The following is a 72,089-nucleotide window of genomic DNA, read 5'->3' on the forward strand; positions in this document are numbered from 1 at the left end:
TTTCAGCTATTGTCGGGACCATTAAATCAATCAAATTTATTATTAGGAAAGAAAATATGAAGTGATCATACAAAACTTTATACTTTTATAATAATACAATAACTTTATGTATGACGTACATATGAGTTATGACGTATTATAATTTTGAATGAAGAGGTCGTGGACGCAATTATTATTTATGTTTACTCTTATCTATTCACTTATTTTTTTTTTTTCGATTGTCTAGATATTGTAAAATAAGTCCTTTATCTATCCGTGATTGAATTAAATAATTCAAATTAGTGTCCAAAATGGTTCATAGTTTCTGCTTTTGTCTTTTTTCCAAAATTAGGGTGATATTTTTAAGGTTAAAATAACTAGTTAGTATAAAATTCACTATTTTTTTTTAAACATTTTTTTTTTTTAACATAAATTACTAAACCAAAATATTTCATCCATCATTTGACGAAATTTTATAAAGCTAGTAGCATTAACAAAAAATGCAATATTTAATCTTTATTTCTATGGACATAATAATTTTGTCATTCAAACAAATCATAAATTTTTGTCTAGGACTGGATAATTTTTTTTGTTTATTTTAAATTGTAGTTTTATGAATGTGCTACAACGTATTATTTAATTTTTTTTTTTTTTTTTTTTCTTTCTACGTTTTTTTTAAATGCAAAAATAAATAACATTAAGTATACGTATATATTAATCAATTCTTGAATAACCGTGTTCATTATCAAAAAGGTAGTTTCAGGGCATTTTTGAAACATAAAGTATTCAACTAAAATGTTTCATCTATCATCTGACAAAATTATATAAGCACGGCATCCATGCGATATTTAAATATTTCAGTTGTTACTGATAAGTAATAAGCGATAAGTATTAATAGCTAACAAGATTTAATTCATAACATAACTTTGCCCCTGATAACAGCTACTGCAGCGCCATCAACTTAAACTTTGTCACTCTATATATTCTTGATGAACTATAGGTATTTGAAAATGTCTACATATATTTGTTTTTAGGAGGTAGAGGAGGTTGTGAGAGTCTCGTATTGTGGAAGAGATATCTTTTGTTGATTATCAAGGCTGGGGTAGAAAGGTTTATCTTTTTGTTTATAACTCGTTGGAGCGTAATTATATCCTTAATGGCACGTCTATCATACAAAGTGATAAGGCCAGTTCTTATATTTCGCATTGATATTTGTCGTTATCTCCCAATGAAGAAAAAAACGACACAAGCCTCAATTGTCTCTTTTCCAGAGACTTAATCCCTTACTCAGATAGTTTATGGAAGGATTAAAGATATCAGATCCATATATTAAGATGAGGAGATTGAGTTTTTAATATAATGTAGGGTATCTATTTCTTAAATCTCAGATCCCGAGAGATGTAAATTTCTCAGCCTAAGTAATCGTCTACCTTTTTAAGATTATTCAACGTGGTTTTTTTTTCTCTTTCATCTTATAAACTACTTATATATTTAATCAAATTGAAATGCTTTTACATAAAAAACATATATAAATCTACAAAAGAACACACTATAGGCAATATTAAAATAACGTGTATAAAAAAACTAATTTTTTAAAGAAATAAAAAACACACATACACAATAATAGCCAGATAACAACAACAATCATATACATCCTACTACTTTTACAATGCATATAGTATACAATTATTAAGAATAATATCTCAAATACAGTCTCGAAATTCAAATTTATTAAGAGCTGTGCATACTAGGATATTTTAAAGGCTTGTTTACAAAACAGGCACCCTCAGAAATAGTTTTGAAGTTTCAATGTAGCAATTGACGTTAGAACTAGACCATTAAAACTAGTGATGTACCACGAGCAAAAGTACTACCAATTATAACTTAAAGCTAAAAAACACACTGGATTTACATCATGGGGTATGTTAAAAATGTAGAGGGTGCCACAACAAAAAATTGCACAACCAGATTAAGTAGTTCTATCATATGATTATTTTTCGAACTAGTTCATCCGCATTTTATTTTATTTTTATACATCGCTTATGCTTGATTTGAATGAATACTATTAGTTTATTCAATTTTTATTAAGTTAGGATAGATGTAAAGTAAAATTAAAGTAAATTTAACGTATTTTTAAAGATCCCAGCTACATCTCTGTCCAGCAAATTAATAAACTTCGTCAGATACAACTAAAGTTGTTTTTTTTCAAATTCTTGTCCCCAATATGTTTGATATTTATCAACTTTCGAGTCTCTTTGATGATCTGAGGAAAATTGAAATATATTTAAATGAGCTGGGCATCGGATGAGTGCGTGTAAAAATCGGGAGCGAGACATATGGTACTTGTGATTAAAGTTACGGTTTTGGAGGATATAATATCACGTGATTCTACTATAGAAACGAGCTGAGCCCTTTAATAATAAATCGACCTAAAATCCAAAAATTAGGATAAAAATGCCTTTGTATAGCTCTGTTAAATGCTCAAACAAATCTGGAGACAAAGGTGCCACGCTTTTTTCTATAAGAGTATCTCAAAGAAATAGATACTACGAATGAACCAGCCTGATATCCTTACGAAATTATTCGTTTTCCAATGGATTAGTTTACAGCTCTAAAAAATTTTGGTAGGAATTTTCGAACGTGGAAATCATTTTTAGATCAAAGATTTAAAAAAGATGACAAAAATTGAAAAATCTATTACCGAAATGGCTATTGGAATGATAAAGTCGTCTACAGAAATTAATAAATTCTATGACATATATAGTTAATTTTCTTATTAGTCGCTATATTTGTATTCAGCTACACATACATTTACGAGAACGAACAAAAATTATAAAAGAGGGTAAACAAGTTACGAAAGTTTCAGTAGTCGTAGTATGTTCATGAGAGTAACATTTTAAAAAAAAAAAAAATGATCAGTATTTTAGTATCATCTTTTTCCTTATAAAATCGATTTTTTTTTTTTTTTTTTTTTTTTTTGAGATGATAAGTTTTTAAAATCTAGTTTTTTTATGATACTTAAAACTAAAGCATTATTCAGTTCATTATAGATTTAAAATATTAGTATATTTTGTCATTTTTTTTCATTTTCTATAACTTCCATTGAAAATCAATGAAAATTTAAGACTAGAATATAATTATAATTCCAGTTGCTCCTTTGACAGAAGAAATCAATAATTAAAATTAAATTTAGAATAAAAAGATTATAAAGCAACATAAATTTAAAAATATTGCATAAAATAATTGTCGAATCTAATTGAATCTAATTCCTTATTGCCATAAAAAATTTATTTCAACTATATTTTTGGTCATTTAAAATTGCAAACAAACATTTTCTGTAAATGTTAGTTTTCATACTTATTGAGTATATGTTTAATAGAAAAAGTCGTCTAATTTTATGTCGTACTTGTAACGTTATGTAATTTGAATTAGTTGTTTAAACAAAAATGAACATATTATGTTTAAAAAAAAATTGTCATTTAATAATGATTTAATTAGGTTTTATCTACTTTCACTGTAATTAATTTAAGTTGTTAAATCCTCAATTTTAGTTACTTAAGCTGATGCAAGGTGAAGCTCAAGTCTATTATCGCCACTCTTATTATAGGTCTCTGGAAATCATATTCTTCTATATTTCAAATTATACTAGAACAGTTAATATAAAAAGTAGTCAAAATTTTCATATTCAAGAATACTTGATGTACTACGTGAAAATTATAAAAACAACTTTCATATCTATACGTTATAGATGTATTAACATTGAGATCTCCTAAATATATTCCATTAAAGTTGCTATTATGATAAGCTATACAATGAGTAATTAAAAACTAATGGCTAACACTTAGAAATAAAATCCGTCTTTTTAAAATTAAATAATAGTTAATATAGAATTATGAATTTTCGTTAACATACTTAAAATTTAATCCTTCATTATATTAATTGGAGCATTGTACAACTCCGTTAATGAGCGAAGCTTCTTAGATGACTCAAATAAATTTTTTTAGTGCCCAGTGTAGGATGGATATTGACGGGTGATAAATATTATTCATAGATTAAATATTGTTTAATTATTGCCATCTTCATATGATCTATTTTCCTCTTTAACAGGCTATTTTGACTTCCAATCGATCTCCACCACCTCCTGAGAAGGAACAAGTCACTCCTTGGAGTTACTTTAAGTACGGGATAACTTTTCTAGGGCTAATGTACCAGCCCTGCTCTTTTGTACCATGAAAATAACAAAGTGGAGTTCAATATCAGTCATACCAAGCCTTTTTTTTCAAGACTGCACTTGTAGTGAATCTAATTTAGTGCATCCTAGGATATGATTATTGTTATATTGTGTTTAGAAATACTGTCATATTCAAGCTTTCATTTTTAGTTTGTTTAACCTCTACAAATACTAAGATATCTTCTCATATATCCTTCCAAGACCCTTGTCTCTACTTTAGCATCGAAGTCACGTTTCCATAGACCATCCATCTGTAACTAAAGAACCAAAAAATCCGCTGGCCTTATATTGATGATTATTTGAGTTTTATCATGATTGATTAATAATCCTGATTTTCAGCCACATTCTTCTGAGTTTTTTGAGAATGAATTGTTTTTATCAATATTATCACCTCAAAGTAGCACAGTTCAGTTATCTACAAAAACTGATTGATGATTTTCTCACCTTTTGCATAAGCTCCTTGTGAAAGTCGATACATTCTTTTCTGAAGAAATTTCCCTCCTAACGAAAAAAGGAGTGAATTCCCAATTCCCCTCCAAATCATCCTATACTTAGCAGTGGTTGTATTCCCATAAACAGTCTATCGATAAATTTGTGTTTAGTGAGTCTTGTGAAATTCTCCTTTAACTGTGATACCAAAAGTTATTTTATATATTTGTATATTTCTAAAATATTAAGGGTTTTTCATTTTCTATAAAAATTTAATCTAGATAAAGAATGAGAAAAAAAATAAATGTCGATGGTGCAGTTTTAATTTGCATATCAATAGATAATATAGATGAGAATTAAACAACGGACCAATAGTCTATGTAAATCCGCTACCTAGGAGTATATCATTATCAAAGGATATATGAAAGCAGCTGAAAGTCAAATAAGGGTAATTTTCATGTACAATATATCCTGTTATAAAAAACAACGAATAGGACTGGTTGAGGCGCATAATACCTGCTGAGAAGCCAAGGTCATTGCATTTTGAAGCCTCTGATGAGAAAATGCTTAATTGACAGACATACCGCATCTACTTTTAATACATGTCTGAATCAACCAATACCCAATATTGAGGGTCTACTGATTAGAGCCTAATCTCTAGTGGTTTCATACTCATGTGCTACTAAAATCATGGTTGAGACTATTGGAAGAGTTTGTTGTGTTGATCATACTTTTAATGTTTGATATACAACTGGAGGATAATCGATTTTCTGGAGCACATGGGAAAATCAGGTGTTCTACTAAACAAAAATAAATTCCAATTTTGTATAAGATTGTCGAAATTGTACGGTTCAGAATACATGATAACTGGGAAGAACCCTAACCCAAAGTTATTGAGTAGATTCGTTCATTCCCAACTCTTAATTAGATTACAAATATTGGGTCATGGTTCGGACTTGTTAACCAAGTAGTTAATTACTGCCAAAATAAGTAAAAAAAGAGCACTAAAATTTTAATTAATGAACACCAAAAATATCAAAATTTATCATTGTGTATTGAAACAAAAATACAGTTTTATAAAGATAATTTAATGTAGGTAATAAGGGTTTTTTTGTATTTACCATAATTTATTGGTAAATTTTACTATATTATATGGGCAAATCACGATTTCATAAAGATTTTCTTCCCTTATGTGTTGGACTATATCAGTATTGGTAGTTTTAAACATACTTAAACACCGTTTAACGTCCACATTAGTAGTTGAAGCAAATTTGAAGTTGTGGAGATATTCAGAAGTATTGTTAGAGGGAGGCATCTCATCCTCACCACCACTGATTAATTGTCCAACCTTTTGCATAAATGGAAGATCAATATTTCTGTGATTTAAATAAGTTATTTTTCTCTTCAAAGTATTTCCTCTTTTTTTCGAAAAATTGTTTTAATTTTTTTTTTCGGCATCAGAAAATGTATTCAGAGAATCATGAATGAGTATTCCTTTTCTTTCATGATTTGTAATCGTTTCTATTAAAAGTTTGCTTTGATGTAACTATAATAGACAAATGGCTTCAAGAATTTTCTTGCTAGTTTCAATGGCGAGGGCATCTTTTTGATTCAATTCTCATACACTTTTCTGTATCTCTTCAAAATAGATTGTATAGTTCATAGCAATCTTGACCCATGGTCATACCAGTATGAATTTAAATTGCACAACATTCAATCAGAATGAGAGAAAATTTGATGTAAAGTATTTCCCCTATGTTGCAAGATTCAATGGAAATATTAAAATAATTTGATTTCTATATCATTTCGATCCTTTTTTATCCTTCCCTATGAAGGAGTACACTCTACTCCGTTATGAACCCTGGTAGTTTTCCTTGGATTAATTTTCATCCCATCATCCCACTTGGAATTCGAATTCAAACATTTCTTGAGATGGATGATCAAGTTAGAAGTATCTTTCTTAGATGCATCTACCGGAGCGTCAGCAGGATTATATATATATATTTTTTTTTTTTGGGGGAGATTGGCTTTTGGATTTTTTTTAGATAGAAAGCAAAAATTAACAAAATTCCATAATTATTTAGAAAAAAAAATTAATTTGTTTCTAAAAAAGTTGAAAAAACATTTCAAATGTCAATTTTTTGGAAAAAAAATTCAAAAATCCATAGTTATTCACAATAACTTAAATTTTTTGCAAAAAAAAATCATATATTACATTATATGCTAAAAAATCAAAATATTTAATTTATTGGTCTGCTGCTTAATTTACTCGAATGACAAAAAAATCTAGTAAAAGGCAATAATTTTTTTTTTGGGGGGGCTACAGCTTCTCCAGACGATCCCTGCAAATTCTACTGATCTATCGTCATTTGTTCCTAACTCTTGGAGAACATAGAAGTCCACTTTCCTATCATAATGATTCAAGAATTAGGCCTTGGCAATTGTCAAATTAAAAGAACATCTATATATCAAATTTGTCGATGTTAGAATGAGTCAATTGTTTAAATGTGTTGTCTTCATATTATATATATATTTTTATGGTAATAACTCGAAATTATTGTAGTACATCGTGTTGTGTAGGTCCTTATTTAGGATCGAGGCCCGCGGTCCAGTCCACTCCAGTCCCATCCAATCCAGTCCAATCCCACTTGTTCGTCCTTGAAGAATGTAAAATCAATCCCTGGTTATGTCAATGAGTGTGTGTTTCCTCTTTTTAATTATTTTGTTATATAATAAAATAAATTATGTCACTAATTAACAATATAGCATGTTGGTATTATATTGTATTATGGTGAAAAATATAATATGTTTTCCAAAAAATGTGCAATAATCTTAATACATATTTCATATATCTTATTTGTATAAATAAACCATCGATATTTTTATGAAAAATTCCAAGGATGAACAGTTAAGGACCTGTCCATAAGACCGACAGTCCTAAGGATCTGTTCCAAGATCTGACGGTCCTAAGTACTGATATGATTGGTCCTAAGACTGGACTGGACCGAATAAATAAGGTCCGATACAGCACTAATAGTACCTAATTGTAATTAAGATATCTTATTTTATTTTTCACATCTGGAGCCTATTATCTGAATCTGAATGTAAATGGATGTTGTCATAGTTTTAACACTTGAATATATTCATTGTTATAAGCGGATGACTGGATTCCTACTAAAGAAAGGAGTAAACTCTACTCTTGTATGAAGCTTAGCTCGGTTCTGTTCTCTTTGGAGTTCTTTTTTATCCCATAATCAACTCAGTATATGTCCAAAATCGAGCACCTCTTGTTGAGGATAAAGTATGTCGGGCCTCTTATTTTGTCCTAATTCTTAAGAAAACATGGAAGTATTTCCCTTTAAGGAATGAGGATCGATCTAAGTAAATGGAAAGCATAATTAAATTCGAAATTTGTAGTTTTCCAGGAAGACTACTTAATTAGGGAAAGTAACAGGCCTGGGGGAGAGCTTGTAAAAGATACTTTTGCATTGGGGGTGCAATCATACACTGAATAATATATTATATATTTGTCATAGATCGAAACATATAAAAGATGTAAGAGTAGATATTAATAAATTATAAATACAAGATTGTTAAATCTAATCCCTACTCCGTATAAATAAAAGTACAGAAAACAATGATGATTCATAACCCCCTCCCCCCGCCAACTTTTTAAGCTACATGAAGTTGATTAACGTGCCTCTTTACTACACCTCAAGGGATTTTAATGGACCACAGTAAAGCTTTAAACCAAGTAGCAAAACTCGACCGTTATCTTGAGGAGATACAATAGTTCCCTCAGTTATTTATCCTACAGTTTCAACATTTTGAACAGGAAATGTTTTTTTTTTTACCAAAAACATGACCAAACTCAAAAAGTATTCAAAGCACGTTACTGCTCTAACCATAACCTCTGAGTTTAAAACAGAACCTGATCATGCAATGGCATGAAAGCAGAGACCAAAGCATGCTTGAGAGGATTATGGGATATAGTTTAATCAAAGAGAAGGCTGCTGTCCTTGGTTAGTAATATGCAATAAGAGTAGAGCCCTGAAAACAAAGCTAGACAAGGAATGCATGACCACTCTCACATCCAAAAGAGATTCGTTTGATGGAAGTGGAAGTTACTTTAGTTACTTTATCCTCATAAACATATTAAGGCATTAAAAACTTCTAAAAGAATAAGCCGAGACAGATAGGAAAGATTGAAGCCGAACTTTGCTAGTGGCTAGGAAGCTACATTCATGCTCTTTTTTAAGCCATCAATCAGATTGTCGTCTCAGAGATGGAGTTTCTTAAAATGGTGGTCGAATTTGAGAGACTCTCTTGCCTGTCTTGAAACGAAGCGGCTCCGTCAAAACATGCTGCACAACAAAGGGTCAGTGGAAGATTATACCTTTTCCAGGGATCCATTATTGTCTTAAAAATCGATTCTGCATTACACTGGTCTAGGGAGTATAGTCCTGGGAAGTTTTCCTCAAGTACCAAGTTTTCCGATGCAAATCTGCTCTATTCTTGAGATACTAGCACTTTCATCTGTCAGTATAGCAAATGATATCCGATATGTTTTTGCAGGTAGTTGACACATTACAATTAAATACATCATGTTAAGAATTTCATCCTGAATTTGATATGATGTCAAATAAGTTTTCCTTTCGACTTTTGTACTATAGCGAACTTGAATTAATTGCTTAATTGGTGTCCTTGCTTTGCCAGGTCCTTTAACATAGTTATTATTGTTAGTAGATACTGCGTGTTTTGTTAACTTTTTTCTTGCTCTTTGGTGTCTAGTCTTTTCACAACATTCTCGCCCTGCCAGAGTTTGCTCAACTTGTAGCTCAATAGTCGATGCTTTTCTCTCTTTTTGTGTTTAAGAATTTAGTGGTAGCATTTTTGGTAGTTTCTGTAACCGTTTATGCTTCCGATTTCTTCACATTTGGCACTGCAGGGAAAATTTTGCAGTTTAGCTTGTCGACAAGTCTGGCAAAATGCAACACCATTTCCGTTATTACTCTCTCTGTCCCATTTGAGCCATGGGAAATTATTATCTATTGAATCGTCGACCGTATTGGTCTTTTTTGAATTCACATGTTGGCTGATTAGGTCAAGGACGCAGATTGTCTGGTATAAACGGCTGAGGCTGAGTCAGTCTCTGCATGATATCATCGTTATCTGACTGAATTTCTGCAGCAAGTTCGACTTCACCTATCTTTAAATTAGAATTGCTGATAATTATTTTGTTAACTCATACTTAGGAGGTGTTTAGACTGATTCTGCGGTTGTTCCACTTTGTAGCCTTTGCTGGGAGGTTGAAAATTCTGACACTGTGTGTCCCAGGGAGTATAGCTCATCCTAGTACGATTGTGACGTGGTGATTCCTTCATATTTACCTTCCTTTTCTGTTAAACATTGCCAACATGGAGTGGCAGCCTTTGAAACTTTCTTTCATATGTTTTTGCCTAATGGCCCTTAGTATATCCGAACCTGAACGTTTTCTCTTCATCTTGATATGTTTGGATCCGTTGATATAATTATTATCATTATAGGGACTGGTAAATAAGGAGAGTCAATTAAAAAATATCTTAAATTTATAAACAATTAAGTGTCTCATCATGTTATTAATGATAGAAAAAGCAAACAGTCAATACAAGAAAAATATAGCTTAACCATACAAATGTCTGTGATTTTTTTATTTGTATAAATGTCGTATTTCTTACAACGCAGTAGTTATTCTGCATAAATTTCTCATTTGTGAAGTATTTGACGACGTTGCACATTAAAATTTAGAAAGGTAATTTATTAAAGAAAAAAATATCTTACACCCACACCTTCCCAAATGAACCCGCCTTTCTGCTCTATCACACTATTCAAAATTGCAAGTTTACACAAGCTCAAAATCCAGTAATAATATTTAGTTAAAGAAAATTTTTTTAAAAGCACTTCTTGCCACAACTTAATAGTATCCCATTGAATTAATCTGTAGATGAGAAGAAATTAAATTATAAACAGTGAAATAAGTTAAGTTTAAAAATTAATATCCTGCTAACAAACTTTCCACACACACACAAAGTTGTGCGGTAAAAAATAAATGTTTAAGAAAATTATGCTATCTTTACTCTAACAAAAAAATGCAAACTTGATTAATAGTTTCTTATCTATTGTCATTGCATTCCAGAATTTAAAAAACAAACAGTAAGCGCCAAATTAAAAAAAAAAAAAAACTCACCAGACTCCTATACAATTCTCAGTTAAAACCTCGTTGTGTAAAATAAGTTTTAGGACTCTGCAATCTCACATGTGCTCAAGGAGGGATGCAGGTTCCTCTTTTAATTATGCATCTAAATAGAATAATTTTTGTACACGTATGTGTGTTTGTATGTGAGAGTACGTAGATGTCTGTGTATGTTAGAACGTGTTTATGAGCGTGTGTGTGTTCAAATTTATTAACATAGCTTTGATATTAATTATTCCTATGTAGAATAATCCACGGCTCAACAAAATAAACATTTTTGGTTAATCTCTCATTTTCCTAATATGCTCATTTATACAATATAAAAATATACAAATATATATATTTTTTTAATTTGTTTTGCAAGATTGGGGATTTATATCATTCTTTTTTAATTTTTTTTTTATTTAACTCATTATTTTAATTTCTTTCGTTCCATGCATTTATGGTTAAATCAACATCTTTAATTATGTATGTTGTGTAATTTAATATTCAATATTTTGTTTGAATTAAGGAAAATAAATTAAATTCAATATGTCCAACCCCTTTTTTTTTATTGGGCAGCCGCCCGCATTGCCCCATTGCCTATAATGGTCTCCAGAGGAAATAAAAACACATCAATATGCCTAAAGGTATTGCTTTTGTTCAAATTATTCGCAAATTTGCCTGTACCAACTTTGAAGAATACAATGGTAAATGTACCTATGGAGATGATATCAGGAGAGCTGAAGTCTCGACTTCAGCATCGCTATTGCAGGGTGAGTAGTTTCATTACAGTTCAAAATATTATTGATAATATTAAGGCCCCAATTCCTACGTATCTCCTTAGATAAGTTACTTTTGACCTCTGTGTTTCCTTCAAAGTGATCCACTCGCTTCCATTGTTTGGCAATGCATCTTCTGGATCTTTGTTTTCGGTAACAATTTTCCCCATGGAATTCGATTAGTGGTGTACACGAAGTATCCCTTACAGGCTAAATATAAATAATTTCTTTGAGGAAAATAGACCTTAAATACGCTCTTATACCAGGAGCTTTCTATACATGCTGTTACCATATAATGTTTTACGTGCGCGGAAAACTGCCCTGGAGAAAATTGCTCGTATTTTGTTCAAACTTCATGATGAATTATAACACTTTATGAATTTAATTAATAGTATTTTTGACAAATAATTAAACATATTTCTTAGTTCCATCGTTCAGGGGAGTAACTTCATGTGTGAGTAATATTATTACAAAATAGGAAGAGGAAGGGAGGACCAAATAGTTTAGGGACTCTTATTAGTATTAGGGGATCTTAGGATGTATGTGATGCTTTGGTGGTTGTCTTTAAGGATCCAGGGATCCCCCAAGTACCCCACGCAACCTGAGGCATTGCAACTATTTTTTGGTATTAAAGGGGTTTCTTGGATGTATTGGTTGAATGGGCGTTTATTTTTAGCTATCCCACACTAGCCCCAGGCCAATCCAAGGGTGGAGGGTATTCAAGCATATTTAAGAGGCCTCAAGATATTTATTCCTCCTCCCTCCTTCCAATCCTCTTGTTGTGTCTTGACGAAGGTGAGGAGACACAAACTATTTATAAGGAGGAGAGATCCAGAACGACCGAGAGAAATGAGGAGAAGGAAAGGCGTGGAGGAATAATACTAGTCTTATTCATAGGAACATCTATATTATTATTATTACAAAAATCTACTCTGATACATACATAAAATACACGACTATTTATTCTTAAAACGAGGTAAAAGACTGTACTTTACATATATATATATAAGAAAATAAGAGAAGAGAACAAGGGGGAAGAAAACACTAATACATTACACTTCTCGATTTATTTCTAAGAGGATTGGATTGAATTTAAAAAAAAAGCAAGGAAATTGTATTGCAATAGTATTACTCACACTTGAAGGTACTCCCTTGGAGGTTGGAACAAACAAATATGTTTAGATATGTGTCATAAATAATGTTAAGTGAATTTATAATGTGTTATCATTCATCATGAAGTTTGAACAAAATACGGGCAATTTTCCTCCATGGCAATTTTCTCCAGGCAATCTTCCACTGGCCATTTTCCCTTGAGCAGTTTTCCTAGTACCAATGTTTTGATATAAATTCCAAATAAATTCAGTAAATAGTAATGCACGAGATATTCAATTTAATAAAAACTCAACGAACACACCATTAATTGCAAACCACTTTAAAATAAATTAAAATTACTAATTGTGGATATATTGTTTCCACTATTTATATATTATCATTGGAGACTGAGGAGTAGTTATATCCAAATTATGCAAATAAGATTTATTTGTATTATGGGGGACTTATTTGCATTTTCCCCACCATTTTTAGGTAAAAAAATATTCGATTGTTAGAGTAAAGGGAGAATTGAGTGTGAGTATTGGAGGAGGACGAGAAGAAGAAGAAGAGGAAAGGGTAAATCCATTATAATATTCCAATAATATTATATCCAATATACATTATAAAGGGAAAAGTACTCGGATGTTTAAAAATATATTACTATATTCATCGTGCTACCAAATTTAATTAGATTTTTTTAAATTATTTTTTTCTCTATTAATCTAAATGGGCATGCAGTATAATTTTTATTAATGTATTTACATTCATTCAAAGTGAAAGACCATCATTTTAAATTGGCCATGCCTGAGATAGTGGACCCCTCAGTACTCATTAAGGAACTCGGTGCCACCAAGTATTTCCTATGCAAGCTTTGGAACTTTAGTTTAAAGCCAACAGTACAAAAATAATGTAGATTTAAACAACAAGGGAGACAAAGCTACACAGAAGGAGTTCAATATCATCCCCTCAAAATATAACAGTGACGGCGTCTTGAATACCGACATAGTGAAGGCCTTATTCTCTGCTAATATTCCCCTTGCCAAGATCAACAACATGGAGTTCAAAGACTTCTTGGAGAAGTACTCTAAGAATGCGATGATTTGCCACACCACCAGGACAATGGATAAAACAAGCAAGGAGGTAGGTGGCAAGATCAATGAGAAACTTAAGGATAACTTGTTGTTTATCTCCATTTATGAAATCACGGACAGCTTTGGTAAGGCCATGTGTGTAGTGCTGGCTGGACCTTTGCACGGTGCATACTTGCAGAGGCTATATTTGATAAAGTGGTCAATCTAGGTACCACTAATCACCACAACGTGTAGCAATGCATCAACTTTTCTCTGTTTGAGCTTCTTGGAACCGACTTCAACTACAATAAGGTGCTGCTACTTCTCACAGATGGTTCTCCCTACTGTGTCAAGGCTAGCAAAGGTCTGAAAAATTTTAGATTTGTTTTTATCAGAATATAACCAGATTTATTTGCATTTTTGGCCTTTTTCTGGATTCTAATTTGCATTTTTGAGTTTTTTATATGCATTACTTGAATATCACTACTGATGAGTTTTACATGTTGTAAATAGTAGGCGAATTCTACACAAAACAATCCTATCTGATGATGATACATGTGTGACGTTAGTATCTTCCCATAAATGAATCCCTAACTAAAGTGCCACGCGTTGGATTAACGGAGATTTTTTTATCTTATCTTGTAGCTCAGGTGTAACTGTTCGAGTTATGGGGTACGTGTTATATCAGGATCTGATGTTTGCTGGTATTCCAAGTTTTGTCATTTCTATATCTACTGAGTGGAATTGTATATAGTCAAAAGCACCAGTGCAGTCAAAACTGACAGCAAGTGTACATTCTTATAGGTAAATAGACTATTCGATTATGTCTGTCCCTTGTACCATAGCTGTCTCAGTTAATAGACCCTTTGTGTATGCGTGTTGTGAGTGAAGTGTGTGAATAACTTCATCCATTTTCTATTGTACGATTCTCTCAAGTCTTTGAAGTATAAAATTTTAGAGAAGGATTGGCCTGTAGAATTTTGCCGGGCTATAACCATTTTTTCCTGGTTTTGCCAGAAAACGCCCTTTCATTTCTCACCAACTCCTTGGTGTTTATCCAGTGCTTAGAATAACTTTATATAGTTCTGGAATGTATGTGATTATGATATCCCCAAGTTATTGTAGAACAGCTGGTTAAATTCCATCTGGTCCTGAAATTTTAAGTGGGTCAAAAGATTTCCACAAAGTCAATGTCGAAATTGGTGGATTGCAAACGTATTATAGGAGTGGAACCACGTCTACAGTCTGGGAAGTGAGTTTCCATGTGTATTTGTAAGAATTCAGCAGGGGATTATGCATTATCTATTTTTAGGAGACCAATTGAGTCAGCAATTGGTGGCTGGACTCTGATTAATTTTGCAATATCTTTATGAATTTCAGCCCTACTGCAGAAATGTCTTCATGATTCTTTCTTCTCATTCCTGTGTCTTGTACCATATCGGTTTTTGTAGTTCAGTACTTTTCCCAATGGTAACTGTGAGTTCTAGCAAGCTGAGCTTGTATTTCAATCAGGTTAGATTTTTTGTCCACCAGTACGAATGCAGGGCTTTGCTTTTGATCTAGATTTACTCTGGACTATATAGACTTAGATTTTTTGCTGCACCGTGACTAAGATACGGTTCTGTTATTAAGGCTATTTGAGACGTTCTTAGTTTCAGTTTAGAGTTAGCTGCTTTTGAGTATTTATATATGAGCAGTTAATCATTTTTCTTATTTTGTTTTGGTTTACCGAGGAGGTCATCGACAACAATGTCAAAAACCTTTTCAGTTTTGACTGTTTTAAGCCAGTACGAGTTTCTTACCTTTGAATACCCTTTTTTGAAGGGTATGTCACATTTGTTGCACGAATTAACAAATCTTCCTTTGGTTTTTCTAATATTCTTTGACTCTGCTGAAATGTAATTGTTTTTTCTGTGTTTTCATTTTCTTCAATGTTTCCACTGATGCCCTCATTGCCGGCATCAGCTTAAGTATTTTTTAGTCAATTTTATCCGACTTATTGTATGTACTTGTTTCCCACTCTATAACCATGGGATATTTGGTTACTGTTTGAATCTTACTCCAAATTTGTCATATAAGGGATTCTCTACCATATTGTAAGGTTTTTTTTATCAGATTATTATTCTACAGAGGTTTCGAGATATTGAAATCCAAAAAGTTCCGCTACTTTCCTCCTACTCTCCAGAAAGAAAAAGAACAGTAAAAATACACTAACACCTAGCTGAAGTGAGATCCTCCAATGATTTTCAATCCACGAAAAGACAGATATCCTGCGCGGGCTAGAGTCAAGTCCATGCTCGTAAAAGAGACTGCAGGCTCTTAAAACACTTTTTAATTGAATAAAAAGGTAAACAGGCTAGACAATCACAACTTTTCAAACCTTAAAACGTAGGGTTCAAAACATTGGGAAGGAATCACGGAATGCTACTACTACGGTACGTTGCGAAGAATTATTGGCATTCTTATGCAGTCAATTTCTTAATCAATATGCCATTAAGAGATATTGACATCCCTTCTTACATCAATGATTGTACTAGCGTTACTATTTCCACTTTTTTCTTTTTAGCAATTACTTCTTTTTTTAAATAATTAATTAATTTTCACAAATTTGGGTGCATGCTTTAGCACAAATAATATATAATAGCAGACTATGTGTATGTATTTCTACATAGCTTATTTTTCAAAAAGTATATTATTATAATGTATTTTATATTAAAAAAATAATATTAAAATAACTAATTTCAGATAGAAAATACATACAAAGATCATAATGAAATTTACATTTTAAATACTTTTTTGTCGAAACTTTCAGAGCATTTATAATGAATGGAATTCTACCAATTTAATTTTATAAATTTTCCTTAAATTTTGAGTTAAGTCGTTGACTTTTTGTTGCTCAAAATCATTATGTTACAAGTGTTTCCAATGTTTTACATAAGTACATATATATGTGGTGCCTCTAATCTTTATTAATTGTTATTATCTATTTTCTGGAGTTTACTTGTTCTATGTACTACCTCTAAGTCTGTTTCTTGTCCTTTTTTATTATTAATTTATCCGTGTACTAATAAAAATATAGGAGTTGAGTTTTTGTCTTAAAAGAGTGAAGGAGCTATTTATTTTATATTACGTTCAAAAGTGGAATATTGGGAGTGTCTGAAAGAAACTACAAATAAAGGACTGAATTATCAAGGACCAAGATAATTTAACCTGGATAATGAAATCAAAAATGTTAAAACGGTCACTATTTTAGCAAATTCTTAGATATAACTGTTGCGTCTTGACGAGGGAGAGACGCAAGCTTATTTATATTAGGAGAGATCCAGGATGACCAAGAGACATGAGGAGATGAATTCACGTGGAGGAATAATTTAACACAGTTTATACGTTCATGTGTATTCTAACTATACTCTGATATATTTACAAAAGACGACACTATTTATAATACGTAAAATTCAGTACTTACAATACATAGACGAATATACAAGAAGATAAAAACCAGAAAGGACATATTAAATACATAACATCACCCCCCAAGCACCAAATCCATGGCGGTGCTTACACAGGTTCCTCTCCATGAACAGCAGCCTATAGATCCGCTCCATCCATGTCCAGGCGCGGACAAAACATTCTTCCTTGTACCGCAAAAGTTTATCTCCATAGACGTGCCGTTCTCTCAGCACGCGCACCGGAGAAAGGAGGACAATACTCTTCATAAAGGTTTTAAGGACCCGAGCACCTTGCTCGTCCCTGGGAGAAATAACATTCACCCTTGTTGAGGTTTTTAGGACCCGAGCACCCTGCTCGTCCCTGGGAGAAACAACACTCACCCTTGTTGAGGTTTTAAGGACCCCAGCACCCTGCTCGTCCCTGGGAGACATCTTGCTCGATGTACCCTCATCCAACTCTGGATGATCCACAAGAGAGACCGTTCCACATCCATCAACCAATTATGTGAACGGGAGAGTAGGAACAGTAGAGAACCAAAATTGTGTAGGACTAAACCCATTTTTAATTATGTGGTCCCTGACCCGTACACACACTTCACTTCTTGAAAGTGACCAAGGTTCTCTTCCTTCCTCCACGAGGCCCAAACTGAGGCACAGTCCATATTGCTCCGCCTTCCGCAGACGAACGAGCGTTCTCCCCATCGACGAAAAAGGGCTACCCAACTCCAACAGGGCTAGCTTCGCCGACGATCCCACAGCAGGGAGGTCACGTGATCCTGATCCCATCCTCGTCGCCAATGTTGAGTCTTAACGAACGAGAAAGTCAAACTTCTTTATCAAGGGAGAAATCCAGGATGACCGGGAGAGATGAGAGGAAGAAATGGCGTGGAGGAATAAAGTAACACTGTGTTGGTGTCTTCTAAATATACACTGATATATTTACAAAAGACGACACTATTTATAATACGTAAAACTCAGTACTTATAATACATAGACGAATATACAAGAAGATAAAAACCAGAAAGGACATATTAAATACATAACAATAACATCCTACAAATTGTAACTTCTTAACTATTACCATTCGATTTTTTTTTTTTTTTACAGCGTCAACTAGTTCTTGACATAATTACTCTAGTCTATGTAAGACCATACATTCAAACACGTTGAGGATCTTCCAGGCCGTAGTGACGGATATGAAGTCATGCATCTGTTACTTAAGAGGATCACTCTACCATAGTGGATTTCAGCGAGGAACAAAGAATACTATCTGATTTTACTCAAACCCATTAGGGAAATGAAATTGAAGTCTTATTCTGTGTTAACTCATTATCCTTGGCATCATCAATTATATTATTGAATCCAAGACAATAGTCAATTCAAATATATTGTAAATACTTATTAGCTATTTGTATTGACTGTCATTTGTTAGGATGGTCATCAATTAAGATATTAGATGGAGACTCCTTGGCGAATGTGTGGAATTGAATCTAACAAAATATCGTATTACTTCGTCACTCCCTGCATTAAATAACAAGTCATTGCAATAAAGTGGAACATAATTACATATAATTATCATGAATAATTAATTGTAAGCATTCCTTCAGTTTCATTCCACATTTAACATATAGGGAGCGTTTTATGTGATAAGGAGGCATAAATGAATTTAAATTCCGACTATGTACAAGGATTACTCAAGCTAACAACTTTTAAGATTATATGTACTTCAAAAATTTCATAATATGCATTCGTTTGTAATGATTTAATTAAACTCTAGTATCTAAACTAATACTTTATTGAAATAGAACCGACAACATATTTAAGATTCTGAATTTAATTTAGCAATTACACCATGCGATGAAGATCTTTCATTGACATATGTATGATGCTGATAGCTTCATGTATAAAATGTTTTCCACCAAAATTGAAAAATTAAAACTTGGACAACGTGGTCTTTATAATTATGATCGTCCTTGTCCACCAATAAACTCGATGTGTCTAGAAGAACATACTTTAACGAAAATTATTGTTACTTTTCGATGTTCTGAGGGAAGCGACTCTAACTATGACTTGAGATATGTGCATATCGAAGAGGATATCCCTGTATTTAAATTTAAAAATCAAGATAATTTTCTCAAGCATGAAAAGCTTGACATTCAAAAACAGCTATCATGTGCAATGCTTATATATGGATAAGGAATTCAGTTTTCCCATAGAATACACGTTACTAAGTATTCATTGATTACCTTCTCTGTTTTGATTTTGATATATTGTTCAACCGTTCAGGTATAAAATGTATTTTTCTTTGAAAATTATATTCTTCATCTTCAATGGTATTTAAAATTGTTATAAAACTGTTCAAGCTTTGATTCAAGTAAGTTTCGTAAATGACAAAGAGTTTCAATGGTCTCAGATTGAAATATATGTTCAAATTTGTCTTCGGTTATATTTGTGTCATGATTACATAACGTAAATTATGTTATTTGAGAATAATTTGAAGAGGTTGATAAATTTGGGGTACTTTTCTATTTATAAAACAAAAAGTAGTAAATAACTACAATCGATTTTTTTTTTAAATATATTATTAAACATGCTATTTTAATTATTTCAAAATAAGTTACTTCTGCTTTTAGTTGAACATTCTTTTCATTTTGACATTTGTAAAAATTATAGGAAAATATATTAGCAGCGCAAAAAGACCTATGAACGTTTGCATAAGCTTCAATTTTTTTTTTACTTAGTAGCCAAACATTAAGCATTAGTTTTTGGAACTTGACTTTTTTAAATAGTATTGCTATAACAATACTAGATGGAGCTGCAACTTTCTTTAAGATGTGGTGAGAGATAATTTTGTTCAAGTTTATAGTCTTCGTGTCTGAAATGTTTGCTGCATAATCGAAAAAATTTGCTCCGTTCCTAATCTTTCCTATAGGTATAATAATAGAAACTTTTTATATTGATACATTTTTTCAAAATTACCATAAATATAATTGAAAGAGAAAAAGTAAATAGTAATCGCTAAGAAACCAGATAATTAAGTGATCTCTTGGTATAGCTTTGAATCAGCTCTGAAGGAGAATTCCATAATTAATAGGTAGCTTTTCACAAGAAAAATTGATTTCCTTAAAATTACTTGGCTATCCTAATATAAACTTCGGAAATCAACGTGCTGGAAGATATTAATGTCAATTATTTATGAACACTTAATTCCGATCCAATAATAAACCTAAAGACAGTTTTAGGTCACTTCGGAGACAAAATCGTATTTTACTATAAACTAGGATATACTAATAATATCACACACAAAAGTAGATAGTAAATATCAGTAATAACTAAAGGACTTTAATTGTAAGTAGAAAGTATATAATATTATTATAGTTCCCACAACTACCTAGTTGAATTTGAGAAAATAACAAACCGCTCATGAATTGTGAGAGTTTCTTATTACTTATTTACGGAAATGACATTAAAAAAATATCAAACCTTTTATAAATATTAATTACTAATAAGTAAGGTTGATAATTTTGGTAAGGATACACAAGCGTGGGAGAAGGAGGGAAGAAATACTTATGAGTTATGGTATATATGTCCATTGACTACAATAATAAACATCTTACTCTATCAAAAACGTTATTAATTCCCGCCTTTATTATTCAATATTAATATAATATTAGATACTGATAGTCGATAGAGAACTGAATACAATGCCAAAAATAACGTCGCCTTCTGTCTGGATTTATGAAAATGGAGGCCCAGGAATTTGGAAAATACTTACCGGATGAGAAACAGATGGTTTGTCGGATTTGTCGATATAAATGTGCCTTTAGTCCCCTGTCTAGAATTACACGCCACTCATTATCCTCATCTCATAACAAGAGTATGGATATTCATCTAAAAAATCAAGTTAATAATGATGAATACATCAAGTCAGACTTTAACTCTGATCTCACAAAGGTGCTTATTGGATGTAATATATCCTTATCCATTGCTAATCATCCTACGTTTAAAAAATTTATGGAGAAATACACGGGTAACCCCATCCCTTCTCGATGAACCATCATTAATTTAATGGAGGATGTTGGTAATGATGCCATTTATAGAAATACCCCAATTGTGAAGTTGAGATAATTTTTAGCATGTTTTGAGTCATCCACACCAAATTACGATCAAAGTTATCAGTAAAAAGTATAAAATATTTATTAATTTCGAAATGGAACTCTGAATTTTGTAACAGTAAGTATTCATTTTTTTTTAAATCTAACCATAAAATATTATTCAATTTTAGTTAAAAATATCGAGAATTATGATACATAACTCATTAAATGGCAAAAACAACTGCTTAAATGGTCACAACAACGGGGATAGCAGCTTTGGATGGTTCGCAACTAGTTTGTCTGACACTGGTTTCTTCACTTAAAGACTCGGGTATGATAATTAGGTTTTCAAATATTACTTTTTTATCACTTAAAGATATGATTGATAAGCTCCAAGAAATGATGTTCAGAAAACTCATAAAAGGCAAAAACAACTGCTTAAATGGTCACAACAACGGGGGTATTTGTTTTTTGTATTGTGTGTATCCTTCATGATAATAGTATGTTGTTATACAAGCATAAATAACGGGGGAATATTTTTTGATGCTCTTAATAAGGAGCAATACCGCCGGACATTACTACATAATTAGCTTTTGCTGTAAATCTGTACGATTGATTTAATTCTAACATTTTTTTATTGGTATATTTATTGTCTTATTTTATAATTTTGACATTTACTTTATTATTAATAATTATTTAGATCTCATCGGTAGATCTATCCTGTACACAATTGTAAATAGCAACTTCTACATGAAGAAAAAGGGGTAGTGATCTTTTTGCTTAAACTCCACATCTGGCTTGTGTTTTGCAACCTAAAGTTATGACATATTTAACTGAATTCTCATGTCAGAACAAGAAAATATTATTTGGATCAGTCTATTATTTCAATATTCTGTATTTATAATTTATTGTTATTATTAGTTATATGATCTAATTCTTTAATTTTGTATATTTAACATAAATGTATGATGGTTTCTACCCTTGTATATTGTATTTAATTTAAGCCTTCTTTTTTAAACTTGGAACTTCAAATATATATTTCGAATACTCTATTTTGTCTTTTCATTAGTTATTATTCTGAGAATATGGTTCATAATGAATTACAATTTCATGGAGTGTGACGTTTTCAAATCTACTGTAACGGATAAAAAACGTCAATTATACGTAGTATATCTTCATTAAACATTTTTCCTAATACATGCTTTCGTTATACCCTCAAAAATCATAATAAAGCAGGCAGCTGATAATCACATCAGTATTTTAAAACAATGATACCATAAGTCTTTCTCCCCCCATCTCCTTGCACCCGTTTTCTCTGCAGGATTATCAACTTTGCAAAAGTAAGCTGAGAACCCACGCACGCTCTTTCTCAGGGAAGGCGTTGAGCAGCTGAATGATGTTAACTTCTCGGTAATTCATGCACGCCTTGACTCGACTTCTCCAATTTCCAAGGTTCCCTCTCTTTTCTCCACCTCATAACAAATTATCTTCACCGGTTTGGGGATCAAAAGCAAAGAAACACAGAAAGGTTCGAATCCCACTTCTTTATCCCTCTGATCGACTAATAATGGACCCTGAGGCCGAAGTGATCCTTGCTCCATTGCGAGCTTCTGTCAAAGAACAAGGTTGTACTTACCCTAGTGTTGGTCATGTATTCATTAGTATTCTTCATTTTTAATAAATAGGAGATTTGGTTCGAAGTCTCAAGCAATCCAATGGAGACAAACTTGAGATTCAACGGGCTGTTGCTGAATTGAAAACGAGGAAAAAAACCTTGGAGGAGAAAGAAATTGCTCTGGCCCCTGTAGAGCTAAATTTTGATCGAAACAAGATGGAGGATCTTCTCAAAAGACGATTCTTTTATGATCAATCCTTTGCTATTTATGGTGGCGTCTCGGGGCAATTTGATTTGGGCCCAATGGGATGCGCCACTAAATCCAATCTTTTGTCTGCATGGAAAAAATACTTTGTTCTTGAGGAACAAATGCTTGAGGTAGACTGCACTTCTCTCACTCCTGAAGTGGTACTCAAAGCCTCTGGTCATGTTGATAAATTTGCTGATCTCATGGTCAAAGATTTGAAGAATGGAGAGTGTTTCAGATTAGATCATTTGATCAAGTCTCACCTTGATTCCATCAAAGCCAGTGGTAAAACGTCCGAAGATACTAAAAAAGAGTGTGAATTAATCATATCCCGTTTGGATGGATTGACCAAGCAAGAAATGTCCGATGTTCTTCAAAAGTTTTCAATTAAATCTCCCATTACTGGGAATGATCTCTCAGAGCCTCTTGAATTCAATCTTATGTTTGAAACGCGCATTGGACCTACTGGTCTAATGAAGGGTTTTTTGAGACCTGAAACAGCTCAGGGCATTTTCGTTAACTTTAAAAGGCTCTTGGAATTCAACCAAGGGAAATTGCCTTTTGCCGCTGCTCAAATTGGTAATGCTTACAGAAATGAAATATCTCCTCGCTCTGGATTGCTTCGTGTACGTGAATTTACTATGGCAGAAATTGAGCACTTTTGTGACCCTTCAGACAAATCTCATCCTAAGTTTGAAAACGTCAAAGGCATAGACCTCAATTTACTCTCCGCCTCTAATCAAATGGACGGAAAGTCTGCCGTTAAAACTACCATAGGGGAGGCTGTTCATTCGGTAAGTTCACCTTCACTATTCTAATCATGAAATTATACCTTTTTATTGAATAAATTGAAACGGTGCTTTTAAACTGTTCACAGAAGTATATGAATTTTGATACTCATAGTTTAGAATCTAATTTGGCACCCTTAAATTACTACTTGATTGGCTATCATATATAATAGGATATTTTCCTTCACAAGCAGATGCTTTAGTTCTAAATAATCTTTAAAAAAAATAACTTAACAAATTATCTTAATATTAGTCGATAGAAACGCAACAAAGATAGTTTTCATAATAGTGAAAGACATATTTTGCCAAATGATTTCAATTTTGGATCTTTGTAAATCAGATTTTTGGCTCTGATAAAAAAATATAAGTAAAGGAGACATTTATTTTATAATATAGTTAGTTTTTACTTAATTAAAGTGCTTCAAAAAGACAAAGAATCCATTTGTTTTCATTTTTTATTTAGTTACCCATACTCCAATACATGTATTACTATTTTAAATTGTATAGTTTTTATAAGTCACTTTTAATTAATGTATGTTTAATTTATATAATTAAAGAAACTCGTAGACAATGAGACTCTTGGGTATTTCATGGCAAGAATACAGATGTTCCTTGTCAGAATTGGAACTGATCCTAAACGCCTTCGTTTTAGACAACATATGAGCAATGAAATGGCCCATTACGCATGCGATTGCTGGGATGCAGAATTGCTTACGTCCTACGGTTGGGTCGAATGTGTTGGTTGTGCCGACAGATCAGCTTTTGATTTGAAACAACACACCAAGGCTACAGGAGTGAAATTAGTTGCTGAAAAGAAACTTCCAGCTCCAATCAAAGTACCCATCGTTGAAATCATTTCAAAAAAAGAAGTTCTCGGCAAAGTCTTCAGAAAGGAATCGAAGATTATAATTGAGGCTCTGAGTGAGTATCAGGATATTGATGGTTTTGAAAAAGGACTGAATGAAAGCGGTACATTTAAATTGGAGATCGATGGTAAATTCTATGAGGTAACAAAGGAAATGGTTTCAATTAAAAGAAAGGAAGTTCTTAAACATGTCGAGGAACTTATTCCCTCTGTCATTGAGCCATCTTTTGGTGTGGGTCGAATCATGTATGCCTTGTTTGAGCATAATTTCAAAATGCGGAAGGATGATGAACAAAAAACATATATATCCCTTCCTCCCATTATTGCTCCATTGAAATGCTCGGTTCTTCCTCTGTCTAACAACGTTGAATTTACTCCACTCATAAAAAAACTTTCCAATTTACTGACTGAGGCAGAGATCAGTCACAAAGTAGATGATTCATCTGGATCTATTGGGCGACGCTATGCTCGAACGGATGAAATTGCTATTCCTTTTGGTATTTGTATTGATTTTGACTCCTTGAAAGATGATCCTCCAACTGCCACGCTCAGAGAAAGAGATTCGACACTTCAAGTACGAATGAAGATTGAAGAAATACCTCAAATTATCAAGTCAATGTCAGATGGGAAGCTAACTTGGGATAAAGTATTGGAGAAATATCCCAAGTTTGAGCAAAAAGAATCGAAGAAATGAATTTCTTGTTAAGTTTATTACAATTTTAATTAATTAAATTAATAATAATCTTTACCTAAGGTATTCTTGTTTTTCTTCATTCTAGAATTCAACTCATTATACTTCTTGTCTGTTCATACCTAAGAAATAATATAAAAGGTCTTATTATTGGATAATATCTAATTAATTACAACCCTTCTAATTTTGTCGCAATTAATTATAGATGTCGAAATGAATAATTTAGAAAATGTCGGCTACTGACAATAATCAGACCGAACATAACTGCGAGGGTTCAGAGGGTTTATCCAAAAAAATTGATTTTTTGCTACAGTTATGTTATCTTAACTCATTGTTTACAATTATATAACTCTCATAGATATTTGATAAGTGCTATATGGAAATTGTTAAAATCTACCTTGTAATAAATTTGAATAGCTTAATTTCTAAAACTTTCGCTGATCCCTCATACATTGTATTTGCTTTAGTCTAGATAAACAATTTCATTTAGGTTTACGTCAAAGGCACTTTTTGTGTGCAAATGGCTCACACTCACCGCTAACACAATAGCAATTAAGAATTATTTCTCTCAAAATTGAGTGTATTAAGTCTCAGCAATCTTAGGGTATAATAATAGGGTCCCATAATTTTAATTGAAGCAATCTAAAAATGTCTTGAAAAATAATAACTTCATCTGCACTTCATAGTTATTTGGGACATATAACCTTTCCCAATATCGTTTTTTCTTTCGTCTCTTAATATGAAATCGTAGTAAAATTCATGCTCACTCATAGTGATTAATAATTCGTAAACCCTACTTTAACTTTTCAATGGATTCAACCGATCATATTGCTTAAAATTTCGAGTAGTTCATACAGACGTTTCAACCCCATGATTATCATATAATCCAGAATGTATATCGCTTTGACAGCAAATCTGCTAACGAGAATACAATTAATGTAAAATAAACAAAATAAGACAATTGAAATTTTTGAGGGTCAGTTCTATTAACGATCAATGTAAAAACTTGGGTATATATATTTTATATAATAGACAAATAAGATGTTTATTTTTTAGCGGCGGCTGCTTCCTCGTCTTGATAAGCTTGAAGCATCTCCTTCTTCTTGTTAAGGATTCTTTCCTCACGTCGCTTACGTGCCTCCTTAACCTTGCTACGACGAGCCTCAGCTTGATCGAGCAACATCTTGGATCTAGCCTTCTCAGCCTTTTTCTTGTGGATAAATTCCATCAAGACGCGCTTGTTCTTGAAAACATTACCCTTAGCCTTCAAATACAGCTCGTGGTAGAGATGAGAGTCGATCTTCTTAGCCTCTCTGTAGCGACGGAGCAATCGACGCAGAACTCTCATACGTTTCATCCAAAGCATCTTTTGAGGAGTACGGGCATCCTTCGTACCACGTCGCTTACCATAACCGGTGTGACGACCTTTCCTGCGGGCCTTGGTATTCTCACGCACACGGGATCTATTCAATTAGGACAATAATTAGTTGAGTCTCATTATCAAAGCACAATTAGGAGGCGCTTAATCAAAATAGTTTTAGAATTGTTGGGGAGATTGAATCGGGCCGCATATAAGTCATGCGGTCCGGGATTAACACGACCCATTTTATTATAACCCAAAGAAGATTAGACTACATCGCTGATGGAAAGACAGCGGTGTCTTGCCCAGATCAATGGGTAATTGACTCATTGCGCTATATACAAAATCTAATTATCACCTGGAGTGGACAGCAACGGGCTTCTTGATAACCAAACCGTCCTTGATCAACTTCCGGATGTTATATCTGGAATTGGCGTTGGCAATCTCATTGATTTCATTAGGATCCAACCAAACCTTGTTTTTGCCGCATTTCATTACCGAGGCTGCGAGCCTCTTTTGTAACTTGAGAGAACTCATTTTGGATGGGCACGAAACAGAACAACGTTACAAATAACTGTAATAAACGAATAAAATTACTAACATCGTTTCCTAGAATAATTATGTAATTTCGTCTTCATCCTGGGGTCAGCCCTCGCATCCACATATATCGAGGGAATCCTCTACTTTCTCCACTAAGTAGACTCATCACGAAACACATATGAACACAATTAACTCGAGGGTTGACCATCCAGAATGTAAGTAGAGACGGATTTAAGAATCAAGAGGAAAAAATTACCCTTGCGATTCTGACTCTGGTGCCGTGAAAAAAGAAAGAGAGTTTTCCTTTTCCGGTTTAAGCTGACTTCTTCTTCTTCTCTATTAATGTACAGTTTAGGGAAGACGGGATCACGTTTTACTTAAGGTATATTTATAAAGGAATTGTCAGTTTTATTCTATAAACCTTTTCTCTTTTAAAATTTATTCGTACATTATTTAGAGGTAATTAAGGAAATCAGTATTCCCTGACCAATAGTAACATTTATATCCCTTAAAAATAATTATTGCATAATTCCAAAGAGTGTCTCACAAACATCATTAAACATGGAGGTTGATTACCACAATGGTAAATGGATCGAAATCAAATATTACTATGGCTTACATAAATAGATCTTATTTGGTGATTGGCTAGATTGAAGACATTGCTCTTAAATTTTAGGTTCAAAAACTGTTAAATATTTAAAAACTACAATATCCAACCTACTTGCATCTACCCTAAAAATTCTCCATTCAAATGACGTCATTTACTTTCAATCCAATATTAATAAGAATAATAAATAGTATAGTCTATTAATTTATTTATAATTTTGATATTCTTAGTTATTAATTACATGGCTAATTACTCATGAATAATTATAATTATATGTTGTGGTTAAAGACTTTTATTCTAATTAATGATAGCCGATAAATCTAATGTACATTTCAATATAATAACGTCATCAATGGCACATCGTGTATATTAAAGAAAGAGTCTCATTCTTTATGTGTAGACTATCTCTTAAGTTCATAATACAGAGTTGTGTAATTAATAATTATTCATTTATATAAGAGATTGGTGGTGCTTCTAGATTGTCTACGTACTTTTGAGATATGAATTATTCAAACAATTTGGGATAATTTATTAATTATGCCATGAACAATGGCATAAAAGTTTAAAAAAATCAATTGTATACAATTTTTGTACGATACATCGTTACTTTTCTGAAAAATATTTTATATTCTAATAGATGTACAACTATTAGCGAATACAACTAGATTAAATAATAAACATTATTAGTATATAAAGTATTCAATTTATGGCATTTCATGCCTTTTTAACCACATTAAACGTACAAATAATATTATATTTAATAAAATTAACTTTATTCCGCCAAAGTTTTGATAAAATCTCTAGTGTTTAAAATATTAGAAATAAAAAAATTCATACAAAATTGTTGCATTCAACCAAAAAATAAATACTTTCGTAATTTTCTTCTTGATTATTAAAAAGTAGTATAGTCCCTAGCCGAGAAAAGCAGTGATAAAAATAATATAATTAGTTAGTATGTTAAAAAAAAAATAGAAAATTAGCGTGGTCACCCTAACAATTTTAAAAATGTTTGGGAGAGAGCAGCTTAGCTATCATGACGTTCAATTAAATTCAAGCTGTCCATATATAAGGTATGTCGATAAGAAACTTGCAACCCAGTCTGGTTGACGTTAGCTGATAACTTTGTTGATGACGTCACGACGGATCCAAGTTCAGTGTAACTGACTTGTGTTAACTCATATTATTCCAAGAATTATGTCTTCTTCTAGAAATACTAGGCGTATGAGTGAAGGGTTGTGTTTAAATATTATTCAATTAGTATATTTATTTGAAAATTTATGTTCTGACCTATTTTTAATTAAAAACAATTTTAATTTTTTTTAAAATAATTTTAATTCCTTAATCGTGTGAAGGTAAAAAATTATCCTAAATATTATTGTCTGATGAGAATATAAAATACTATATTATGTTAATGTATTAATGCAATTTTGTTCGATCAAATTTCCTCCTAAATTACCTCTTCTGTGACGTCATCAAAATAGTCCGTACAATTTTCGCGGCGTTACCTCGCTAACACAGAAATACCTATGTATTTGATACGTCATGGCTATTTTATAATTTATTCTTTTTGATAAATACACAAGGTAATAAGTTATTCTATACTTATGCTCCGTTTCCAAAAGAACATGAATACAATTTGAGTTGATCAGTATAAATTATATTGGCCATTTTATTATTTCTACGAAGAAACTTTGGTTCTTTATTCATAGAAGTAATATAGTAACTACTCTGATATTATAGTATTGCTTTGTTAATTACAGAAATATTCTAAAGTTGCTGATTGAATCATACCCATATTTAATTAATCTCTTGGGTTCTAAAATTTAAACAATTCGTATAAGATTAGTAGGTATATCCCTTATTTTTGAACCCAAGTTTGTTCAGTCATAAAAGTGTGGTGTATAGTAATCGAATGGAGATATTTATATTGACGTTTTCCTGTATTTCTATTAACCTTGTATTAAACCAGACCTGAATATTAATAAAGAGGTACCACAGAGCATATACATATAAAGGTCTAGCTATAAACAAGTCTTATTGGAAATCCGCGACAATAGCGCCCCAGAAGATACTCTATGCAGTTTTTACTAACTTGTATACTATGGAAAAACTGAAGTCCTTATCTAATCACTATCAAGTACAATTCTTCTATATTGTATATAGAAGAATTGTACATGATAGGTTTTTTGTATGCCAAGTATTTCATACTTGAGAAAATTGTCGGGAGTTTTTAAATATAAATATACATATCTCAAGTTACGGACTCTACGAGTCAGTGGAAAAAATTTAATCTTTTTTAATGATAAACAATCAATTTTTTCCTTTAAATCTGTCTATAACTTTCATGTAAATCATACAATTTCATTAATGAGGTAACTATTAGAAATATTCACATAATATCGATGAATAGCTTTGTTCTCATATTGATATCAACAAATGGTGAACTGCTTTGTTAATTACAGAAATATTCTGAAGTTACTGATTGAATCATACCCATATTTAATTAATCTCTTGGGTTCTAAAATTTAAACAGTTCGTATAAGATTAGTAGGTATATCCCTTATTTTTGAACCCAAGTTTGTTCAGTCATAAAAGTTTGGTGTATAGTAATATTCTAAAACTTGTTTCCGTCAAACTTTGGACACTCCCGAGAGCATAAAAAATAGTTTTTTAGTGGTATCTCCTTTTGAATTAGAAAAGGTTGATGGTCCTAAAGGACTAGAGTCCTTTAGATTCTCCCATGACGGAGCCATTCTTACAAACATAATCGAGCGAAACTATCAATATCGGAGATACTGCTTATTTTAATCTTTAACATTTCAAATTCCGTCATTGATCGTAATAAAATCTTTTTGGAGAGTTCTTATAGATTAAAGAGTCAAGTATTATTTTAATAACTACAAGCCATTCGTAGTTTCAATGTATTTCCTTGATGCATATAATGCAGAAATGTATAGTCAATATATATCTCGGACACTTTAAGCCTCACCCTCATTTGTGATTTCTCTATTACTTGTGAGTCCCTTTTGTGGTTGGGAAACAAGTAAAAGATTATTCCAGACTTTAAAGATACATTAAAGTTCCTCTTTTTTCTTGATAGTTTTGTCTGCAAAACATATTCTATTCTGATATTGCTTATATATAGTTATTGGGAACTATTAAGTGATTATGTGTTAAAAAAATATAAGTGACTTCTTAGTTTATGTAGATTTTATGTGAATATTTAAATGCATTGCCATTTTCAAACTTATTGACTCAGGAATCCTGTTCTAAGCAGCTAAATTGATTGTTACCATATTGCAATATTATTCTCTCGAAAATGTAGGATTTTTATTAAAATAAATAAATTACTAAGTGTGTGTCATACTAGCTAATGATATCTTGTTTTATTGAAAATAATAGTTAGAATGCAACAAAATTAGATTAAGATTATTTGATTTTATGTTGGACTTGCAAATGCTATTTTGTTATTGAAATTCTTGTCAGGCGAGTAGATACTTCAAAATCATTCCTATTTTCAGTTAAATATATATTATTTGTTAGTATTACTAACTATTCCATGCTAGATAAAAGTGGGGATGCTTTAGAAAAATTGATTTCCCTTGTATACAATTATTAATATATGTATGAGAGAAGAGTCAAAAATCACAAGGTAAAAGAGGCTCATTTAAGAAATCATATTCAGTTATGTTACCACTATTTTTATTATATTCAAGATAAAAGACAAATTAAGATCATATTATTTGTTTATGTTTTTTCAAATGATAATTTACTTAGTGCATAATATCCACTTATACTTAATATATTATAGATTTCTTCGCTATGCTATATTTATTTGAAAATGTATGTTTTGAACTATTTTTTTATTAAAGAAAACTTTTAATATATATATATTTTTTAAATAATCATAGTACTGTCATCGTCAGAGATTAAAATTTTAAACTTATAGAATTGTCTAATGAGAAAATAAAATATTATTATATGCTGTATTAATACAATTAGTTATATAAATTTGAATTTCCTCCTCAATTGACTCCTCTGTGATGTCATCAAAACAGCCAGTACAATTGTAAACAAAAGCAAATAAATCTCTTATCGACACACCTTATGTATGGAATGGATTTCTCAACCTGAGAAATTCATGTATATAGTGACCTTGGAACATTCTTTTAATGCAGGGTTTCCCAAACTTTCTCATGCTGGCGCCCTCTTGGCTTCCAAATAAACTTGTTGCACCCCCTGCACATATAACCTTTTCTTCAAAAATTAAAACAACAAATTTATGAATAAAACACCAAATTTATTATAAAAAAAATTTAACTTTAGTTTTTCACAATTCCTTCTAATGGGATGGGTGTACTTGGTGTAAGGGTATTAGTTTATCCACATCAGGTTGAAACTCACTATGAAGAAGACGTAGATCCCCACGTTTGGTAATTCTAAGTTTGTTCCTTTGTTTGGAAAGAAGCATAGTAACTACACTGAAGGCTCGTTCTACCAGATATGACGTTGGAAAAGCAATCAAATATATCTTGACCTTGTTCCATAATACTGGATGGAGGTCAGATTTTTTTTTTGTAGCCAAAAATTTTGATAGGATATCTTGAACTTTGGACTTAGCTCAATGTCGTTTTTGATTGAAACTAATTCTTCTTCTACCTCTCTTGTTTCCTCACTACTGACTTCTAGTATTGGATTGATAACCCAGTATGGTATTTTTAGCCCTAATATATCCTGATATCTTTCAGTCATGTCTCTTTGCAACTCTTCTATATGAGCACAATACACTTGAAGGTCATCATCAGATATTTCCTTTTCTTCATCCAATTCACAAATTGGTAAAGTTCATGACGTGCTAAATTTCGTTTGAATAATTTACACTTAGACAGGAAAGTGGAGATAACAGATTTGACTTTTATAAGATTGGCATCATTTCCTTGAAATTGCAAATTAATTTCATTGAATTTTAGGAATATATCTGACAAATAGGCAATATCATTCTTGATTTTTTTTAAATCATGACATAGCCCAATATTAGATTCTTGGAAAAATTCAACAACTGTATCAAAAAAAGAATAGAATCGTTTGAGGCAGTTTCCCTTTGATAGCCATCTAACTTCTGTGTGTAGCAATAAACGATCAAACTCTTCAACATTATCAATGCAAAGCTGTCGAAACCGATGGAATTGAGGGAATGTGCCTTGATCTTATTTACTGATGTGATAACAGTATTAATTGATTTGTGAAGTCGACCACTAATGTGTTTTGCTACCAGATGCTGCCTGTGAATTACACAGTGCACTGTAAGTACACCAGGTACGGCTTTCTTCAAGAAACTGATGAAGCCACGATAACGACCTATCATGGATGGTGCACCATCTGTTGCACACACCAGAATATTAGTAAGTGGGATTTTTTTCTCTTTGAAAAAATTATCAACGATATCAAATACAGACTCTCCTTTAGTGTTTGTTATAAGTTCTCTAGCAAATAACCGTTCTTGTACCAATTTTTCATCTTAGACGAAACGATGTACAATGTACAACAGTGTGCAGAACCTCTCTTACTGGAGGCAGAATAAGCTCCTCCCCAATTGTGTGAGGCTTACCAGATCTAGCAATCATCAAAGATATGTTGTATGAAGCACGCAAACCGTCAGTGGATTGTTCTGAAGTGCTCGAAAACATATTTTTAATAGTTTTTTTGTGCCTTGAATTTTTCTCGAAGCGACTGGAAATATCCTATATTTTTTTCTGTTTTATCAGAGTGCATTGTTCTCAATTGTTCCGAAAATCTGGAGGGTTTCATGGCTTCGTTTGAAAACACTTTCTCACACAGCAGACATATAGGTTGATGTTGATTCAGTGGTGCTGATACAAATCCATATTTCAAATATTCTACGCTATGCTGCCTACACTTCTTTTTTTCTTGTTGATGGGTTGCCATTCTTTATTCTGGAAAAATATATAAGATACGACTATAACTATTGTTATTTAGGGTTAGAAATGGGTGAAAAAATTTAGAAAGTTTTTACGGAAACATCGCTTCGGGAATTTTCAAATGAGTAAGTTATGTGAGTTTGAAATGTTGCTGCAGTAAGAAGATGGATAAATCACAAGGTCTTATGGTCCAAATAATTGAGAAATAAATATATAGAGACAAGTAATTTTTGATGGCAGTTTAGTATTGAGCAAAACAATATCCAAAAAGGAAGAAAAAAAATAACTCCCTACTGGGTTGGTTAACTGTATTTTCTTGTCTTAACTATTCTCAACTACAACCATGTGTTTAAAAGCAGAAATGTAGATCAAGATTTGTCTATGGTCCAAATAGTTAAAGAAATAAAAGCTAATTGATGCAAAAAAAAATTCTTAATACAGTTCTATAATTACTTGACGTCCTTGCTTGAAGTTTTAGAATGTGGAATTTGGGTTGTAGTTTTTGGATCTTACTTTTCCGTAGTTTCACGATTTTAACAAAACTTTAAGTATTTATTCTAAGTAGTCTGTTTGCATTTGAGAGTAAGAGTAAACTGAGTATAGAGCAAAATATATAGGCGCCAATAATGAAGTACATTTGTACAATCTCGATATAACGTATTTTCATCGTATTAACCGGATAATATTCAAGATATTCATTCCTGCTATTTTGTAGTCATATTTCTTTATTTTTGTTTTATGTAATAATATGTAATCACCGGGTTTTTTTTGCTCTACCGCCCCCCCAATCACCCCTGTTCCCATTATCGCCCCCCTAGATCAAAGCATAGATTTTGCCCACTTAAGAAGGCTGACAATATAACAATTGAAGTCATAACTTATGACTTCAATTGTTATATTGTCAGCCTTCTTAACACCTTTCAAGTTTATTAAATAAGGGCAAACTAACAATGACCATAAAGAGGACCAATCAATACTGCAGTCATCAATCATAGTTTCGACCAAGATACGAAACTTATCTTTTCCTACCAGTTCTTTCGTAATATTTGACGATACTACTTTACTTTGTGATGGTATAGCGAGGAGGAATGTCTTTACCAGTATGAAATTTCATAAATTTTACAAAATTTGGACGGCCATCAATATGGAGTGAGACATTGAAGGAAACATGCACTTTGCTCATATCTGACATATAGTTAGAAGCATCAGGACTAGATTAAATTATATTCTTTGAATAAAGCTTCAAATTATTATCGTCAATACAGTTTTTCTTATGTTGTAGAAATGAGAATTTTTTAAGGGCTTGGATCCAAAACAACAAAGGTCACATGACAAAAATCTTGAAGCCTTGCCATAAATCTGTACTTTTTCTCCTTCTTTATCGATAAAAAAGGAATTAAAATTATATGTACCAATTGTACAATGAAAATTAATGTTGTTTAATCTTAAAAAATAAAATATAATTGTTTTATATTTTTTTCTTGTTACTTGCATAATATCATATTTAAAATATGTTAGAATTCTTCATAAGAAAAGTATGCAATATTAAAATTGTAGGTCTTCGAATAAATACACTTAAAAAAATTAAACTACTTATTATACGCGTTATATTATATACAAATGAAAATTTATATAAATTTTATCTTTTATTAAGTAAGACTTACTATAAAATTAACATAAGTTCTTATTTTTAAATTTGACATACTTTTGATTTAATTTTTAATCAAACTTCGGTAATATCCACAGCAATTATATATTTAAACAATTTGAGTTGTCTTTTTTTTTGGATTTTTAAAAATAATGTCAATGAATTGTTCTTTGACGTCCTACATAATAGTGAATCCAATTCTTGGAAAAAATAGTTTTGTGATTAAGAAGATATTTAGAGAACATGGCAGTTTAACATTGAAATATCAAGGATTCATATCGTCTACTCTTCTCATCTGTATTGTATAGTTTTACAATTTTAGGACATAAATGATCTAGGAGTGGATCTTTTTCTTCAAATTTGAACATTTGGTAAGTATTCAACCTTGATAAAAACAGTTAGATAATAGATCAATATTGTAACCATTCTTAACAATATAACATTGTTTGGGAAGTTATGATTATGATAAAAAGTCGTTGTTGGACTAAGAATAGAGTTTAGGATTGACTCCCAATTAATTTTTGGGAATGTTTTTACTAGATACAGAGTAGGGTTTGTGTTTACTTTCTTTTGTAACCTCTCAAGCTAATCTAGTATACGTCATGACTCATGAGTCATGACTCATGGTACATGACAGACCGGTGGGGCTAATTATCTAGCGGCGCAAAATTTTTTGAAATTAAAAAAAAAAAAATGAATAAAATTGTGAGCCAATCCAAAGGAGCCGGAATTCCCATCAATACTCTTCTGACAATAGGGAAAGGAAAAGTCTTAAAAAACATTTTTTTATATGTAGCTATGGGAAGGATTGTTGGAATCGTTGAAAAAGAAAGAATTTGATTGGTTGAACGAGATTATATAAAAAAAGGAATAAAACACGTTGGTACAGTTTTTTAAACAACTTTTCCTCAGTATTATACTAATCATCACCAAAGCAACTTCTCCTTACTGCTCTCTCACGTGCATTATCATCATGCCGAAGAAAACGTGCCTTTTTTCATGGGTTTCTAACAACGGAGGTACTGATGTGTGGAATTATGATTTCGAAATTAAAAGTATATCTTGTCGTTTTTAAAGTTTGTCGTGCTCATCTCGTTCTTTATAGCAAGTAATCCGCCACTCCAAAACCTCCCATCACATCAACAACTTAAGTCTTCAAGAAACGCAAGATTCAAGGAGACGAAGGATAATTAAACGGTTCATCATTCAATTTGCACGTAACAAAGTTATTTTTGTCGCTTAACATCCCTTTTAATGTTCTGAATCATCCCTATTTCTCCCAAGTTTATTGAAAAATATACTGGAAAAACTTATCCAGGTCGATGGGTCGTTAACAACTTGGTTGGGGACGTATGTCAAGGAGTTTTGAATAGAATAAAAGAAGGTTGGAAAAAAACGAAGAGATCATCAAGGGAAGTCAATGACGGCATCTTTGATTGGCCCTTTGGACGGACATTTCTGTGGGAGACCTTACCTAATTGACTTGATTGAAATTGAGATTGCAAACACAAACAATGTAAAGAACATCGTCATAACCTCAGTTATATAAGTTATTGGGAGAAGATTTTGTCCCGTGTAGACTTCAAGTTTTCATCACTGATGCCGCCTCGTATTGTTTCAAAGCAGGAGAAGATCTTCGAAAAAAAATCCCGGAATTGATTCACATTACACCTATTGCTTATGGATTACATAGAGTTGCAGATATGGCTCAACAAAAGCTTCCTCTAACGAACGAACTTATTTCCAATGTGAAAAAGATGTTTTTTGAATTCTGGAAGAAGAAAGATAGTATTTACTGCTTCGTACGAAATTCCCCTCCCTCCATCACCAATTATAACAAGATAGGGAATTTGGTTAAAATCAGTGAAGTACTACTACCATCACTTCGACGTCTTCAGAGAATAACAGCCTTGATGATGATTTTGAAGCAACCAGAAGAATACAAGAAGTAATTTATATTGATTCCATACGACTTCTTCTCTTAAGGAATTATTATATAAGGATTATACTACGTATAATTGACTTCGACGTTTTTTATCCGTTACAGTAGATTTGAAAACGTCACACTCCATGAAATTGTAATTCATTATGAACCTTATTCTCAGAATAATAGCTAATGAAACGACAAAGTAGAGTATTTGAAATATATTTGAAGCTCAAAGTTTAAAAAAGAAGGCTTTAATTAAATATAATCTACATACTAAAAAATAAACCATTAAACATTTAAGAAGTCGTATTTATGCAGGAAACTTTTCGTCAAATACCTTTGGGAATAACTGCGCTTGAGGAAAGATTGCCTCTTCTTACCAGCATAACCCTAGTAGAAAATCTGACTCAAGATTTGAAGGAAGAGCCATTCAAGACTCAAGTTAAAAGAAGTGCTTCAAAAGGGTCCTGGCTTCACAAAAGTAAAAGAACTTTCAACAAGTGTCTATTCTTTAGATTTCGTGCCAAGTTATCTATTCATCCTTAATTGGTCAGTGGTCACAGTGTACAAATTACGAGTACACTTCCTGTAATGATGGGTTTGATGTTCTCTAACTAACAAAATATTTTTTCTTGCATAAATTTACAGAATATAATATACATTTATAAAATTATTTATAGGGAAGTTATATATTAATAATATACAGCAATCCCTCTTCCTTCATGTGTAAATAAATAAATAATTTAAGTTAAAGATATATTCTAAAGGATACTATATTAATTTGGGTTGGAATCGATATTTACTTAGAACTCTTGATCCAGCGACAGATACAATTGCACCACTGTCATATGTAGCTATTATATTTTTGAAGTAATTTCCATAGACATTCAATAAATCGATGGGTAATTTATTCAGTTCAAATTTTTGAATAGTTGAAATAGAGCTTTCTTTTAGACACCTGCATACTCTTGCATAGTGGCCTTTCTTTTGACATTGGACGCTTTTTGGAAGGCAAACTTTCCCATTCTTATGAGGAAATTGGAAACCACACTGTCTACACAATCTTTCTTGGCTCTTGTTCCACAATCTCCTACAGCTATGACTTTTTCGATATCAATTGAACCCACATTACTTTGTATTTACGTAAATACCCTTCGATACTAAATCATTTAGAGCATTTTGATTATTTTTCGCCGTTTCTGCTATTCTTCATTAATATATACTTCACATATTTTATTTGCATCATCAAATACTATGTAATACTTACTTACCAAAGTTTTATATTATGACAATTAATATTTAATACTATTTGTATCATACAATAAATTATAACGTAACATTCAGACATTTTCTGTATAACATTATTTTGGTTAAATAGTACCAAGTAAAGCTATATTTTGGTGAAGGAAAGATTATATATGTAGTAAATTTTCAGATAAGTTGTAATCTTAAAAAAATCATAATTGAGATATCTTATAAGTATGTTCGAAATTACCCATCGGCCATCAAGTATGATTCATGAATATAGGGTTGTTAATGTCCGAAAGAAAACAGAGGAACCAAATAGTTGAAGCTGTATTTGCGGGCATGCTTGCGCAAAACACGATTCCAACAACCCTAGCTATGGCCCATAGGCTATGGGGGCTATGCATGACAATATAATTTTTGCTTTCTTTTTTCAGCATACCGGCAGATCATATCATTTCCATCTTTACTCATGTGCAAGGCTGTGGAGTCGGTACATAAAATGCCCGACTCCGACTTCAGTATTTTAAATGACTCCTACTCCAACACACATTATTATTATTTTTTTACCCTATATAAGTACTATTGAGTCATTTGAGTATATACTATGCTTTAAATATAGATTTAATTTATAGCTATAGGTAGTTATTTATAAGTTATATGTAGTAAATAAGTGTGCTATGTATACAGAAAATATTTAGAATATAAGATATTTAACGAGATGAACAAGAAATGAAATGGATCAAAATCTATCTATTGCTAATACATTCATAAGTTTTGGAAAATAATTTATGTACTCGTGCCCGAGGAACGACAATACACACAACATATCATTGCAATGTTACACTTATGACATTGACTATTTGTAAGTCTAATTAATGAACTAGCACGACTTCGGCCTGCTCAACCCTATTTAATAATTTAAACTTTAGAAGTATTTGGGAACTGTAATTGCATGGACTATAGAGTACGTTTGAAATTTTTGAAGTAAACTTATAAATTAGCTAAATTAATAAGTTTCATAAATTAATAGTACTTTATACTTATAATTTATAAACATTTAGAAAATAACGTTACGAATACTCAAGTACTCAAAGACTGAGTTGGTACAAATTTTCCGACTCCACCAAAAATGGCACCAACTGCTTGAAATATATACTAAAATTATATTTCCTTAGGTATAATAAGGTGTTTTCTGTTTAAGCAGTGTCGAAATCATGGTATTGTTGTTAGGGGGGTGGTACATATAGTCATTATGGCCCTGTCATGCATGTTTAGAAAACTATTTTTAGTTGAAGATTTGTAGTATCATTTATTTTTGTTCAATTAATATCTAATTTTTTTTGCCAAAATCATTCATTCTATTTTATATTACTTCTTTGAAATGTTTTTGACTTGATAAAAAAATTTCGGACACAAAAAATAAATAAAGCATTTAAGGGTTAAATTAAAGGTAAAAGTGAATCGTTAAAAAAATTTCATCATCTCGATCCGTTACTATTTTAAGCTAGAGACCAGCAATACAAAGAATTTTCCTTTGGGGAATTGTTGGGTAAGCTAAAAAGTTCGTTAGGAATGAGAAAAGAGTATCCAATGAGAAGGTAGAACTTTTGTTAGCTGCGATCCAATCAAGTTGTAGCATATTTGAAATGAACCAATGACCTGTGTTTTATGTAGCGGATGAAATTTAAAAAACCGAGGAGGGAGTTTTAAATTAAATTTGAAAAGAAACAGTCATCCATGATGAGTGGTTTTGAAAAGGACCTGAGTGGAATGTCGAGGATGGATGGGAAGCTGAAGATGCCTCGGCGAAAGGCGCTTGAAACAAGCTTGAACTCTTCTTCGAACCGAATATCCAACTTGGTGTTAGTTAAAAAGTCCAAGAAGCCAACTCCTACGAAAGGAGGAAGTAATTCTGTGAGTATTTGCGGATCTCCAGGAGGGGTGAGCGGAAAGGGGAGCGGTTGCAGCACTCCTGGGCGAGGAAACAGCAATAAAACCCCTGGAGATCGTTTCATCCCGGCTCGTAGTGGGAATGACTTCGAGAGGAGCCGCTACTTGCTGGACTTGTCCCCAGGGAAAAAGGAGCGGATGAGCAGTGTCTTGGGTGAGAATGAGCGTATCCTGAGCTATGCCCCCAAAGCCCCTTTGGCCCCCCACGGACACTCGAACTCCCTCAAAGTACTCTACGCTCCCAGCCGGACTCCCTCCAACTCGTTGAAGAAGAGCACGAGGCACATTCCTTCAGTGCCTGAGCGGATCCTTGACGCTCCAGAATTAGTGAACGATTACTACCTGAACCTCTTGGACTGGTCCGCCAACAATCACTTGGCCGTCTCCTTGGGCTCACAGGTCTTCCTCTGGAATGCGGACAATGGGGAGATCAAGCAGCTGCTTCAGCTCGCGGATGAGAACGTGATCTGCTCCGTCAAGTGGATCAAAGAGGGCAACTTCCTCTCCGTGGGCACCACCAACGCCGAGCTGCACCTCTGGGACATTGAGGCAGAGAAGCGCGTTCGACTCCTCACTTCGCACACGGATCGCGTCTCTTCCCTCTCATGGAACTCCTACATTCTCTCCAGTGGCTCCAGATCCGGTCAGATCCATCACAGTGATGTGCGAGTGGCTCAACATCACATCGCATCCTCCCGTCATCACACGCAAGAAGTCTGTGGCCTCGCATGGTCGCACAACGGCAGATATCTCGCCAGTGGGGCCAACGATAATACGCTCAACATCTGGGACGCGGCGCAAGGGGAGTGCTACAGTCGACCAGACCCGCTTCATACCTTCACACAACATCAAGCTGCCGTCAAAGCCGTGGCATGGTGTCCCTGGCAACCCCATGTCTTAGCATCCGGTGGCGGAACGGCGGATCGATGCATCAAACTCTGGAATTGTAACAATGGCACCTTGCTCAATTCCATTGATACCAAATCTCAGGTACTAATCAATCTTGCAAGGAATACATGCACTAGGGCTTCTAATTCCTGTCTTTTTCCATAGGTATGTGCCCTCCTTTGGTCATCCGAGTATAAGGAACTCGTTTCATCTCATGGATTTGCCAACAATGAAGTCACGATATGGAAGTATCCAGCTATGACTAAGACAGCTGAACTACTGGGCCATACTGAACGAGTATTACATATGGCTCTCTCCCCGGATGGCACCACTGTTGTATCTGCTGGTGCCGATGAAACTTTACGTCTCTGGAAATGTTTTACTCCTGATCCAACCAAAAAGAAAGAAGTGTCTAAAGCCCCAACTCAAACTAGCAACAAATTAAGAGCTAACATTAGATAATTTTTTATTCGATATATGTATCTTGTCATAATTGAATTTATAATTTATAAAAAAAAAATATCCTATTAGAAATTTAAATATATGTCAATTATATTTTATAAGTCATGGTATTATAATGACTAAGTAAAGCTTTCCATGTGATCTCAAAACTCGTGTGAATTTCTTAAATGAACTTGTGTTCCTTATCCATTTTTTAAGTAGATATTAAATTTTTTGTATATATACACTTGCATATTCCTATCTTAACCTTGTTATTTGTATAAATCTAAATAAAGATTCAACTTGTACTATGCTTCTAGAATACCTTTTCCTATATTTATTGTTCCATCTTTTATTTCATATTTAATGCTGGGTGGATGACATGAAAGAAAAATCTTAATAGCATCATCCGCCCTTTTTATGTGTGAACAAAAAGTATATGAGCTGAGTGAATGGAAGATAGTTGAACTTTGTCTACCCATTTTATTGGATACATTATAGCTGCGACCTAATTATAAGATTATTTTTACCACATGTCAAGATCACTTTTTTCCCTCTAGTCCAAGTGAAACTGTTAGAGCGTGAAGCATGTTTTTGTATATTGTTCCATTCTTCATTGGTATAGAGATTGTGAGGGGAGATTTTTACTCATTAGAAACACGCTTTCTTTTGGATGGAGCCTCCTCTCCATCTTCATTTAGGACTCTATTTTATGGAAAAGCTGTTCTATTAGTCAACTCAGCCTCAGAGTGTGGTTATACAGACTCCCACTACAGGGATTTATACCGCCTTCAGGATATCTTGGGAGACAGATACTTCAGGGTTATTGTCTATCCATGTAATGACTTTGGTAAACAAGAACCAGGGTCCGAAAAAGTTATTAAGGACTTTATATGGTGGAACTATGGTGATGTTCCATTTTTAGTAGGAGAGAAATTGTCTATACTTGATAAGGAGACTCGACATCCAATATATCAATTCATTCAAGGTAATTCTATTTCTGAGCTCAAATCCTATTGGAAATTTAACCACAGAGCCCTATTAAATATTTTGACCGTATTTTCCACCCATCATAGCGTTAGCATTCGACTGGGGAATAATGATAAGTTATATAATTTATCTTACAGATTCTACGTCGTCACTTCCAGATTGGAACTTTTACAAGTATCTCATAGACCATAATGGTAAAGTGATTGGAACATTTCCACATTATCAATCCGTCTCTGCCATTTTCGATAATGTTCACAAAGCTGTAAAAGAGGCTAAAAATGCAGGAAAAAAAGATAAGTCTTTATTCAAAGACGAATTTTAGGAATTTCTCAAAAGTAAATTATCATTTCGGACATAAATGATTTATGTGATCTAAAATATTTCACAGACTAAATATGTACAATCGTTCTCAAATAAAGATTACAGATCATGTACAACTTTCTGACCAAATATGTATCATATATATGTGTGTATATAAATATATATACCATTGTTATCAATAATAAGTATAGACGTAAAAATAAACATAAAATTTAGGAACTGAGTCTTTCTTTTAAATCGTGTGATTTTTCATCATAGCCTTCAAGGCCACATTTGCTGATCATTTGTTGCATTATCGTATCTAGACCCTGGATATCTAATACTGCTTCTTTGGAATTCCACTCCTCGAGTAGTTTACTGTATTCTTCATCAATGGAAGTGAGTTCTGAGACTTTTTCCTCTAAACATTTTTTATAAGCATGTAGACGCTTTATTTCAAAGAGTTTGTCCTCAAACATGGCAGAGAGTATCTTGAATTCTTTTTTTTCCTCACTCAGTCTTTTCCCAACATGAACCCTGTCCTCCGGAAGAACGACGTCTTTGGGCACAATAAGGATTTCTTGGAGAAGTACTTTGTTAAGTTGAAGAAGCGATTCCTGCGTGGCTTGGAGCCAGTCTTTTTGAAGATGTGACATGGCAGAGGGGATAGAGTCTTTAGAGTCGGGGCATTTCTCCATTAAAACAGTTTGTACTCCTTTAAGGACGTTGGAAACCCTTTCAAGGATCAATATACCAATATTATCAAGAAAGGTTTTGGGAGGGAATCCGAAGTGCTGAGTACTATACTCTTCCTGGATTTCGTTTCCAGATTTATCCATTCTTAATATTAAATATAATATAGATAGTCTATCTATAGAGATATTTTATATTTATTATTATAGCCTATTCTGATTGACGGAGAAACGAAATAAATAATACTGTTAATACACATGAAAACAGAAAATCTATTAAGATGAAGGTGCCACAATTTGAAAATATGTTTTGTTATGATTATAGGACGTCATCTATCTGTCAAATTTTCAACTAAGAATTTGGCGCCTATTTCTAGCTATCTCTAACTTTGTGTTATTTTGTGACAAATATACGGGACTAAATAAAGGGGGACTTACAACTTCTTTTTGGCTCACAAAACCTATAGACTCGAGTAGGCAGGCCTTTGAATTCCATTACACATTTGACATTAGTCAACAGAAGGAAGGAGGTGGGAGAAGTGTGATTCATGATTTTATTCATGGTTATTTGGATGGATCTCTCCTATGGAGCAATCCATTCATCATTCCCGTACCTAGGAATATCCAATTCACATGCCTTCTGATACTCTCTTCTATGTCATAGTCTTTTCTTGGGATCTCGACTCTTTAGGCGAGATCCCTTGAACAAGTGCTTCGCTCGGTGGATCTCGTCTCCTCTTCATGTCAAAGTATGTGATAGTGATTTCGGATCTCGTCAATCATTGTCTCTATACATAAATTCCTCCAGATTCTCTATGGAATCCTCGTATTCTTCTTCACTTAAGAACTAAGGAGTTCCATAAAACAACAGAAAGACGACCCAATGCGGAACGAAGAGAGTTCTCATCCTCCATCCACAGCTCCTTCTTTGAACTTCTTCAAGCTCAGCTCTGCTTCGTCTCCTACTCTAAGAAAACTATTTTATTAATAAGAGTAGTTCGGTACCCTTGATGTACCTTTGTATATAATGCAGAAATCACTCATCGCAATCAGATTTATATCAATTCCATTTATAAGTTGGACTTATACGGATAATTATATCATCTGGACACTTCACTCTCACGACTGATTTCTTTACTGAGTCTCTTTTGACTTTGGAAAATAAGTGCAAGATGATTATGGACTCGTAAAGATAATGTGTCTAGATATTTTGGTCTACAATGCATATTCTATTATGATATTTATTACATATAAATAGTTTTTTGCAACTGGAGAGTTCCACAAAAAGAAATAATTCCCGAATTACTCAGTGAGGAACAAAGAGTTATTTCTCATTCACAGCTCCTTCGTTGAAACTCTTGATACCTGTTTCTTCCAAAGTCGACTTTTTTTCGTCTCTTATTCTGAGAAAAATAGTTCATTTTTAAGAATCCTTCCGTTTCCTTGATGTATTTATGGAAGAAATCCCTTGGAAAAAAGAAGAAGTCAATCTCAGACTCTGAATGAAAATGCTGCCTTATTTCTCGATAATTTTGTCTGCAATATATGTAATATTTTGCTGTTATCTGTATAAATAGATTTTGTGAATTGTTCAGTGCTAAGTGATTATGTGATAACAAATTATAAGTGCCCTTTGTAGCCTGATATTGGAAAACCTTAATATAGTTGTAATTTCGAAACTTACTTAGTCTTAATCATCTTCTAAAAACTCAATTGCTTATCAATATATTGGAATATTACACACATGAAGATTTAGGAGCTCCACACAATTAAAGATCATTAATAAATGCCTCCCATAACAGTTCTTATATTTAATTATTAGTTATTTTAAAAATACTCATTAATGACATAGATACAGACGTTGAAAATTAAAAGCTAACTATTTATTTTTTATCCTGCTTTTCTTTTATTTACACGTTTATTATGAAAATGTATTATTATTTTAAGATCTGAATAAAATACTTTTTAGAATAAATCCTTTATTAAACAAAACAAAATGCAAATTCATGATCTAGATGATAACTTTGTAATATTTTGCTTGATATATTAAAATATTTAAATCCATCTTGAGCAATTTAATTAGCTAAAGGATGTTTGGTTTTTTTGCGCTTCAATCTAATAGGAAGATAGGAATCTCCCGTTTCTAATAAGTTAACAAATAGTTTTGTAAATCATCGTCTTGGATTTGTCGAGGTCAATCAAATTTGTCGAGTTTTGGTCGCTGCGAATATCATATCGTAAAGCTGACTAGTATGTAACGTTGTTAAATATAATAAATCTGAAGCCGGTTTAAGACCACACCTATTAATACTATGTTGAAAAGTTTCGATGAGATCTCGATCTTCGACTGGAAATTCAATACCATGAGTTATTGATTTCTCAGAAATCAAAAAGTTCTTTCATTTGAAATCTTTGATTTTGAAAAATTTAATGATAGAAGCGGCTATGTATTCGAATATATAAAATAATAAATTGGTTTGAGATTCTTCCATTGTAAAATAAGAATTAGAAAAACGGATTTTACCGAGAATTTGTTTGATCTCAGATATTTCTTTTTCAAATGAATCGTCTTCTTTTTTCATTATATAGAAAACTCCAGAAATTTTCATACTACAAGATTCAACAAATGTTTGAAGTCTTATTTTTTTTCTCCCTCCAGAAATTGCAGACAGTTCATAAAATAATCTGCACCTGATAATTGTCTATATTGCCAGAAAGGACGCTCTATCAGTTCGGAAGTAATATTTCCAAGACAAATATATTTAAGACCTTTTTCTGTTAATTATATATATTGTTTATTATATATTCAGAAATTTTAATGAGGGCAGAAATAGTTAGGATGGTAATTAAAGATGTTGATCAAGTTAAACTCTTGCCATAACAAATTGGTAAAGCCTTTCAAGACAAAAAACAACTCAAAAAGTCTAAATGATGTTCTTAATTTTTTGAAATGGGGTTCCTTTCTTTTCGCCTTTCCATAATTCCGGATAAAGAATAACCGAAGTTATACACCAAAGCCTATTAATAATTTCTAAAAACAAAGACGTTTGATTCCAATCAGGATATTCACTATTATATTGTTTGAGACCATTAATAGTACAAGAGCTAAAGAATCTTTCTGATAAATTAACCTTAACTTTTTCAATGGACTGAGGCGCTAAAAATTTATTATAAAGTTGATAAGCAAAATTTATTGGCATACAAAGTTCTTTATTATAAAGTTGAAAGATTTGATCAGTTGTTGCTTCAAAAAATTCTTCTTCTTGATAAGCATTTTCAATAAATGATGGAAATACTAACGTTTTTTGGTTTAAGAAAATATTATAAAAGTTTTTAAAAAGATGTACTGTATCGAATAGTAAAAATATATTTTATTACCAGGTGCATACGGATTCATATTGTTCCAACATGACTTGCTGTGTTCTAATTGCAAAATTTATTATTTATTACCTTATGGATTTAAATGATTTTATGGGTTTTTATTAAAAAATATGTATTTGGAACAATTGGATGTTGCGTCTTGACGATGGTTGCCGAGTTACCAATTATTCATTAAAAGGAGGGATCATTGACGAACCGGAGAAATGAGGAGAAGGAAAGGTGTGGAGGAATAAGACAAGGCTTATTTATAGGAACATCTATATTCTTAGTAAAACAAAAACCTACTCTGGTATATACATAGATTACAAAACTATTTATACTTATAAAAGGGTAAAAGCAGTAATTTACAAATATATATCCATACAAGAAAATACAATAAAAGATAATCAGAGGGAAGGAGACACGAATACATTACATTGGATCATTGCTTACCAATAATATGATGTTTTTATTTTCATATTCATGCCTAATATTTGAATTTCATTTAATATTCTAAAGTTTGTATTATAAATTCATTTCTTTAAAATATATACGTAATATTAATAAACAAAATAGTATATGTTCTCTTAATAAAATAAATATATTGAAAAATGTCAATAAATGATAATTGATAGTATATCCCTTCAATACTACGATATAACTACAAAATAGTATTCATTTTTCTTTCATCTTCTTCTTCTTTACCTACTAAGGTATAGAATATACCGTATAGTTTGAAAAAGGTCATTGGAAGCCATAGCAATCAGGAATGATATTGACAACAACATCAATCCTTCAATTACATAAGGAGCTATTTTATGAAGTATAATAGATGATCTAATTATGAGTATGATGAGTACTTAATAGAATATTTAAATGAGCTTAACAACAGGAAAAATTAGTTATATGAAGTTGACTACAAATTTTCTTCATGAATTAGCTCCTCAGCTTAACGTCGAAATAGATATATGCAAACTGCAAATAGATATTTTGTACTACATTACTGGGTACATTTTATTTAAAATCAATAAGTATCAATCTGTGTATTCTAATTCTATGAATTTTGTGGTTTCCCAAGAAAATAGTCCCAGCACATATTCAAAATTGCTAGAATTGAAAGATTATTCTGGAAAATCTCTGTTTCGATGACAGGAGGAACTTTTAAAAAAACTTTTACTACTTCTGAAAAAAATTAAGTATTTTGTTGTACTTAAGGATATCCAAAAAATAGAAAATGCAAGTAAAATCCTAATTAACCTTTTTGAACAATCAAGCGTCAATGAAAACTTAATATTCCCGATTGCCATAATGTAAAAACAAAAATAATTCGTAAATTTACAAAAGTTCGCTTGAAATTTTGTTCAAAACTTTCAAGAAAAACACTAAATGAAGAAAAAGATTAAAAAATGGAAGTTCACGAGATAGTAGACTGCTACCATGCATGAAACTGTTTTATATGTGAAATTTATAAATATATACCATTACAGTTTCTTTTTATATCCGTGCGGGCGTAATTTAAATATTTGAGAAATTTGTTTCCTATGTTATCAATAAACAAACACATTTATTATGTAATGTATGCGTAGGGATATGTAGGGATTTTTAGTGGAGCTCTGAATCGACAATGCTTTGAATTATGCAGTTAATTGAACACACACTCAAAATCCTCCTCAGACCAATAGACATACGACAAAAGTGTTTTTATGAATATAGGTGAATGATAAATGAATATTTCTAAGGGATATGAGGGAGGGGCCACTATTTAACATATATCTCAATTTTCAATCTACTAGCTACTAATTCATTTGACATATCCCTAGAGATTTAAGCTTAAACATAATCCCTATTCCTTTAGCACTTGCAGCATTTCAGCAATTATCTTAGTAATGATCATTATCAGATTTGTTTAAATAGTCGTTACAACTTGAAATGAATTTACTGTTTAAAGTTGTAATATGTATTCGTATTCGATAAATATATATTTTTTTATATCTATTTCCCCTTTTTAAGGATGAATATGTAAAAAATAAATACTAACCGTCTAAAAACTTTTATTTTTCTACATATTATCATATGCATTCATATAAATAAGCATCAGTACCACTATAAACATACTGTTTATAAGTTAAAAACAGACTATAGTAAAATATGGATGAGTATTAGACTATATAGACTGTTAAATTACGTTTATGACTATGATTCAAATAAGCTAAACTATTTTTAAGTTAATTTTAGAAAATAATTAATAAAATATGAAAACAATTTTTCAAATATAACTTTTAATAATTCTTTATAAAATATATTTTTTTGTCTAACGATTTATTTAGCAAGAAAAAGTGTATTATCGAGTATTTAGACGAGAGACGAGTAAAGCTCGCAATTCCTCAAGTATTTTTTTCAGAAACTCGAGAAAATTCTCATGCAGTAGAATTCAGCTCGCGGGACATCACTATAAATATTATTTACTTTAAATAAAGGAAGGCGATTTATTTTTTCATTTGTAGATCTTAGAAATTTATAGCAAAATTGTATTTTCTAAAATATTACAGAATTGGTATCGTCATTTTGTTTTTGGAATCGTCCCATCACTAATTAGAAAAAAATAGCAAAATAATAATATAAGAACTAATTTAATTCGTTAGGCAAAGTGCACGACGAATATGAAACCAGTACGCTAGCTACATCTTAGTGTCTATGGGAAAAGGTAGTTATAAAATACCTTTTTCACATTTATCGTAGACATAATGGATTTTTTCCACTACACTACTAATTATGCTTTTATTATAAGAAAAAAATAATTAATAATAGTACTCAGTGATGAAATGAAAATGGCATGCAATCAATCTGTCTACTATATTATTAATAAATTAATCATCCTTCGATCCTCTCTCTTCCTTATGTATATGTTTAAGATTTACAATATGTATATAGTACATCCTGAGATGATTCCTAACTTTAACGGATAAAATGTTTGATCTAAACTTCATTTTTTTAAATTTATTGTAATTGACTTAAAGAAAAATGTTAAAGGTAATATTTGTAGTAATCCTAGGTTGAAACACTTTCTCTTCGTAAGTTTTTTTGAATAAAAAAAAAATTATAATTTTAGATCAAAATGTTGTTTTCTTGGAAGATATATTAATTGCAGCACGTGACTTGTCATAGATTTTCCGACGCTGATGAATTAAAAAGAGAGTAAAATTGTACAAAGTAAATTAGGTTTTGCCATTAGATTTTTTAAGCAGAAAAAATACACTTCTCCCTACATGAAGTTAAGTTAATTCATTATCAGTTAATTTTGTTCAATATATTTGTACAAGTTGTAATTCTTATCATAACTCATCATAAGTCATAACATCATTTACTTATGACTCATAAGTAAATTGTATGTCTCGCACGCTTAAAAATACCCGCATCTTCACTTTTTAAAGTCATATTTAAAATCTAGCATACTGCTGGCTGCATGTAAATAAAATCTACCTTTAAAAAATAATGTGTGAGCAAGAGAAGGGACTGAGCCGACCATCTGCCGAATTGCGTTGAAGAAGAATACTGAATGTATAAATTATATTAGAAAAAATAAAGAAGGAAAAATATGACGTCATGATTAAAATAAATAACTATATGTTAATATTTTTTCTGCTACTACACACTTGTTTGCTTAATGACGAAGGATAGTGACTAGTAGTCTTAGAGGCTGAACACAGAACATGGATTTATATGACTGAATTGGGAATGAGGTCATTCAATTTTATGTTGAATTGATCTCGTAGCATCATTATCTAACTCATAAAATACAAATTGAAATTATATGGGAGAATTGATCAATTAATGTTTAATTCTAATTATATATAATATATATTTTTATTTTGGAATAGAAATGTCTATTAGAAGAAAATTTGGATCAACATCTGCTGAAATGACAGCAAGGTAAGTAACTCTTTATCTAATGCTGACAACGTGATGTATATTTTCTTCACATGTTTCACTATCTAAACAGTATACATTGATAAATGAGAATGATATTATAATAATACGTCTATTCATAACTATCATTACTACTAGGAACGAGGATGATGAAATTAGAGGGGAGGAAGAAATGAAGCTGGTTATCGAGAAGGAAAAAGAGCCTTCTAAAATGGGCCTCTTCTCTTTCATTGGCCTCTCCATTGTCTTATTCCAAGTGATTTGTGAAGTGTCAAAGCAAATTTCCAATTATTCGATACAATATTACAATAATGGGAAATATCCCGTTGCCTCTACGGCCATGGTTGTCTCAACAGAGTTCCTCAAGCTTATTTTCACCATTTTTAGAATCGACTCCAGCTTACCTCATTTCAATTTCATGACATTAAAGAAATCACTCAAGTATATGATACCCAGCATTCTATACGCGTTTAATAACAATATCTACCTCTATGGACTAACTCTTGTTCCACCTCCTATTTGGCTTATTCTCTGTTCTATGAGAACCCTGGTCACTGCCTTGATATACAGAGTATTTGTCAAATATTCATTTCTTATAATTATTATGATCACTGTTTTATTATGTACACAGGTATTTTTGAAGCGTACGATAAGTACGTTGCAATATTTAGGTATTGGTGGCATCGTTTCTAGTCTTGTTATAGCCAAAGTTCCGGATTTAATGTTTCACTCCATTAATAGCATCCCTTTATTTGCTATAGGTCTAGCGTTTTTGGCCTCATGCATTTCTGGTAATTGACTAATTATTATATTATGAAAAATATATATTTTCTTGTATACTTTTATCTTCCAATTATCATATTAACTACCTACATCTTATGTGTTTATATAATTTTGATTTTTTTACAGCCTTTGCAGCTATTTTCACTGAACTACTTTTCAAATCTTCTAAAAGTAATGACAATAGCGGACACGTGGACTCATTTTATATCAAACAATTCTGGCTTTATTTATACGGATTAGTGATCTCTTTTTTAATTCATTTGGCCACCAATCCATCTTACACAATCTTTTCATACTCCTCTGATATAATTAGTAAGTGACATATTAGTTATATATTCATACAAATATTCGGTCATCTTATTTGTTTTATCACAGATATGGATCGATCTGTTTTGATATTTTATATCGCAGCCTTATCATGTGGATCCATTGGTGGAATAACCGTTGCCAGTATATTGAAATATCTCGATAATATAGTAAAAGAGTACACCGGGTCTTTTGGAAATGTGATAACTGCTATCATAAGCAGTTGTCTCTTTCCTGATAAGTTCCAATTTACAATCTTCGTTATTATTAGTTTAGCATTCTTAATTATGGGAATCTTATTGTATGAAACTCAAAAACCCAAAAATATACATAAATAACTGCAAACAAGTATAATTTACCTACGTCAATTAATTTTATACTCTATCTAACTAATTTGCAACATAGAGCTGAAACACTCAATTTTATTTTTACTTGTATTTTAGTCGATGAATCAATTAGTAGCTAAGGGTGCTCAATACTGTCGACGTTTCGTAAAAATACATTAAAAGCAACCCTAAAATAAAGATAGTGTACAATGAAATACAATTATAAATCAAAATACGACACAATCAGAAATATTAAAGGAGATTCTGATTCCTGTTTAAAATTTCGTAAAACTGTAAAGCGAATAAAATTATGTTGGTTCTATAGAAATGATATTTCAATTGTGAAAATTTCTGCTAAATAATCTTCTTTATTCGAAAGTTAGAGTGTGACATAATTCCTGGTGGATAACTTTTTATTGTTTGGGTTATTAGTATGGTAGAGTTTTGGAGGATTAGTGGCCCCTTCGTTTATTAAGTCCTCCCAAGTTCTTCCTCTTCACCAACATTAATAACCCCAAGCGACTCAGTCCCTTCTCACAAGTATAACTTATGCACAACATTCCAACAAATCACCTCTTGAACATTTTCATGTAAAATAACTTATTTTTTACAAATAGGGTTCCACAAATGTGAAGCGTATGTATATTCGAAAAGGAAAAAAATTATAACTTCATGATCTACATTTCATAAATCTTTTTTACTTTTTAACAATCCCCATATTATAACAAATGATGGATCTGAGGACTCTTGAATTAATTGTAATGTGTACAAATTCATCAATCATACTACAAGCATTTAATCAAAGCATTAGTGAGGGTTACTAAAGATTCCTGACTAGCATAGACACGTTCTTGCATCATATACTTTTTTCTGATATCAAAGAAAATATTTTTTGCGGAAATACATTTTAAGAGTTGCGAGTTAGTATACTTGAGAAGTAGTAGTATTTAATCCTCTTTTCCAGATGTCTATGTGTCTACTTGATAATTTTTAAGAACTACTTCTGAATAGATCACTAACCAGCAAATTTTCAAAAACATTTTTCTATAAAAACTTGAGCCACTTTTTTTATGAAGGAGAGGCGTGCTCTTAGCCAATTCTAAAATCAGTTCTTTGTACTAGATAATATTATAAAGACATGTATTTAGTTTATGCAATCATGATATTAGAGATAAAAGGAAATCAGAGGAAGTTGAGTAAAATTGATTGTATGGGTGAACAAGTGTAAAACAAGTCATGTATATACATGTTATATATTCTGTTCAAATTCTATGTTTATGGTAAATATTACTAGGGATGATAAAATGATCTAAATCCTCGTAAGGATAAATATAAAAAGTAAGTAGAGGGACTCCCCGCTTATCGCGGTTTTTAGGAACTAAAGTCCTTTTTTTACTATTTAAAAAAATGGTTAGTACCAAGGTTAATGGAAATAAAAGGTTAGACCATCATGAAATCGGGCTTGCTAGAATGTTCAATTTGATGTATCGTACCGAATGCTGGGCAAAATAGGGAGATATTGACGTCATTGAGAATAGAGAGGACAACAAATACAAATTTACAAAGGGCAAAAATTAAAAACTGGGACTACGTTGTGGGCCAAGAGAGATAAGTTTGGTATCTTTGGAGTATGATATTATATCTTATTTACATTTTACAATATACATATAATTACTAATTGATTATTATTATTACGATAATAATACCTATTCCCCATTCCTAAAAAGTATAATGTATTCGCGCATTGAAACTGCCAGTTGTGCAGTTGCCATTTTTGATTCTCCTAACGACATAATTTATCATCATTTTCCAAAGGATCCCTCAAGGAGGAAAAAATAGGAAAGTGCTTGTCATCGAAAGGATCCCTTAGGAAAATATCCTAGAATTTAGGAGAATCATTTTGAGGAAGATGCTTATAAAAGGGATTTAAAAGGTGAATTGCTGGGACTACTTACAAAAAGAAAATTAAAAGAAGATACTATCCCTTCCAGAGGTCTCATACCTGGAGAAGGATTTGAGCAAGCTCCAACGAAATGAATTTAGATTGTGCCCCATTTTGAAGAAGATTCTAATGAAATATATTTGGAGACATTAGACAAATCATCTCAAAACAACGTAAAATCAACTTAAACACTTGTGTTAGAAAAGGTTAGCGTATCCAATCAAGGATGTGTATCCCAGATAATACAAATTAGTAGAGCTTCTAATAACAGAAAAGATCCACTCATTCCAGAACTCGAGTCACTAAGGAAACAGAATGCAGATTTACACGAAAAAGTGAAAATCCTTCATCAAAATATAGATTATTAAAATCCAAATCTAATTTTAAGGAAGCGATGAAAGGAGAACTGGAAAGAGATTTACTAAATCTCATTGTGAACTCATTATCAGTGGGAAGAGGGTTTGAAAATGGAATGAGGAGGATTTTTTTAATGCACTGATACTGAAGTCTCTTTCTTCAAAAGCCTACCGTTACATTCAATCCAGTGGTCTACCTCTGGTTCCTAGTGTAACAACCCTCAAACGGCGGACTTGAAATTTATATCAAACAGCTCCTGGAATACAATCAAATGTTACTAAAATTATCACTCAACAAATCAAATCCAACGAAACTCCAAATGGAAACTTAGCTGTCTTTTGCTTTGATGAGATGAAGCTCCAATATCAAAAAAGGACTTTGGATATGCCTATGGAGTAAATTTGGATATGCAAAAGGATATTCTCAAAAGCATGATAAATGGGATAGGAACAATGAAGCAAATTAAGAGAAATAAAAATGGTGAAGTGGCGTTGACTAAGTCATCTGCTTAGAAGCCATACCAAAAGGGCATAAGTATTCCTTCAAAATCTTTGATATAATTGTATCAATACATAAATAATGAAATTTGCTTTCCATATATATTGACATCTCGTTCAAATCAAGATTTTCTTGAAAACCATTTTTTCAAGAATAAGATATATTGGACGAAACCACTCTCATCCTAATGCGGTAGAGGCCATGGATCAATTTCGGATACTAGTAATAAGTGGCTCAGAAAAAATGGTTGTTGCAGATCTGAAGGAGACCAATATTTTTTTTCTATGTTTCAACAAACTACAGGTTATATTATCACCAATGCACTAATGTATATATACTAATCCTGCATCTCCTTTTAGGTCCTATTTTGAGCGAAGCAGATTCGGAAGATAACATAGAATTTTATCAATACTTTGATGATATAATTTATCCTCAAATCATTAAAGGTGAGATTGAAGAAGATATAAATAATGATGAAAATACAATAGAACAACCATCTAATGATTTACATCTTCCTAAAATCTTTAAAGATGAAGGATTTATTTATGTTGCTGGATATGTGACCAAATTTGTACCATATATGATGGATCGACTCATCAGCATAATTGTGGAAAAGTATCCTAAGGAAGAATATGAAGTTATAAAGAAATTATTCGCACTCGTACATTCATTAGACTAAAGTATATTAATATTGAAAACAAAAGTAGCAAAAAAGAAAAATAGCAAGTAACGTGCGAAAAACTGCTCATTTCATTGGTTAAAAAATAGAGACGGAAATTATATATATATTTTTTGAAGGCGGTTCATTATTTAATTTTAAACAATAAACTTTCGAAATGTGAGTGCCTGTGTTCTAGCTAAGTCTAAAAACCTTGTGAAGCAATTCCTCGGAAATTGGATGGCCAACATTTTTTTCGAAGGAAAAGAGTTTTGTTATTTGGAGCGAAGTTTTCTTCTTGTGTCAAATCCACATAGAGTCAATATGAGAACTTTTTGACTGTGGATTAATCAGTTTTATTTCAATAAAGTATTCGTTTTAGATACTAGAGTTTAATTAAATTATTACATAACAATGCATATTATGATTTTTTTAAAATTCATGATACCTAGTATACGTAATTATGTTGCACTTTATCACAATGACCTATTCTTTAATGCCGGGAGTGACGAAGTAACACGATTTTTTGTTAGATTGAACTTCAAACATTCTCCAAAGGAGTCTTCATTTAGTTTCTTCTATTTGATGAAGAATACTTATGATAATTTATAGCCATAACGATAACATAGTCATAACAAACGACAGTGAATATAGATAACTTATAAGTAATTACAATATAAATGGAATGAATATATTGTTCTTGGATTGAATGATATAATTGATGATGACAAGGCTGAAGAGTTAACACAGAATAGCTAAATAGCTAATAATTAATAAGCCTTCAATTTAATTTTCCTAATGGATTTGAGTGAAATCCGAAATCTTCTTCGTTCCTCGCTGTAGTCCACTATGGCTAAGTGATCCTCTATAGAAACTGAGACTTAGCTTCATATACTTCACTATGACGTGGAAGATCCTCAATGGGTTTGAATGTCTTTTAATAAAATGAATACCTTGTCAAATTGTAGAATCAAGAATGTAGATTATATCTTTTTTTATACAATGGAAAATGTAAACAAAACACGCAACTACTTATACACTATGACGTCACTATTAAAAGCGTGGTGGAAGTCAAATATCAGTCGTAAACACATAATGGTATAACCTTGTATTTCTATTAACCTTGGTTAGTACAATAAAATATTCCTTTCTATAGTAGGACAGGAGGAATTGGATGTATACAGAGATTTCGAACTATCAGACGCCGAGAGATTCAATTACCAAGTGGTCAGAGGAAAGTTCGATAAGTATCTTAATCCAAAAAAATAATGTAATATTTGAATCCTATGTGTTCTGGTCCGTAGGAAAAAGAGAGACTGAAACTTGGGATGACATCTAATCGCGGATTAGGGGAATGTCTGCCAATTGCGAATTGGCGTCTCAGCGAAAGAAAAAATTGAGGGACAAATTAGTATTCTCTATACCGGACTCTCAAGAAGATTGAAAGAAAACACTGCTGTTTAGGGCAGCTTTACCTAAGATCTATGCCTAAAGGAAATGAGACTATAAGAAAAAAACAAAACAATTAAGGTCAATGAGGTGCATGTCCTAAGAGGCAGACAGTATAAAATGGATAAGACAAAAAGTTACGGAGACAAAATTATTTGTAGATGGTGTGGAGTTAGGGAACAGCACAAACAAACTTAATGCCTGGCTCGAAAATACAAGGTTAAGTGTGGAAAGGGGGGACACTATATAAGGATGTGCTGGAAGAACCAGGATAAAAACAGAAGAGTAGATGAGGTGGTGGAGGAGACACCAGATATTAAAGAGATAAACACTTATCCACAATATTTTATAGATACCATTTAGGAGGAAAAGTCTTGTACAGCATAGTACATCACCATGTTGGTCAATGGGATATTTTTCAATGTTTAGGTGTATACAGAAAGCATATATAAAGACACTGAAAGTTAAAAAAATGGAAAAGGTGGGACTAGCAAGAGGTCCAGATGGGAATATAATAGAAATGAAAGGCGGATCGTGGATTGAGTTTGAATTTGGAGAAAGAAAACTAATTGGCACATTAATTTTTAGAAATGTAAAGAGACAACTAATGGGATGAAGCGAATTTATGAGTTTAAAATTAAATAAAAAAATTATTGATAATTTGGAATTTCTGAATATTCTGGGGAATATAAAATAGAGCTAAGGAAAAAGGCAATCTCAAGGTCTGAATCGGTTGCGAGGAAAGTTCCAATAACCATGTAGGATTTAGTAAGAGAAAATAATTTTTTTTTAGAGTTTTAGGGATGATTGAAAAAGTTATAGACCCATCGGATTGGTGTTCACCTATTGTAGTTGTAAAGAAGGCTGTGGGGATACATTTGTGTTTGGATAAATATATTCGAATTTCTAGGTATCCAATAGGTTCGTGTCACAGCATAATAGCTCGATTAAAAGGAAGTTATTTTTCAAAGTTGGATGGGAATTCCATCATTTTCGTTTAGAGAAAAATAGTAGTGTCCTCACTATAATCTTTACCCCCATAGAGAGATATAAATATATAAATTCAACTACCTTCAGTTCCAAATTTCGAGTGGACCAGAGGTTTTCCATGTAAAACTGTGCCAGTTATTAGATCCTTTTGAAGGCGTGCATATACATATTGATTAAATTTTGATCACTGAGATTGATAAAGGGTCCCACAATGCGAGGTTAAAGAAAGTACAATATATTCTAAATATAAATAGAGTCCTATGAGGTTAAGTGTATCCGAGGAGTTACTTAAACAAAATTTTTGGGCTACGTGATATCAGCAAATGAAATCAAGGTTGATCTTGGAAGAATAAGAGCAATTAAAGAGGTAAGATCACTGACAAAATTGGGAGAGTTGAGATCATATTTGGGAATGGTAAATCAAATTACAAAGTGTGTTCCTAATATAACAGAATTGACGACACCACTTCGTGCTTTATTAAAAAAACATGTTCATTTATGTATGGGAAAGGGTGGTTTGAAAATATTAATATCGTTTTATCAATATCGTGATGACATTTAACGTTGGGGTAATTTAGTTGTTTACGAAGAAAGAATAGTAATACTTTTGGTATTACGTTGTAATATGTTAAATCAGTTGCATAAATTACATTTGGGCATAAGTAAAATAAAGTTAAGGGCGAAGGAGTTCGTATTCTGGCCGGGGTTAAATCGACAAATAGAATAGATGATATATTCCTGTTGAGAGTACGCGGAGTTTGAAAGCAAGATGAAGCTACCTTTGATACGTAGTGAATGGCCATTAGGACCATGGAAACTTATTGCTTGTGATTGATTTATCTTTCAAAGAAAATATTATATAATAGTAGTACTGTTTGAGTAGATACATCGAAATGGAAGAGCTGAAGAGTCAAAAGTCCACATCAATAGCAGGAGTACTGAAGTCAGTATTTGCTAGACATGTAATTCCTGCGACGTTGGTTTCAGAAAATAGATCATGTTTTAAGAGTATGGAGTTTTCGGATTTTGTAAAGGAGTTGAGGTTTAATCAGAATTTTTGTGCCCAAAACAGCCTCACCAGAATGGTTTAGCTGAAACTGGGGGAAAAACAGTTTTTCTAAATAAGATTTTTGGGTACCTCAAATCCTTCCCTACAAAATGATATTTAACATTGTTAGTCTTTGAAAGATAAATTCATAGAGTTTTCATCATATGTTCAGTGAGTCCAAAAAGCTTGTCCATTTCCTTAACATCCATAACGCTGGGTATAATGTCAAAATCCAAAGGTTCAAAACATTTCATATTTCAGGCTTATCTTTATACCAATATATCTAACTCAAATATGTACAGGATTAAAACGTGGAAGCAAAACGTGGACTGAATGACTGATTTGAGAAAAATGTCAATAATTTTGATTTTTTTAAACAAAACTTTGAGACACGAACTTTGTGAACATGTTCACTCAATATGGCCACCCTCAGCAGCAATCACAACCTCCACACGACGGCGGAGAAAAGCCTTACAGGAGTTGATGATGAACTTCTCGGACAAGTTGTTCTACTCCTTCACAATGGTGGACTTCTGGGAGTTCATGTTCGGGTGAAATGTCCGGTTAGTCTCCCTTTCCAAAGTACCATCACAGCAAAGTCTAACGGGTTCAAATCCGGCGAAGATGATGACCACATGTCCTTGCCCCAAAAATCAGCCAGGTTGTCGGCACAGAACTTCTGACATTTGGCCGATTGTGTGAGGGCGCACTATCTTGAGTCCGCACATAGTTGTCCTCTGGGTAGGTGGCCTTGAGCCATGGCAGTATGTTGAACCTCGCCACCTTATAGTAGGCCTCCTGGCCGATTTTCTCGCCAGCCTTAAAAAAGAAAGGAGGCATCTTCTTGCCGTCGAACGCCACGACCCCTAGGAACATTGTTTTGGCCGGATGTTTTGTATGGAACACCCCTTGATCTCCTCTGGTGATCCTCCAAGCCAACGGTCGTTCCGGTGGGTGTAGATCTGGTCCACAGTGAAAAACTTCTCGTCAGATATTTTTTTTACTGTGGATCCATTTGCCTTGATCCACGCACGAACTTTTACGCACCTCTGCAGTCTCCTTTCCTTCAGAGTGTCCGTCAACAGGTGGTGTGAGATCCTTGCGTAGGAGGACAACCCCAAGTCCTCATTCACAGCCCTCTTGATTGTCCCCTTGTCCACGTCAAACTCATTAGAGAGGCGATTCATGGATTTTGTGGGGTCATCTTTGATCTTCTTCTTTAGGTCCCCCCAGAAACTCAGAATCCCTTTTCAAATTATGTCACAATGCACAGTACTCACATCTGCAATATTTCATGAATACTACCACATTGTTATTTCTTAGATCAAAAATATGTATATAAGATAATTTCCTACATCAAATATGTTTATAATATACATGAGGGAGCAATATATACAATGTATACGGTGACTGTTCATACTGTGTATGAGCTGTTCAGAAGTCTAATATTTACCTACCATGACGGAGCTTTAAAGTCATTAAGGACAATAAACCATTAATTGGAATAGTGAATGGGAAAGATATTGACACAAATGGTAACCTTAGGCTACATACAGTGCCGTATGTTAGGAAGATTTTTCGGTCCGCTTTACAAGAGTGAACGGTTGATTTTCAGTGGTGAACGTGGGATATTTAAACAGGGCAAATGCTACAGCATAGATTAAATCTTGCAAGAATATCGTCCAATGGACTGTCTGACCATTATTTTCTTCAGGCAAACATTGGGAAAAATAAAATGAAAAGGAAAAACTCTAGACGGAAAGTCAATGCCGACCTATTCATAAAGGAAGGAGTATAATGGAGTATAAAATGCACAGTGCAAGTCAATTAAGTCAAACAATTTAAACTTCCTTAAATATTTTTAAAATAATAACGGATGAAGATAATGAACGAGATTATAATATACCATGAAACGGTTACATCGACAGAAAATAAGTTATGTTCACAAGACTTGATGTGCTTAACTCGCATGTATACGTGGTGATGTGTTTGAAAAAAATGAAGAAAAAAATGCATGTGTTCTTTATCATGATTAGAAGAAGAAGTTTTTCCTCTCTTTCCTTGACGCAAAGGTGTCAATCAAACTGTCCATGTCTTCATGGAGCACCTTGTCCACCATCACCCTGTCCATGTTCAAGAGGGTGAGGGAGGAGAGCCTCTCCTGGTCCATGGTGGTCCTCATGTGGTTCTTGAGCCTTCTGAGACAGAAGAATGACCGCTCCGCCTCACAGCTGCTGATGGGCATTGAGGCCAGGATAACGATCACCTTGTATAGCTCCGGCATCAGGTGGAACACTCCCGAACTTATTAACTCCGCAGCAATTTGTGACGAAACCATGTCTTCTGTGTCAATATCTGCCTAGAGAAACATAAATTTTAAACATATAATGCAAAATGAAACATTATAATATTAACCTTGAATTGCTGGAAGATTGCATGGTCTGACTGGAGCTGCTCGAGTTCAAGTCTGTAGTGCTTGGCGACACGCTCAATGACACAGGTCTCCGCTTCACTGTCATTGACGATTGCAATGAGATCCATTGTAATGTTTGTATCGTCGGTGGCAAATCTGCACTCAAGCTCTAATACAATCTTATTGATTGCAACATCGAAATGTGTTTCACGGAAGTAGGATTCAGTTGTTCCTTTCCACTTTATTCTCCTTGGAATCTTCGCCTCCTTGAATTCCAAATCAATTGAGTCCTCCTGGTCAAATACTGATTTCATCTCAGACGACTTCAACTCAGCAAGTTTCCAGATTGATTCCAAGATTTTCTCATTCTTAAGATCTTCAAGAGTCCTAATCACTAGGTTGACGTGTTTCCGGGCCTTTGTTAGGTCAACTTTTCTGCCTTGAAGTTCATCTGACAAGCTAGATGTGTGCCTGAGGAGTGTCTTCAACAGTTCAATGCCGAAAACAAATTTGTGACTAAAGATGCTGTTGAGCAGAGAAGTTGCTGTTGAACTCGACAATGTATCTTTATCTTTTCTCATTATTATGAGGGTTTTCATGATTCTGACCATCCCTAGAGATACAGCGTGTACAGCATCGTAGCGGAGACTCCAGCGAGTAGCAGACTGGTTCTTCAGGGTCATCACCTTGGCATGCTCCTCATCTTTACTTGTTATCTTCACCGACTTGTAGATTGCTGACCTCTTTGGTGACCCTTCAATGAAGTTGTATAAAATTTGTACTGTCCCCATTGTATTTCTCAACAGGGTTATATCTGAGAGAAGATCCTTGACTACAAGATTGAGGACATGGGCGTAGCAGTGGATGTAGACACATAGTGGGGCTGCTTCTTTCCACCTGGCGGCAAGACCCTTCTTGATGCCGGATATGTTGGAGGCACCTTCCGCAGCCAGGGAGACAGTGCGGGCGGGGTTAAGGCCGAGATCCTTGACAGCCTCGTGAAGCTTCTCAAACAAATATTTGCCGTCAGTCAGGGTAACTTTTACAAACTTGAGGAAGCTCTCTTTCTTGATGCCTTCACTCGTCAGATATTCCAGTGACAGACTGAACTGCTCCGTGTTTGACATATCTGATGTCTCATCAACAATCACAGAGAACCAGTAGTCATCATCGCCGGCACAAGTCTTGACATCTTCAATTATATTTTCCGTCACTTTGGATGCTATAATCTCTATCAGCTCATTTTGGATGTCAGGTGAAGTCCATTTGGCAATACCTGCCCCAGCTGAACCAAATTTTTTGACTTCGGCCTCCAGTTTATCTTTGAGAATATGATTGTCGTGTGAACGCAGGGACAAAAGCTCCAAGAAGTTTCCTCGATTGTTTTCATTAGATTCCCCAACTTTTCTCTTGTTTCGGAATCGCCCCTAAAAGCCAATCCTTGCTTTGCGAGGAACCCAACAGTTTGGAAAAGATACCTCAAATAAGCTCGCCACTTCACGACTTCCTCAGCATGTTGAGACTGGAACATGGCCGAGAACCGAGGTATTCTTTCTCTTTGATGTGAGGAAATTGATCCACTTTTCCATCGACAGTTTGTGTTTTTTTGTTGTTAGAATGAACTTTCAACGAGGAAAATGTATTCCATGTTCAATTTTGAGAAAAATTATCTAGCTTCCTTTTGGGTGGACGTATAAATATGTAATTTTATTATAATGACTCAGTACTATTATGAGTTGGTCATAAGTTACATATATATAATAGATTTTAATAATTAATTATGACTTAATTCATCTATATTTACATACCTATATGATTGGTGGACGGTTGAGTAAGGTTTTTTTTTTTTGGTCCGCTGAAGCGGACAAAGTGCAATACTGACGTACGGCCCTGGCTACATAGGTTAATACGATTTTTTTACCATTCAAAATTCATTTGATCAAAGGCAGGTCACATTGTATTGCAGATGCAATCAGTAGAGAGCAAAGTAGTAGAAAAAATAAGCATCAAGATTCGGGGGAGGACGAGAAGTATCCATTATCTATACATTAGAGTCTTTAATAACTTATCTTTAGATGTGAATTATAAGGAATGCATCATCTAATAAAATGCCAATGATTTGGCTATACCAAAGAACCTAAGGTTTAAGATCATAGAAAGTGTTAATAGTAGTAATAAGAGAATAACAAAAGCAATGGATAGGGCTGTGGGAATCGTGTTTTGCGTAAGCACGCCTAAAATTTGTTTACTAATATCAATATGCAAGGTGGATATAACAAATCGTAAATAGCATTTTTAGTAAATTAAATACAAACCCTTATTTTTTTTTCCAAGAGGCTGTAGATGTTAATTCCTTACATGGGTACGTAAAACCATTTAGAGAAAGACAAATCTCTCACGACAATAAAGGAGAAATAATCTTAAATTTAATCTTCCTCTTAATACTCGAAATACTTATATTTCGCGAGGAAGAAGTTGAGTATCATATTTTGCAATGAAGCAATGGTAGTGTGTGACCCACTAGAATAGAGATAATCCTACGGGAAGGGTTGTATACTATTAATAAGTAATTTCCGTATAAATAACAAAATACAATGGAGATTGTTTGATGCTACAAATAAAATATGTGAAGTATATATTAATGGAGAGCAGTAGAAACGGCAAAGAATAATCAAAATAATCTATATGATTTATTATCAAAGGATGTTGACACAAGTACAAAGTCAAGTTTATTCAATATATATCGAAGAAAAAGTCGAATCCGTAGGAGATCGTGGAACAAGAGCCAAGAAAGAAGTGTAGTTCCTAATTTTCTCATAAGAATGGGAAAGTTTGCCATGAAAAAAGCATCGAATGCACAAGATGTGGTATAATTTACCCATCGATCCATTGAATGTCCATGGAAATTACTTCAAAAATATAATAGCTACATATGACAGTGTTAACAGTTAGTTAATTACAGAACATCAAACCCATCATTAGATGAAGTGTACTCATTACTTCTTAGTGACCATAAAGCATGAATAGATAACTTTGGGACGAAATCTAAAGACTAAAATGAGTGAATAAAGTAACAAATTATTTAAAAAAATATTGTTAATATTTACGTTTTGACAATTAAATGTTTAGAAAATATGCATTCCATTTGGTGATACATAATTTTGGATATATAGTTTGGACCTCCTTTTTTTATTGATCATATTCATCATACAAAAGACTTTTTCAACATCACAATTCACAATTGGAGTATTTTTGTATACAAAATTTTCACTTGCTGAGAGATCTTTTAGCTTTGTGTAGCCAGGGTTATTTTGAAGCTCTTCTTTTAACTTGGTATTCTCTTAAGGAATCATTATTAATTACTTCTTGTACTTTTCTGGTAGCTCTTAAATATTCATCAAGTCTGTTGAAATATTCTCTGAGACGTCGAAGTGATGGTACTTGTAGTCCACTACATTTAACCAAGTTCCCTATTTTGTTATAATTAGGGATGGAGGGAGGGGAATTTGTATGAAGCAGTAAATACTCTCTTTACAAGAACCGGTTCTAATACAAGTTGTGTATACAAGGTGTTACCATATTATCGAAACTTCATTTTTATCAATTACTACGGCTCATTGCGGGAATTAGTGTAAACGTCATGACCAGCTGACGTAAATAAAAGGCTTTTTGATCGATTTTGGCGTAATTTCGAATCCAGATATCGGAGGAAGAGGTTCAACGCAGAAGGGTAATCGATTTGTTAAACGCACAAATTTTAACAGGGGACATTTGTGGAATTGGTGACCTCAGTAGGACTCTTGTTTACCGATCCCGAAAGGATTATGGGAAGAGGGTAATGAAGATGCAATCATCAAGAATATGGAACGTGCCGAACGTCCTAAATGGGATAATTGAGACAATTTTTTTTGTCGAAATCATCAATTTTGATCTGATGAGATGAATTGGACGAGAACTGGGCGTTTCAAGACTTTTTTTTTTTTGTCAAAAACAAGTGCTAATTGATATTAATGTTTTTAGGTATTTTTTTTACCTAAGACTAATCGAATGAAAACAGTAGAATAACTGTAGTTTCATACATAATAGCATTACAGAAAACATCTTAACTTAAAAAAAAAAAAAAAAAAAAAAACCGTCAGCTGTGCTAAAAGGTATGTGTTTACAAGCTTATACCTAACTAGGCACATAAATACATCTATATACATAATAAACGAAAAATCGTAATTATGTCTTTATTTCTCAAAATACGTGTGTTTTTTTTATTTAAATTTATATTCAAGTTATTTCTAACTCTTTAACAATTATACTCTTGAAATAACATTGACTACTATGCTTCAAAACCATATAAAATAGGAGCACCCAAATCCAATTTAAGTTTTATTATCATTCCAAAATAAATGAACTTAAACAGTTTAATTAAATAAGATGGAAAATTGTATTTGTCTAACTATTATAGTTTTGTTAAATCCCTCACTTTGCATATAAATAATATGTTTATAAATGTTAATACTCTTAGTTGAGAGTCAGTTTTATGGGAAACACTTGCCCCAGGCTATGCTTGTGAAAAAAATTAAATAAATTCAAACAGTGGGGACACAAAACTTGCAGTAGCATGACTAAATTACAAAAAAAAAAAAAAGGATAGAGTCAAGAAAAGACGACTCATTGGCAATTTATTATTTGTGTTTATATTTTTATTCAATATGTCCTCCTTCACAAGCAATGACGGGTGAACAGATTGGCAGCTCTTGATGATAAAAGCCGTATTCATGGGGTACATGGATAACAGCTTTCTTTTCAAAATATAGAACTTATCTTTTCCCACAGGAAGAAACGTGTTGACTCTTTTGCAATGCGTAGTCATAATCTCAGTTCGTTTTAAAAATAATCTTTTTTTCATTTTTTAAGACTAGGTGGAGTGAGTACTCGACATGGCTTGGAATTACTTAGCCCTCTATTTTTTCTATATGTTATCATTAATATGCATTCGTATTAATAAGCATCAGTCCCACTAAAAACACATTTGTTACAAGTTTTAAACAGACTATAGTAAAATATTAGTTTATTGACTATATAAACTGTTGAATTACACTTATGACTTTGATTCAAATGAGTTAAACTAATTTGAAGTGCAACATAAATTACGAAAGCAATGTTGTGTGGTCATCTGTACCTTATATTAAATTTATTATAGTTCTTTTTGTATACTAGTCTTATTGTTATAATAAGATCCTTTTACATGTACAAGTATAATATATTCCATTACTGATACAGAGTCATCTAGAGAACTACACAAATTTTTAAATGACAATTTTCAATAATTCATCAAAAATATGATTTTTTGACTCACGTGTTTTGAGGGAGCGAAAAAGTGTTTGGATGATTATCGAGTGTTCAGGCAAGTAACGAGTAAAGCTCGTAATTCCTCGAGTATTTTTCTTAGAAACTTGAAATACTCATTTAGTAAAATTCAATTCGTGGGACATCACGAAGTTTCTATCTAAAAAGTTGTTATGCTCCAAAAATAACATACAAACTAAATAATATGATCAAGACTAAAAAGTGGACATTAAGTAATAAACATGAAATAACCTAGTAAGATACTATCAAACTAAGAAAATACTCAATCAATTTATCACTAGCTAGCGGTAGGACCCAGTATTGCCCAGAAATATTAGGGATCGACTAAGAGATAAATATTGTCTTAATAATATAGAAGGTAACTCCCCAAAAAGTAATATGTGTTACTCTCTGTTATAATCATGAGCACAATAATGTACTTCTATTTTCTAAATATGAGGTTTAGTTACACACGCTTATTGTTAAAAATTAGTCATCAACTCATATTTTAAAGTATAGAATTGTATTAAATATCAGTTAATCTAAACGCCTGTAAAGTTTTCTTCATTTTTACAAATCGTTTTTATACTTCTAAATACATAATTACTTTTCTTTTCTTTTTTTAATATGAAACGCACGCTCGATACTAAATGCAAAACACCTGCGATATTTAATTTATCTGACTATATTGTTATTTTTTGACTGTACGGAATCCATATATCCAGACAAACGTTTCTTTATTAATATAGATTTCAAATACAATACCGAGCTAAATCATAACTTCATTTTTTTAAAAGGACTTGTTGTGATGCTTTCAGTAAGTATTTTATGGCTAGATATATCACATTAACAATCTTTTAATAACATATAGAACTTTTGAAATAACGCAAAGCAAATCCTATATTATAATGGATAAAATATTTAACTTCTTATTGTGTTAAAAGTTTTTAATATAGGTTAATACAAAAAAAAGTCTTTGGGATTTTTGATTAAAATTTCTTTTGGGTTTGATTATTCAAATATTTTCTTTTGTAGGTTATTATTGAAAATTATTGACAAAAAAAAAATATATATATATTTTTATTTTTGATAATAATATATATTCATAACTTTAAACTAATCATAGAAATTTGTACCAATTAATTTTGGTAAAGTTATGTGTATTATCTAAACTGATAGCAAAAAATATATTTTTATCCATTCGTGCAAGGCTTTATAATGAAACATGTTTTGTGAGTCTTGCTGAAAATGAAATCGAGCTTATTTATTTGAAAAGAAGTTGTCGCCAAGGCTGTCCTTTGGCTCATTTACTATTCCTTTTGGTGTTAAAAAGCTTGTCCGAATCCATCATAAAAAAGTATGGAGGGTTTGAAATACAATTCCACAAGACCAAACATGTTATGGATTTATATGCAGATGACATAACCATGATGCTTGAAACAAATTCTGAAAAACAATTAATGAAAAGGATTGAAATACTCATGAATTTCTTGACGAAATTCGGAGAGAAATCTGGATTAAAAGTAAATTGAGAAAAAAAGGGATTCTTCCTCTAGGCGCATGGTGTCCACAGATAACAGGAAAAATTATGGGATGCCCTATTAAAAACCAAATTGAAGGACTAGGTATAGCATAGGAAAAAGATGGTGAGACGTACTCTAATTGGTTCACCCTGAATAAGAAAATCAATCAAAAGTTAGAGATTGGAGATCCTTCAATCTGCAAAAAAGAATCGATGTTTACAATAATCTGGCGATTCCATTGGTAGTTTATAAGGCTCCTTCTCTACCCAGATTAGCGAAAGTTACAATGAAGGAAGAAGAAAAGTGGCTAGGAAAGTTGTTTCATCGAAGGTACATAGAAGCAATAAAATGCCTAAATCTCAAACGGAAGGAGGACTGACACTTTTATCATTAAATTAACCTAAAATTTATTTAAAGATTTTTATAGACCTGACAACAAATTCGAATACTGAGCAGCACTTGCCTATATCTTCTGGTCCAGTTTACGGATGGTTGATGTTAGTATCTGACAAGACTAATTGATATTTTTCAACCTTGTTTCCCTCCTGGGGTGCTAGCCAAATAATTTTATGGAAGGCCAATCCTCAATTCCTCTCCGACTCTACTGTGAATATTATTCGTGGGAATTGTGAAAATAAATATTATTTAAAGAGAACTGACCCAAGACTACTAGAAGTTTTAGCATTAAGACGGAACATAATTACTATTCACGATATCAATAAGAATAGTCCATTTTGGTGTGAAAAATTCAAATTCCCCTTTATGAAGTCTACAAACAAACATGTCTCTCCAATGCCTTGTCACTTGAAAATGTATTTTTGTGTAGCTTCTCCAGAGGAGGTCAATAAAAAATCAATAATTACATAAAAAAGTCTTCATATCTTAAGCTCAATGAATCGAATCGCAGACGGTAGACAATTCACAGCTCAGCTCCAAATCTCCAATTGACTTATTTATTTCGACTCTCCTTGCAAAGACTGTAGGAAAATGTACAATTCTACCATTCACGCATTCGCTGAATGTCCATCAATTAGGATTTTAAAAACTTTTATTATTTTAACTATGAAAGGCACAAATGAAAAGTTTGCACGATCAATTTTATTATTTGGACCTGCGATCCATAGTTTGGACAAAAGTAAGGTCTTAAACTACTCTTTTTAAAATACAAAAGCGCTAATTGCTCACAAATTAACCCATGAAGAAGAAATTTATAACAAGGACGTAACATCTATTTTAATTTCCTCCGCCTCCCGGTATGGAATGCTCAATATGAAGATTCCCAATTTTGGCAACACTGATTGGTCATGGGGAGGCGATATCTTTCGCTTCCTTGATACGGACTCTGCAATCCATTTAAAAACCATACGCAAGATTGTAAGAAGACATAAGAGGTTCAAATGTGGCAAAAATAGTTCTTAGTTCTTGTTTTGTTAGTGTTTTTTTTATTATTTATTTTTGTAAAGTGTGCAGCTATTTTTTTAGTTTTATAACTTTATCGTCGTTTTCATAGGAATTTTAAAGTGTTGTATTTAGATTTTTATAGTTGTGTGTGATTATAAATATCTACATTTTTATTATGATGTCTTTTTTCGAAGGATTAAACTTAAACTATAATTTTTATTTATGTTGTATAACAATGCAACTTCTTCGGATTTTTAATAAAGACAAAAAAAAAGAAGAAAGATAGTTAGAATTTATACTTTGTAGCTACCGTTGTGTGCCTTAGTATTATGAACGTTGATTTGTTGAACATGAATTAAATCTTGCTAATCTATAAATATATCTAAATTACGTATGTTTGTTTCATCAAGTAGTTGACTGCGTAGTTTTCTTGGTTTCCTCTCCAAAGTGCCCCACACAGCAAAGTCCAACGAGTTCAAATCTTACGTGGAAGGAGGTCTCATTTCTATAGGGGTTGGGGGGAGGTTATCCTTGATATTCCTCTCCAAGCTGGGCATTCCTCCTTAAATTGTGCTCTTTGTAGTGTCTAATCAATCCTTTCATATAGTAGTTTTATCAATGTGCGCCTTTTAATATTATATCTATTCAAGTTTATACATTTTGCAGGGTCACTCCTTTTTATCCATGGTTCAGCTCACTTCCCTGTATTTGACCTCTTGTATATTTTAGTGCATGAATTAAGTGTATCCATATAATATACTCTTTTGAAACTATACCTCGTCCGGAGTAACCTCTTTTATATTCGTTTTACCCGTTGCGTTGGCGACGAGACTGAATATTAACATATTAATTATATCTTTAAGTAAGAGTACAACACCCTCCACTTTTCTGCAGAGGTATTCTCCGTCATTCTTCATCCTGACCACCTCCTGGAGCACTTCACAATGTCCACAATCTTTGCCAAATCACATATGCGCTGCGTTTTGGCTTTTTGCTTACTCATGATGACGAGATGAATAAATGTTTATGCACAAAAAATGACTCAACCAAAAGGTCAAAAATAACCACTAAACCTTCATATAATAATGTAAAAATTAACACAAATGAACAGTCCATGTTTTGCTCGCCGACCCTGTACTTAAAGCTCAAAGTGTTAAAATGATTTAATTTTGATAAAACAAGGATAATTTGATTCAACAAATATTTATCACATTTATTGATACTTTCTAATACCGACAAGACAATAATACTACACTGTCCAGAATTTAATAATCATTTCATGATAACTTCATTATTATCCTACTATTATTCCATGAATTTTACGTCTTATTTGTTACCTCATGATCTCATATATACCTATTTACCCTAAAGGGGAATACGTGAGTATAGTGTTTCTGCCCTTGGATAGTTTCTTCGGTTGCAGGGAAATTACTTTATCAACATTTTCTTAAGGTTGGATTTTGATTTGCCCTTAAGGATATTTTATCTTTTTTATAATTTCCTTGCATCAATGAAAAAAAAAAAGCTATAACACGATCAATTATCTTTAAAAAACATGGGTTCATATATTGTCAAGTACAACATAAATAAGAGTATAAGCAATGGTCAGCTTCTTATGCCTATATACATATATTATTTTAAATAACATAGTTAATAGTTATGGATAAAAGCTATCCATCCATCATTTTGATGTTC

The 72,089-nt window shown here is 32.5% G+C and overlaps 5 protein-coding genes and 2 long non-coding RNA genes across 13 annotated transcripts; 5 read left to right on the top strand and 2 right to left on the bottom strand.

The window, feature by feature from the left end:
- The first annotated feature begins 22,586 nt into the window (after positions 1-22,586).
- Positions 22,587-25,965, top strand: GlyRS (glycine--tRNA ligase). 5 transcript variants are annotated; one of them, XR_011779690.1, is made up of 5 exons: positions 22,645-22,962; positions 23,023-23,993; positions 24,545-25,553; positions 25,607-25,684; positions 25,749-25,965. XR_011779690.1 is itself a non-coding variant. In XM_040711292.2 (4 exons), the coding sequence occupies exons 1-3, from the start codon at positions 22,755-22,757 to the stop codon at positions 25,544-25,546; spliced, it is 2,181 nt and encodes a 726-aa protein (XP_040567226.1). In that variant the 5' UTR covers positions 22,645-22,754; the 3' UTR covers positions 25,547-25,553; positions 25,607-25,965. The 5 variants fall into 5 exon arrangements, 3 of the variants coding, with proteins under 3 accessions (XP_040567224.1, XP_040567226.1, XP_040567225.1); XR_005864006.2 differs by having other exon boundaries at positions 25,632-25,684; XM_040711292.2 differs by having other exon boundaries at positions 25,607-25,965.
- A 543-nt stretch (positions 25,966-26,508) lies between these two features.
- RpL19 (ribosomal protein L19) lies at positions 26,509-27,825 on the bottom strand. 2 transcript variants are annotated; one of them, XM_040711293.2, is made up of 3 exons: positions 27,700-27,825; positions 27,262-27,477; positions 26,509-27,006 (listed from the first exon to the last, which is right to left on the bottom strand). In XM_040711293.2, exons 2-3 carry the CDS (start codon positions 27,438-27,440, stop codon positions 26,589-26,591), a joined length of 597 nt encoding a protein of 198 aa, XP_040567227.1. In that variant the 5' UTR covers positions 27,441-27,477; positions 27,700-27,825; the 3' UTR covers positions 26,509-26,588. The 2 variants fall into 2 exon arrangements, with proteins under 2 accessions (XP_040567227.1, XP_071743797.1); XM_071887696.1 differs by having other exon boundaries at positions 27,262-27,499; positions 27,700-27,771.
- A 4,504-nt stretch (positions 27,826-32,329) lies between these two features.
- On the bottom strand, positions 32,330-34,651 carry LOC139905162 (uncharacterized). The gene is made up of 2 exons (XR_011779691.1): positions 34,443-34,651; positions 32,330-34,368 (listed from the first exon to the last, which is right to left on the bottom strand). It is a non-coding gene; the product is annotated as an uncharacterized lncRNA (long non-coding RNA).
- Positions 34,652-36,256: 1,605 nt separating this feature from the next.
- Positions 36,257-38,317, top strand: LOC121116291 (uncharacterized). 2 transcript variants are annotated; one of them, XR_011779692.1, is made up of 3 exons: positions 36,387-36,692; positions 36,743-36,854; positions 36,922-38,317. It is a non-coding gene; the product is annotated as an uncharacterized lncRNA (long non-coding RNA). The 2 variants fall into 2 exon arrangements; XR_005863805.2 differs by having other exon boundaries at positions 36,257-36,692; positions 36,743-38,317.
- A 1,927-nt stretch (positions 38,318-40,244) lies between these two features.
- fzy (cell division cycle 20 protein fzy) lies at positions 40,245-42,404 on the top strand. Its single transcript, XM_040711294.2, has 2 exons — positions 40,245-41,752; positions 41,816-42,404. The coding sequence occupies exons 1-2, from the start codon at positions 40,550-40,552 to the stop codon at positions 42,110-42,112; spliced, it is 1,500 nt and encodes a 499-aa protein (XP_040567228.1). The 5' UTR covers positions 40,245-40,549; the 3' UTR covers positions 42,113-42,404.
- A 275-nt stretch (positions 42,405-42,679) lies between these two features.
- Positions 42,680-43,621, top strand: LOC121116975 (glutathione peroxidase 7). Its single transcript, XM_040711295.2, has 2 exons — positions 42,680-43,079; positions 43,219-43,621. Exons 1-2 carry the CDS (start codon positions 42,680-42,682, stop codon positions 43,401-43,403), a joined length of 585 nt encoding a protein of 194 aa, XP_040567229.1. The 3' UTR covers positions 43,404-43,621.
- Positions 43,622-50,934: 7,313 nt separating this feature from the next.
- LOC121116977 (uncharacterized) lies at positions 50,935-52,797 on the top strand. Its single transcript, XM_040711296.2, has 5 exons — positions 50,935-51,363; positions 51,499-51,931; positions 51,992-52,151; positions 52,270-52,455; positions 52,519-52,797. The coding sequence occupies exons 1-5, from the start codon at positions 51,314-51,316 to the stop codon at positions 52,785-52,787; spliced, it is 1,098 nt and encodes a 365-aa protein (XP_040567230.1). The 5' UTR covers positions 50,935-51,313; the 3' UTR covers positions 52,788-52,797.
- The last annotated feature ends 19,292 nt before the right edge of the window (positions 52,798-72,089 follow it).

Source organism: Lepeophtheirus salmonis, chromosome 4 (assembly GCF_016086655.4).
Source record: "Lepeophtheirus salmonis chromosome 4, UVic_Lsal_1.4, whole genome shotgun sequence".
Taxonomy (NCBI): Eukaryota; Metazoa; Arthropoda; class Copepoda; order Siphonostomatoida; family Caligidae; genus Lepeophtheirus; species Lepeophtheirus salmonis.

Coding starts and splice junctions, on each gene's coding strand:
- GlyRS (XM_040711290.2), top strand. CDS start 22,755: ATGCACGCCTTGACTCGACTTCTCCAATTTCCAAGGTTCCCTCTCTTT. Junction 22,963..23,022: donor AGCTTCTGTCAAAGAACAAG/GTTGTACTTACC, acceptor TTTAATAAATAG/GAGATTTGGTTCGAAGTCTC. Junction 23,994..24,544: donor TAGGGGAGGCTGTTCATTCG/GTAAGTTCACCT, acceptor ATATAATTAAAG/AAACTCGTAGACAATGAGAC.
- RpL19 (XM_040711293.2), bottom strand. CDS start 27,440: ATGAGTTCTCTCAAGTTACAAAAGAGGCTCGCAGCCTCGGTAATGAAA. Junction 27,007..27,261: donor CCCGTTGCTGTCCACTCCAG/GTGATAATTAGA, acceptor CTAATTGAATAG/ATCCCGTGTGCGTGAGAATA.
- fzy (XM_040711294.2), top strand. CDS start 40,550: ATGATGAGTGGTTTTGAAAAGGACCTGAGTGGAATGTCGAGGATGGAT. Junction 41,753..41,815: donor CCATTGATACCAAATCTCAG/GTACTAATCAAT, acceptor CTTTTTCCATAG/GTATGTGCCCTCCTTTGGTC.
- LOC121116975 (XM_040711295.2), top strand. CDS start 42,680: ATGTTTTTGTATATTGTTCCATTCTTCATTGGTATAGAGATTGTGAGG. Junction 43,080..43,218: donor AATATATCAATTCATTCAAG/GTAATTCTATTT, acceptor TTTATCTTACAG/ATTCTACGTCGTCACTTCCA.
- LOC121116977 (XM_040711296.2), top strand. CDS start 51,314: ATGTCTATTAGAAGAAAATTTGGATCAACATCTGCTGAAATGACAGCA. Junction 51,364..51,498: donor TCTGCTGAAATGACAGCAAG/GTAAGTAACTCT, acceptor CATTACTACTAG/GAACGAGGATGATGAAATTA. Junction 52,152..52,269: donor TTTGGCCTCATGCATTTCTG/GTAATTGACTAA, acceptor ATTTTTTTACAG/CCTTTGCAGCTATTTTCACT.